This window comes from Leucopleurus acutus, assembly GCF_964270905.1.
Source record: "Leucopleurus acutus genome assembly, chromosome: 9".
Classification (NCBI taxonomy): domain Eukaryota; kingdom Metazoa; phylum Chordata; class Mammalia; order Artiodactyla; family Delphinidae; genus Leucopleurus; species Leucopleurus acutus.
This window is the reverse complement of record NC_139144.1, coordinates 85,374,122-85,444,909: the sequence shown is the minus strand read 5'-3', so window position 1 is coordinate 85,444,909 and position 70,788 is coordinate 85,374,122. Positions and strand designations below refer to the sequence as shown.

The 70,788-nt window shown below is 46.5% G+C and overlaps 2 protein-coding genes and 1 pseudogene across 3 annotated transcripts; 2 read left to right on the top strand and 1 right to left on the bottom strand.

Annotated features, from left to right (window-relative positions):
• Positions 1 to 10,971: 10,971 nt before the first annotated feature.
• Positions 10,972 to 19,076, top strand: PRRT4 (proline rich transmembrane protein 4; the record flags this gene model as incomplete). Its single annotated transcript, XM_082846183.1, has 4 exons — positions 10,972 to 11,623; positions 11,709 to 11,813; positions 12,141 to 12,260; positions 17,251 to 19,076. The coding sequence occupies 4 exons, from the start codon at positions 10,972 to 10,974 to the stop codon at positions 19,074 to 19,076; spliced, it is 2,703 nt and encodes a 900-aa protein (XP_082702309.1).
• A 6,365-nt stretch (positions 19,077 to 25,441) lies between these two features.
• Positions 25,442 to 25,990, bottom strand: LOC309966178 (chromobox protein homolog 1-like; annotated as a pseudogene). The gene has a single exon. The product of its transcript is annotated as a chromobox protein homolog 1-like (transcript).
• Positions 25,991 to 26,869: 879 nt separating this feature from the next.
• RBM28 (RNA binding motif protein 28) lies at positions 26,870 to 58,384 on the top strand. The gene is made up of 20 exons (XM_082847034.1): positions 26,870 to 27,063; positions 30,606 to 30,764; positions 31,069 to 31,163; positions 31,585 to 31,660; positions 32,091 to 32,183; positions 33,267 to 33,338; positions 33,972 to 34,155; positions 34,328 to 34,470; positions 38,089 to 38,158; positions 41,027 to 41,136; positions 43,766 to 43,839; positions 44,635 to 44,770; positions 45,802 to 45,866; positions 47,673 to 47,831; positions 49,710 to 49,859; positions 50,173 to 50,247; positions 53,429 to 53,688; positions 54,262 to 54,361; positions 57,115 to 57,266; positions 57,951 to 58,384. Exons 1-19 carry the CDS (start codon positions 26,946 to 26,948, stop codon positions 57,247 to 57,249), a joined length of 2,274 nt encoding a protein of 757 aa, XP_082703160.1. The 5' UTR covers positions 26,870 to 26,945; the 3' UTR covers positions 57,250 to 57,266; positions 57,951 to 58,384.
• Positions 58,385 to 70,788: the final 12,404 nt, after the last annotated feature.

The window sequence follows — 70,788 nt, the reverse complement described above, 5'->3', positions numbered from 1 at the left end:
GCAGCCCAGGCAGCGGAGCCCATCCCCTCCCTCCTTCCCCTCCCGGCCCAGGTGCTGTGGTAGGTGAGGTAGAAGCGTGTCCCCGGCATCAACTTTGCCATTTACATAACGAAGGCATCAGGTCTCAGGAAACTGGGAAGAGGGCTGAGATGAGGACCGGAGATTGCTGTGAGGTTCCTCCCCAGCCACAGGAGGAGGGAGGCCTGCACGGGTAGCTGGGGGAGCCAGCCCCTCGTTCAGCCTGCTGGCTTCTCCTCTGGCGATAGACGGAGAAGGGGGTGCCTACCCCCACCTACACCCTGACCAGGCCGCACATGGGTGCTGCCGCGGTGGCTCTTGTCATCCTCCCTCAGCCCCGCAGGTCCCTCAGCTGCTCCAATCTGTCCTCTCAGCACCTGAGGGCTGGGGGCATCACCAGGACGGGGAGGGTAGTGGGCAGAAGCACTCGGGGCCGCGGGTCTCCGCTCGGCTGCTGCGGGCAACAGCTGGGTTCTCTGGGCACTTGTGGGAAGACGTCAGGTTGTCAAAAGCCAAAGCCCAGCCGAGCTTTGTGTGGGAGAAGGGGCAGGGCCCCCAGTGCAGCCCTCAGCCTTTTACCCCATTCCCCTCTTATCCTGAGCCTGGGTGGTCCAAGGGTCTGGTCAGGATGGGAGGGGCAGGGCAGGGACCTCTGCTCTAAGCAGGGCATGTGCTTTTTCGCCGGGATGTGAGAACCAGGACACTTTTCCCTGGGGCCGACTCTGTCCTATAAAACTTAAACAGATCAGCCTTGCAGATGGTATCACAGCTCCTACCAGTCGCAAGCTCTTTACCTCTCTCTACCTGCTGGCTAGAGTGCACCTCGTAGCCCATCCCCGGGTAGGAATCTTCCTCTCCTAGCCACTTCCGTCTCTTACTTATCCCCACCCCCTCCTTGTACCGCATCCCCTACGAGCCTCTTCTGTACACTGCCCCCAAACTTCACCTCCTCCACTCACCCCAGAGGCTTTATTTGTCACTCCTGGAACCATAATACCGTAGTAATACGGTAGCAAACACTTCCATGAGTATTTCAATGTGCCATTGCTACATATTCAAAGCACTTTGTATATGTGGGCTCATCTAGTGGTCCCAGGGACTCTCTCGAGGAAGGATTGTTATTATCCCATTTTGCAAATGAGGAATCTGATACACTGGAAAACAGTAAGGTAGAGTTAAGTCTCAGGACTGCAGAAAACAAGGAGATAGAGGCCCACAAAGCAGACATTTGGGAACAGCTGCCCTTGTCAAAAGATTAAAGCACCGTTCTTCTTTTTTAAAAAAATTACACAGCAATGTGTGCAGCAGACCTCCCTGACCCTTGCCCTATTCACTCCTAATCTTTGAGCTAAAGCTTTGTGTCTTTGAGCTAAAGACACAAAGAGATGAAACACAGGGACTCCCTGGAGGGACCCTCTGCCAGCCTACCCCAGCTCCCCCACCCCAGGAACCATCAGCAGGAGTGTCCCCATCTCCGTTCCTCGAGACTCCTTCCTCTCACCACTCTGCTTCTCGTTCACCCCCATTTTTCTTCATCTCTCTTGGAGAGAGCAGGCAGTCACCGGTAGGCACTGGCCTTCTGGGTGCTGGGGAGGTGTTCTGACCTCCTGGGAGAGGGCAGCCCCACACAGCTGGACTGAGGAGCCCTCATCCCAGACCTGACGCCTGACTCTTCTCACTGATTCTTGCCATGGCCCTTCCACGCTGCCATTTCCCTCCCTCTGCCTCTCAGGACCAAACCAAACTCCACTCTCAGGTGGCTGGTTCTTGGCTGCTAGGAGTGTCACTGGAATGTGGCCTCATTCTCAGAGCTGGGAGAGGGGCAGGAAGCTTCAGAGCATGGTTGAGAGGAAGTGAGAGAGAACAGCTGAGCTCAGGAAAGCTAGACAGGGCAGTGGCTGAGGGAAGATGCTAGCCAGGCCACTGGGAGCAGGTGAGGGGGATCCTAGTGTGGGACTCAGGGAGATCATAGGATTCTTGGGTGATGGAGGTGTTTAAGGTGTCGAGGCACTCGCCTGGGTGATGTGTGTTGTGTTGAATCTGAAGAGCTCTTTTTTTTCTGATTAAACAGTAGTATTTGGACAAACCACAGACAGAGAGAAAATACTTGCAAAAGACATATCTGATAAAGGACTGTAATCCAGAATATACAAAGAACCTTTAAAACTCAACAAGAAGAAAATGAACAACTCAATTTTCAAATGGGCAAAAGATCTGAAAGACATCTCACCAAAGAAGATGGTAAATAAGCCTAGGAAAAGATGCTCAACATCATATGTTATCAGGGAATTCCAAATTAAAACAACAATGAGATACTATTATGCATTTATTAGAATGGCTAAAATCTGAAACACTGACACCACCAAATGCTGGTGATGATGTGGAGCAGTAGAACTCTCATTCATTGCTGGTGGGAACGCAAAACGGAAAGATAGTTCAGTGGTTTCTTATAAAACTAAACATACTCTTACCATATGACCTAGCAATTGTGTTCCTTGGTTTTTACCCAAAAGAGTTGAAAACGTATGTCCATACAATAACCTGCACATGAATTTTCTTTTTGTCCATTGGTTGGTTGGTTTGTTTTGGCCACACCAGGCAGCATGCAGGATCCTAGTTCCCCGACCAGGGATGGAACCCGCGCCTTCTGCATCAAAAGTGCAGAGTCCTAACCACTGGACTGCCAGGGAAGTCCCTGCATGTGAATGTTTATAGCAGCTCTATCATAATTGCCAAAACTTGGGAAGCAACCAAGATGTTCTTTAGTAAGTGAATGGATAAATGAACTGTGGTTCATCCAGACAATGGAATATGATTCAGCACTAAAAAGAAATGAGCTATCAAGCTGTGAAAAGACACGGAAGAAGCCTAGACACATATTACTAAATGAAAGAAGCCAATTTGAAAAGGCTACAAACTATACGCTGTCAACCAATTGACACTCTGGAAAAGGCAAAACTGTGGAGACAGTGAAAGGATCAGTTGCTGCCAGGGGTTGGGAACAGAAAGCAGTAATCTAGGTGAGACAGTGATGGTGGCAGAGAGCAGTGAAGAGCATGGATGTGAGAAGTCTTTTGGAGATAAAGCTGCCTAGATTTGCTGATGAATTCGATGCAAGGGTGAGAGCAAGAGAGGAATCAGAAACCACAGCTAGATATTTGGTTAGTCAACTGAGTACGGAAAAGTAGTAGTATTACATAAAATAGGAAAGAATGAGGGAGACTGGAGGAAAAGTTCCTTTGGTGGAGAGGTTGACTGGTTTTTCGTGGGAAATGATTGGGGGAAAGGGTTCTTTTTTGGACATGACAAGTTTGAAGCATCTCTTAGCTAAGCAGAGAAGTCAGGTAGGTGGTTAGATAATATGAGACTGAAGCTTAGAGGTCAGAGTTGGTATTTAAAACCGTATTACCAGGGCTTCCCTGGTGGTGCAGTGGTTGGGAGTCCGCCTGCCGATGCAGGGTACACGGGTTCGTGCCCTGGTCCGGGAGGATCCCACATGCCGTGGAGCGGCTGGGCCCGTGAGCCATGGCCGCTGAGCCTGCGCGTCCAGAGCCTGTGCTCCGCAACGGGAGAGGCCACAACAGTGAGAGGCCCGTGTACCGCAAAAAAAAAAAAAAAAAAAAACAAAAAAAAAAACCGTATTACCAGGTGAAATTGCCTAGACAAGACTATAAGTGGAGAAGGCCAAGTGGCAAAGGAGGGGAGCAAGGCAGGTGCAGTGTCTCCAGAGCCAAGAGGAGTGAGCGATAGAGGAGGGGTGAGTGATGGAGGGCATCTACTGCTTCAGGAAAGTCAAGGAAGAAGATTCACGTCTACTGCAGTTGGCAACCTAAAGTCATCGTGACTTGACACACGGCTTGACAGGAGCTGTTTCAGTAGAGCAAGGGGATGGAAAGCCGGGCTGGAGTAGGAGGTAAGGAAGTGGAGACGATGGTGCAGGCAACTGGAGTTCTGCCGTGAGGAGTAAAGAAATGGGCCAGTTGCTTAGCTAGTGCTTCTTCCCACTGCTTTCCCCTCCCCATTGATTCTTGTGCCAGAATCACAGTCTAAAAAAATCATTGTGTATCACTTATATGTGGAATCTAGAAAGTACAACACAATAGGGAATATAACATAAAAGAAGCAGACTCTCAGATATAGAGAACAAAATAGTGGTTACCAGTGGCGGGAAGTGGGAGATACAAACTGTTGGGTGTAACATAGGCTCAAGGAGGTATTGTACAACACGGGGAATACAGCCAATGTTTTGTAGAAACTGTAAATGGAAAGTAACCTTTAAAAATTGCATAACAATAGGGACCTTCCTTGTGGCACAGTGGTTAGGAATCCGCCTGCCAATACAGGGGGCACGGGTTCGATTCCTGCTCCAGGAAGATCTCACATGCTGCGGAGCAACTAAGCCTGTGCGCCACAACTACTGAAGCCCGCGCGCCTAGAGCCCGTGCAACTGCAACAAAGAGTAGCCCACGTGCAGCGACGAGGACCCAACGCAGCCAAAAATAAATAAATAAATTTATAAAAATAAAAAAGAAATCATTGTAGCTTTGTACTATATTTTAGTATTTATGTAAATCAATACACACTACCCAAGGAGCAAGTTTTTGCCATACATCCCGTTTGCCACTCTTTCTCTTCCTGTGCCTGTTATTTTTACAGACGGGCTATGGAATAATTATTTCAAATTTTAAAAAATCTCATTGATATTTTCATTGGAATAGTGCTCAACATACGAATCAAGTTGGAAAGAATTAATGATCTTATAAAATATTGAGAGGTTCTATCCAGAAACAAGGTTGGTTTCTCCATTGATCAAGGCTTCTTTTATTTTCTCAGCTTTATTAAGGTACAAATTGACAAAACTGCAAGATATGTAATGTGTGCAATGTGATGATTTGACACATGTATACATTGTGGAAGGATTTATCAAAGTCTCATATCTCTCAGTAAAGTTCTGTAGTTTGCTTCACATAGGTTCCTTTCATTTTTTAATAAGTTTATTTCATTCTTTAATGCCTTTTGCCTATATCGAATGGGATATTTCTCCCCATTCTTGTATAGAAAAACTATTGATGGGGATATTTAGCTTTAACCTAATCACATTTTTTTTTCTAATGGCTTTCCAAATGTTTCACAATATAATGATATTTTGGCTTCTCCTTTACTCTTTTTTTTTAATACATTTATTTATTTATTTATTTATTTAAGGCTGCGTTGGGTCTTCGTTGCTGCGCACAGGCTTTCTCTGGTTGCGGCGAGCAGGGGCTACTCTTCGTTGCAATGCGCGGGCTTCTCACTGCGGTGACTTCTCTTGTCGTGGAGCACGGGCTCGCGGGCTTCAGTAGTTGCAGCACACAGGCTCAGTAGTTGTGGCTCGCAGGCTCTAGAGCCCAGGCTCAGTAGTTGTGGTGCTCGGGCTTAGTTGCTCTGTGGCATGTGGGATCTTCGCGGGCATGTGGGATCTTCACGGACCAGGGCTTTGAACCCGTGTCGCCTGCATTGGCAGGTGGATTCTTAACCACTGCGCCACCAGGGAAGCCCCTCCCCGCCTATATTTTCTATCTCTTTGTATATTTGCTTTACTTTCCAGGGAGATTGTATCAACTTTATCTGCCTATCTCTGTGTTGAATGTTTTTGTTTCTGCTGTCATGATTTTAGACATAATTGTTGCTTTTGCTACAAACATCTTTGGATGTTCCTTTGTAGAGCATCTTGTTCCTGTTTCATGGATGCAGTATCTTTTATCTCTCTAAGGATATTAACTGTGGTCTTTTTGACACTTTCTTCTCCCTGTGTAACCTGTTTCCTCCAAGTTACTTTTTTTCTGATTGTTTTGTGGCTGTCTTCTGCATTGGAAAATTTCCTGGATGTCTGGTAACACTTGGCCGTGATTAAGGTCGTGTAGGTGGGAGGGAGGCTAGTCAGAAACTCTGAGCTCAGAGGTTGGGTTTGCCACCGTAGGGTGGGCTGGCTGGGCTGTTTCTTATGTCAGTATCTTTAGGTCTTTCCTCGTGCACTGGTGAAATACCCCAGAGTAGTGTCTTCCGGTTTCCTGCCTAGGTCCTGCTTCCAGCACTTGGGGACCCTGATGGTGTCAGAAAGCTCAGCATTCCGCATTCCATATGGCGCGGTCACTTAATCCCTTTGTTTTCAGTATTTTTCAGTATGGTATCTCCATGCACAACTGTGCTCCAACCCAGACACCTTGTATCTTACATTCTTCAGAGGAAAATCCCCCAGACTCTGGCTGGCATAGGGGAGGAACTGTTGCCCAGGGGCTTGGAGCTGGGGGAGAGATGGAGGGATCTAACTTCTCATCCTGGTCCTTATCTTAGCAACCTCTTCCACCTTTCACCTCTGGGAATCCAGAGGTACCTTGGACTCCCAATTTCTGTGCCTCTGAGAACCTTGCCATGTAGATCAAGTTGGCTCTCAATTTTCGCCACTGCCAGCTGAGATGTCTTTTTCCTTGGGGCTGGTAAGTCAGTAAATAACCAGATGGCTGGTCTGGCATCCTGCTTCAAAAATTTTGTGACTGTTGTCTTTTTCCCTGTTCTGTCTATCCTTGTAGGTTTATCTCTTGATTTAAAAATCTCTTTATGGAAGTTTTAGTGGGGTTTTAGGAGGGAGTGAAATTAGATGTACACATTCAATTACCATCTTAACCCAGAACCCTAACTTCCCTTTTAAAAAATATAATTAGGGCTTCCCTGGTGGCGCAGTGGTTGAGAGACTGCCTGCTGATGCAGGGGACACAGGTTCGTGCCCCAGTCCGGGAAGATCCCACATGCCGCGGAGCGGCTGGGCCCGTGAGCCATGGACACTGAGCCTGCGCATCCGGAGCCTGTGCTCCGCAATGGGAGAGGCCACAACAGTGAGAGGCCTGCATACCGCAAAAAAAAAAAAAAATATATATATATATATATTATATATATACATACATATATAATTACTGGGAGGATTGTTATTGGTCATGGAGGATTGTTATTTTAATGTACTGGGGCATGTTTATTTCTGTCTTTTCATTTAGAAGTCTTTAACTGAACATGATTAGCAGGAAATGAGCCTTTCTATGAGGAGGATTCAAGGAAAGCGTCTCTAGTGGGATAACTTTTATTTAGTGGGATATCTTTTATTAAGTATATGAGAGAAACCCAGAGGCTGGATCCCAGTATGCAGCCTCCAGGCAGCCCCTAAATGACTAGGGCGATTTCCTACTAGAGGAGGGGCCCTATAGTGATCCCTGAGGGTGCATCCAGGGAAAGCCCTTGGCAATATTTTGTTTAGAGACCCAGAATAAACCCCAGACTTCATCGTTGATGTTTCCTGGAGAGGGGCTCAGTTAGTGGCCTGAGTTTATCTTACATCAATTGGGGGAATTCTGTGATAAGAAAGTGAGTTCTGGATGCCTTTCTGAAATGCAACCCATCGCCCATTTGGGCCCTAGAATCATTCATTCATTCGTTCTTCACTTTGCTGATATTCATTGAGCATGTGCCTGGGCCAAGTGCTGTGCTAGCCATTCTTGAGACAGATCTGCCCTAGGTAACTCTTTTTTTTTTTTTTTTTTAACGCGGGCTCTGGAGCGTAGGCTCAGTAGTTGTGGCGCTCAGGCTGAGTTGCTCCGCGGCATGTGGAATCTTCCCCGACCAGGGCTCGAACTCGTGTCCCCTGCATTGGCAGGTGGATTCTTAACCACTGCGCCACCAGGTAAGCCCCTGGGTAACTCTTTAAGCACCCTCTCCCCAACCTTGCAGAACAGCAAGGTAGGGGGATCAGGGTAACATCCAAGGCTGTTACCTGGTGACACTCATTTTTCTCTCTGTGTGGCCTATGGTGAGGACTAAGTGAGGAGACACCTAAGCATCCAGCATGGTGCTTGGCACACAGTAGAATGTCTGGGATTTTGGGGACAGCTTTGTATGGTGCAAGGAACCGCCTGTGTTTTATGTTCGCCTGATACTTTCAAATACTAACATTTTGGGAGGGATTTATTTATTAGAAATTTAGTTATTTATTTTTGGCTGCATTGGGTCTTTGTTGCTGTGCACGGGCTTTCTCTAGTTGCCATGAGCAGGGACTACTCTTCCTTGCGGTGTGCAGGCTTCTCATTGTGGTGGCTTCCCTTGTTGCGGAGCACGGGCTCTAGGCGCGTGGGCTTCAGTAGTTGTGGCACGCGGGCTCAGTAGTTGTGGCTCGCAGGCTCCAGAGCACAGGCTCAGTGGTTGTGGCTCACGGGCTTAGTTGCTCCACAGCATGTGAGATCTTCCCGGGCTCGAACCCGTGTTCCCTGCATTGGCAGGCGGATTCTTAACAACTGTGCCACCAGGGAAGCCCTTGGGAGGGATTTAGAGATTCAAGTCAGCACAAACGAGCCAGTACTACTTAAATCAGTCACTGTGACAGCATGATAGGGTCCATGAAATATCCACAGTGACAGCCCTGCTCTTTAGTTATCTTCAACACTGGCCTGCGTGCTCTTATATTCCTGGACTGCACACTCTTTGACTTCATTGTTCTCCTCTTGCCCCTTATTGGAAACAAGTTGTAAGCCACCTCTCACAAGGTGAGAGACATTTCTGAAACTCTTCAGTATTTTTGAGAGATCAGTTTTAGCAAAAAGAAATGTTACACACAGATTGACACTTGGTGGTTCACCTGTGAAGTGTTGGAGGCACTTCCAAATGTTGAAAGCCACCAGGTGATGGAGAAAACTGCAGAAGGACTGGGTTCAGGTTGCCCAGCTTTGTAATCTTGGGCAAGTTCGTGAGTTTCCCCACCCACCCCGGGCCTTAATTTACCTGTCTGTGAAATGGGGACACCCACAGGGTTGTGCTGAGGACTAATGAAATAAGGGGTGCAGACGTGCTTATTACACCTTCCACTCACGGCTTAATAAACATAGTGGTTCTTCTTGTCGGGGGTGCCATCCTGGGCAGGCTGCGCGTGCGTGTGCACACGAGCGTGCGCGTGGTGCTCTGGCCCGCGGTGTTTCCTGCGGAGGGCGTACGAGTGGATGTGTGTGATGGGCCGCCCTGGGAGAGTGCGGCTGCGGCGCCGGGCTGAGAACGCGGTGCCCGCGCCTGCCGCGGCTGGGCGGCAGCGCCGGGTGAATGAGCGCGCGTGGGGACGCGGGCACAGAGGCGGCGGCGGCTCAGCCCTGCTGTGCGCGCCCGCCCGCCTGCCGCCCAGGTTGGGGGCGGACCGCGAGCCGCGGTCCGGGGGAGGAGGAGGGGAGAGGGCGGGCGCGAGGGGCGGGAGCGCAGGAGGCGGGGAAGGCGGGCGGTCAGAGCGCGGCTGCCGCGGAGCCCGGCGCGCGGCTCTGCCGGGGAGCGAGGCTCGCAGCCCGGAGGCGGCGCAGTGGGAGGGAGCGCGGAGCCTGAGCCGGGCCGGGCCGCCTGCCCGGGGCCAGCGCTGCGGGCCGGGGACGGGCCGCGCCAGACCCGGGGCAGCGCGTCGGCGAAGCCGCGGTGGCCGGGACGAGCCAAGGGGGCGTCGGGCGCAGAGAGAACCGACCAGAGTCGGTGGAGCATCGCCCAGCGGGGCGCCTGGGCCGCCGCGACCGCCCCTTCTCGGGGGACTTGTCGGAGGAGACCCGCCTGCGGGAGAGAGCAAGAGGAGCACGTCTGCCGTCAGGGCAGCGGGAGAGGGAGGTGTGTGCGCGTGCGCGCGCGCGCGCCTGCCTGTAGGGGCGGGTGGGTGGGTGTGTAGGAATGTGCATGTCGGGGGATGATGGTGTGTGCTGTGTGTCTGTAAGGAGAGTGCGAATGTGTGTGTAGGGGTGTGTATGCCTCTGTGTCGGTATATACTGTGTGTGTCTGTGAGGTAGGGGTGTGTGTGTGTGCCTGTGACACAGAGCAGGCTGCGAGCTCACTGAGCTTGGGTCTGAACCCGTGTAGGAGGGAGGGGGCTCGGCAGGACCAAGTGTGTGTGTGTGTGTGTGTGCGCGTGTGTGCGCACTTACGTGCAGGGGTGTGTGAAGGGTGAGTAGGTGAGTGTGTCATGGGTGCTAGGTGTGGCCGTGTGTGTGATGTAAGGGTGCTGGGCGCACCTCCGTCCCTGGCTCACCCTCCCCTTCCCCTACCAGATGTAGGCGCCTGGGGGCCGGGGAGTTAGGAGTCTACTGCAGCAGCCCCTTGTCCAGTTGGCCTGCCTAGCCATCTTCCCCCCCCCCCCCGGAAGCCAGAGATGGCCAAGCTGACCCTCCCCCCAGTACTTTTAGGGTTAAGGGATAGGGAGCCGGCCAAGCCGCAGGAAAGAGGGAAAAGGCTGAAGGGACAGAGCTTCTGCCAGACCAGGGCACCCTGCTTCCCTGGCCAGAGCTGCCTTCTCCATCTCTGCCAGCTCACCCTGTGCTGCATCCCTCCGGGGACCAGTGCTCCCAGGGTCTGAGTGAGCGGACACACATCGTAGAGGGGGCCGGAGCTGGGGTGGGAATGTGTTGAGGCTCACCTGTGAGGGCTAGCTTGTTCACAGTTGTATTACCAGAAGGGTGCTCAGCACATAGTAGGCCTCAACAGATATTTGAGGGAGGAAAGAGAGAAGAGAAGACTCAGAAGGGATCTGAGTCTGGGAGCCACGCCCACTCACTCGCTCTGCTGTCAGTCAAGGATGACGGCAGCTGGATGCAGTCAGACCCGTCCCCAGACTGAGCAGGTGGGGGAGGCAGGGGCTTAGGGAGAAGGAACCTTGGCTGGGAGAGAAGGGAAACTGCAGGGAAGAGATTTGTGCTGGGGCCTGAATGTTCAGGAAGAAGCTGGCAACTCTCCTTGGGCGGAAGCCTTTGTGTCCTATCCCCACCACCTGCTTCTCTGGGATCAGAAGTCTCTCTGGGGCATCAGATCCCAGGCAGCCAGAGCTCATAGCACCTCTCCTCTCTCCAGGACCTTCGTGCTCAGAGGTGCTGAAGACCTGAGTCCCCTGCCTACCCAGGCCGCCTGAGGCCAGGAGGGGCCATGGCAGGGTATGGCTGTCTGGGGCTAGGGCTGTTCTACTGGGTCCTGCTTGCTGTCCCTGTGGGCGCCCAGGCTGCCTCCTCTCTCCCAGGTGCCCATGTCACTACTTTGGCGCCGCCACCTCAGAGTGAGGCCTCCGTGCTGTCTCTCAACCTGGGGCTTAACTTCAAATTCCACCTTCGGAGACCTGCTGCTGCTTGGGGGAGCTCTGTCACGGAGATCCGGGCACTTTCTCCTGGGCCGAGCCGGGAGCCAGAGGAAGAGGTGGCCGGTGGGCTGAGGACTGGCCCCCTTTGGGAACTCCTGGTGGGCTCTCTCGGGAACTCCCCCCCAGAGCGGGGCTCTGCTGAAGGCAGCTCTACTCCCTGGGCCTCCTCCTGGCCTCTGGAGTCCACATCCCTCCTCACTGGGCCCACTGACCGGCCCACTGCTCCCTACCAGCCCAGGATGGGCACCATGACCTGGGATACTGCTCTGACAGCTACAGCACCTCCATCCAGTGCTCCCAGACTCCACCAGAGTGAGCTGGAGCTGAAGTTTGACATGGCGCTGAGAGCAGGCATAGCCCCAACGCTTGGACATCGAACACTGCCCCTGCTGCCCAGCCTGCGGGCCAGCCTGGCAGAGATTGCTGGGCGCCTGGGACCCTTTGGTGAGTACCCGCCCCAACCTGAGGAGCGCCCCTGCTGGGCAATCTGGCAGGTAGGAGGAAGCTTCAGCCTGGGCTCCTTTTGCAGGGTTCTTTGGCACTACTGTGTCCCCACTCCGGAACTTATCAGGCCTGAGCCCCCCGGACCCAGTTACATCCCCAAGCTCTGCCTCTGGAATTTCGGGTTCTCCAGGTGAGTGTCTACTTTACCGCAACAAGCATTTATGGAACACCTCTAAATGCCAGCACCTCCTTTTTCCCTTGACTCAAGGGCAGCTCGCATTCCTTCTCCCAGGGCCTGGGATATCAGCCACTGCTCTATGGGGAAATGCCCTCTTTGCCATACTAAGTCTGGTTTGGTCCTTGTAGCTTAGCTTCTGGTACACATGTGGCTACAATTCCTGGGACAGCGGCTCCCATAGGTCAGGCTCTGAGAAAGGACAGGATTTTCTCCAAAGCTCCAGAGGCCAACGCCGGCTGGTAGGATGGCAGAGTCTAGCCCTGTGTGCTCCCTTTGCAGGGCTCTTTGGCACTACTCTGTCCCCGCCCCCATCCCCCCAGGAGACAAAGCTCCCAAGTCCAAGGCCACTGGACCCAGCTGCTTCCCTAAGCTCTGCCTTGATTGCAACAGCATCACTAGGTAAGTAGCCAATTCATTGAAACTTGACAATTTTTTTTTTTTTTTTTTTTTTGCGGTACGCGGGCCTTTCACTGCTGTGGCCCCTCCCGTTGCGGAGCACAGGCTCCGGACGTTCAGGCCCAGCGGCCATGGCTCACGGGCGCAGTCGCTCCGTGGCATGTGGGATCCTCCTGGACCGGGGCACGAACCCGTGTCCCCTGCATCGGCAGGTGGACTCTCCACCACTGTGCCACCAGGGAAGCCTGACAATTATTTATTGAGCACTTACTACATGCTAGCCACTCATCGGCAGTCTGGGATCCTTGTATTTCACTGTCATCACCATTCTCTTCATCACCACTGTGGAGATATATATTAATGGTCTGAGAACAAGTGTTGCTGAGGATGGTCCCACACAGAGTTAAGTAATGGTCCTCTGGGAGTTTTACAATCACAGGCAGAGCAGGATGTAGACAAATGTATCAGGGGCAAACGGACACAGGAACTCCTTCATGATTTCCACAGCCTCAGCACTAACCCCACCCTCTACTCCAGTCTGCCTGGCCTGCCTCCCTACCCTCCCACTCCGACCTTGGGGCTCTCTCCTTTGCCGTCTGATCTGACGTGACATGCTGTCAGATATAGGCAGAGTTGGGCCCCTCATTGGGAAGACGTTAAAGAGAAGACCTTACACAGACAGATGCCATCCTTGTTCAAGGGAGCCTTTCAGAACACGCACATAGACAAGCTGGTGGTGCAGAGGAAAGACCAGGGGCTCTGGAATCCTGAGACTTGGCTTTGAGACTTGAATCCCAATCCCCTTCCTAACTGGCTGGTGACCTTGGACAGGCTATTTAACTTCTCTGAGCCTAAATTTTCTCCTATATCTGGAGTTTAATAATAGTGCCTATTTTGTTATTGTAAAGCTTCCACATAATGTAACGGGCACAAAGTATTAGCTCATTAAATAGTGTCTGTTAACCTTGCTTCTTTCCCCGGTGTGTCCCAAGTACATTCCAGATCTACCTCTCAGACACGGCAAACGTGGCCCCTAAATGTGGTGGGACAACACATACCACAAAAGGCAGAGGGCATGCTGCTTGGGGAGAGGTTCTGGTAGGTGAGGCCAAGGGGGACATGCAAAGGGTTAACTGTGGCTGGGAATCCTCTCAGCCACTCCACACTAGGAACTGGTGCAGCAGTGGAAATCGCTGGTCCCCGCCCGAGCTTCTTCCAGCTCCAGACTTAATGCAGCACCTGCTTGTCGTTTCCTCCTGAGCGGACTCAGCACTCCTGGGCGTGTGGGTGGGGAGCCTGCCGTCTCCTCCCCATCGAGCCCAGTGTGCAGCAGTGGCAGGATCTGCTGTGGAGTTGGGGGCAGGCTCTGTGGCCTCAGGGGAAGGATGCTGGGTGGCGGTCTGCCAGCCTTGGTGACAGCGCTGGCCAGGCAGGTTTAATGAGTCTGGACAATATCAGAGGCAGCCCAGCGGCTGGGGGCCCCGCCCTCCTTCCCCCTCCTCTCTACGGCTGCAGGAACCCAGCCTCTTCCTGGCTGTTTCTCTTGGATAAACCCCGGAGGGCTGCAGGCCTCCTGGAGAGAAGGCCAAAGAGCCTTGTTCCTGCCAGCACCTTCTGCGGGGAGTAGTGGCAAGCAGTTAGGGGATAAAGGGAGTCTCTCTGTGTCTTCTCTAGGAACTTTCTAACCTCGGTACAGTTAACCTTTGGGCCTAGGGCTTCTCTTCTCTTGCATTAGGTCTGCTTCACCTCGGACAGAGCTTGCATTCAGCCAGTAAGGGCTGAACAGTTGTGCAGGTCGTTAACATAGTAAAAGACTTCCATACCAGTTGATAACTACCCACTCTCCTTAGCCTCCTGAGCGCCACTCGCCTCCCTGACCACCTGGCTGGCAGCTGTTCTGATTCCCTGAAACAGTGGTTCAATATTTCGAATGTCATCCTTACAAGGAGTACCAATCCTCTGTGATCCTGGAGGTGGGGCTGGGGGGAGGGATGGGGCCAGGCCACTGATCGTGCTGCAGCTTCAGGCATCCAGAGTAGAGAGTGATTCCCCAGCCCTTTGATGTGGGCAGCCATAAATTGAGCCGGGCCCTCTTCGCAACTCCTCCCCAGTCTGCTCTGGCTTCACCAGTTACTCACATTGACATCCCATCTCCTCTCTTGCCCCTGAGGTCAAGAGGAGCCACAGGGCCAGAGTGGGACCACCTTGTAAGGGAGGCCTGCGCAGGAGAGGGATCCTAGGAAGTCGCTACCTTCTGGGGGAAACCGAGGGCCCCTTCTGTGGAAGCCTCAAATGGGGAGACAGAGGATGAGGTCAAGCGGAGCCGTCAAAGACAGAGGCTGGGCCTTCTTCACCTGTCCCATACCTGGCCTGCCCTGCCCCCTGGGAGCAGTGCTCCTAGGTCAGAGCTCTCTCCTCTGACACTTGAGCTGGGCCTGTACTCTATTTCCTGGTTTTCATTCTTTTTCTGGCTTCTTAGGAATGTTGCAAGTTGCTCTAGTTGCCATAATGCTTTGGGCCAGAGGGGAAAGATGGGGTCTTCTGTGGCCATCGAGTGAGAAGTGGAGCTGGAAGAGGGTGAGGTGGGGCAGCTCTCTGAGAGCTGCACTTGTCTGTACAGTGAGCGACGAGGAGGCATGAGGGGCAACAGGTTGGCGCAGGCTGTGGGCTCCTGGCTGGGGTCTCCTTGCCTCTCTGCAGAGCCCACCAAGACCGGAAAGACCAAGGAGACTCGTCCACTTTGCAGAAGTGGTTTGGGCAAGGGTATCTGAGGGGACCAATAAATGAGGGGTGAGGGAGAATGTTTGTTTATTTGATCCCACTGGTGTTAGACTGACCCTGTCCCCCCACCGAATCAGCAAGCCGTCAGTTCCCAGCTGAATGATTCCTCATTTAACTCATGGCTGTGTCTTCAGTAGGTGTTTGGGGATGGTCAGTCCATCCAAATGGTGTTCTTTAAACAGGGTTCACAGAGAGACAATGCGTTGATGTTCACTCATTTGACTAATTGTTGACTTTCTAAGGGAAGACAGCCTTTTGTTAGTTAAATGGAGACTTAGTTTGAGGCCAGAAATGGTCAGACTCACACAGACACACACCGATGACTGACGGGTGATAAACAGTAGCCCATAATGATCAGACCAACAACAGTTGTATATCAAATGCTTATGATGCACCAGTCTCTCCAAAGAGCTTTGCACACACTGGCCATGTATCCTCATAACAGCCCTGTGCAGTAGGTGCTCTTCCCCATTTTAGACTTGAGGCATATGATGGGACAGGAACCAGGGAACATGCTGCCATTGGCAGTAGGCAGCCAGCTGTATATATGTAATTTTTTGGCAGCTCCCTCTCTGCCCTCCCAGTTGCCCAATTCTACCTTCCCTTCCCCTCCCCTCTCTCCAGGGCTGCTTTCTGGCCCGCTCACTGGTTTTCCTTGTTCTTAGGATTGCTCTGTTTTCCATGTCCCCAGCACAAGCTGGCACTGCCTGGGGTAGGGATGGGGGTGCGCCTCGAGTCTTCCTGTTTTGTCCTGCTGAGGCATGGCTGGGTATGGCCAGGCAGTTGGGGCAGGAGTCTGCTTGTCAGGAGATCCTCCCCACCTCATTCTACATCTGTCTCCCGTGCATTTCCCCATCGCCAGATGGCTCCTCCCATCCTTCTCCACCATCTTTCTCCCTCCATCCTTCCCTGCAGCTGCAGTTCTGCTAAGCCTGCTAGGTGGGGGAGGGAGGTCCAGCGTGAAGCATCTTCCCTTGCTGCCTGGCCATGGAAAATCCTTGGGTCTAACTCTTTTTCACCCCTCTCTAGCTCCAGGAGAGTAGAATTAGGGATCCTAGTCCTCACACTCTCTTACTTGACTTCCCTTTCCTCAATGGATGTGGGGAAGCTGTTAGAGCACAGGATGGGGCTGGGAGCCTAAGTTAGCAAACCCCAGAGCACCTGAGGGGCTCACTCGCTAAGCTATGATCCCCCCAAATGTTCCTTCCTCAGAGTTCAAGGGTAGCCTTGAGACCCAGGGGAGTCCATCTCAATGTCACCTTCTGTAAAAGGGGGTGAGAACCAAAGGGGCATTGTAAGAGCCTCAGACCAATGGCTTTGTAGTTGAGTTAGGATGGGGACCATAGCCATGGGTAGGCCGAGGTTGGAGGTGTAGCAGGCAGGAAGGCCAGTGAATAGGGAAGGCTGTGTTTTCTCAGGGTGCTGGGGATGGGAGAGTCATCTCACTCCCCCTGCTATGTGTGTGTGGCGGGGGGCAGTGCGGGGTGGCTTTTCCTGACGAGACAGGGAGAAGGGGGAGCAGCTGAAAAAAGGCAGGGCAAGCTTCTTCTAGCACCAAGGTGGGAGTTGGGAGTCAGGGGTGCAGAACAAGAGAGAAGCAAACTAGTATTATGAAGCGCCTCTGAAATCAAGGAGAGGGGCTCAAACTGGTGCTCAGATCTGGATTCTAGTTGCAGCTCTGCCAATGTGTAACCTTGGACAAGTTACTTGGCCTCTCGGCAGAGCCTCAATATCTTCATCTGGCAAAGAAGAGGATTCATTTCTTCAGCGAATATCTGCTCAGTGCCCGCTCTGTGCCAGGCACTGTTTTAGGCATGGGTATTCAGATGTGAGCAAAGCGATCCTTGTTCTCACACAGCCTCCTTCCTGGCTGGAGGATTGAACTAGAGGGGGCTTCTACAGCTCCTTCCACTTGTAAAATTCTGTGACTTCTTAAGAAAAACCCTTTTCAGTGGAATCACAGGGTAATGAACAAAGCAGGGAGCTGGGGGTAGATGGGGTGGGGGGAGGGCATGAGGGCTGAAACTGCAGCCGGAGGAGTTTGATGTGGGAGGGGAGGGTGAGGGCCTGCGAGGTCACTGAGTCTCAAATTTAAGACAAGTCCTTCCTGGAAGCTATGAGGACTCTCCGATTGGCATACAGGCTACTGGCTGTAGGGTGGGCAAGGGGAGGGCTGCACGGAATGCCTCACACAAACGTTCTTTGCCCACAGACTCCACCACTTCCACCTCTGGCCTGGATGACCCCTCTCCCGCCAGCCTTGGGAACCTTTCGGTGCAGCCAGAATGTGGGCCAGGGTCCTGCAGTATCAGAGAACTGCCTGAACGCAAAGCGCAGCCTCCTGCGGCCCCACTGCCCCTCTTCTTCCTGACCCTGGAGGCCGACTGGACAGAGGCCAAGGCTCGCTGGGGTTTGGCCTGGGAGGCCCATGTGTACGGGGTAGGCGCGCTCTTCGGCCTCGTGGCCCTGCTGGCGCTGCTGGCTCTGGCCCTCTTGCCCTGGCGCTGTCCGCCCGGCGCCCCCTGCCTGGCGCTGCTGGACCTGCTCCTGCTCTCCGCCGGGACCACCCGGGCCTTCCCGCTCTTCTACGACGCCTACGGGCACCGCGACCGGTTGCCGGCGCTGGCCTGGCTGCTGCTGCAGGACCTCCCGCTGCCCTGCCTGGCCGCCGGCCTGGGCCTGGCCTGCCTGCTTCTGGCCCGGCCGCGCCCGCCGCGCTGTCCTGCCGCCCTGGCCGCGCTGCTGCTCCTGGGGCTGGGGCTGGCTGCCGCCGCCGCCCTCGGGAGCGCCGCCCATCGCCCGCTGCGGGCCCTGCGGCTCGCCTCCCGCGGGCTGCACGCCTTCCTCGCCGCCCTCCTTTCCGGGCTCCTGCTGGCGCTGTCCTGCTTGGGGGGTCGTCGTCGGCGGGCTGGAGCGCCCCTGGGAGTGTCCGGCTTCAAGGGCGCCACTCCTTTCCCGCAGGCGCGCAGCCCCTTCGGCCCGCTCGAGTCCTGGCGGCGCGCAGCGCGCACGGCCCCAGTGGCGGGCACCTTCGGGCTGCTGAGCGGAGCCCTGCAGGGCTACGAGGTGCTGCACGCGCTGGGCTACGGCGGCCAACCTGGCCTGGAGGGGCCCTGGCCCTGGTGGGCCTTCCAGCTCGGCCTGCGCCTGGGCGAGGTGGGCGTCGCGCTTCCGTTGGCGCTGCTGGGCCTCTACCCGGCGCTCTGCAGCCCCCGCGTGCCGCCGCGCTGCTGGGCCAAGCTCTTCCGCTTGTCCCCCGGCCACGCCGCCCCTCTGCTGCCCGGAGGCTGGGTCGCCGGGCCCCCCGACAAGAAGCCCCTGGGGAGCGCTATAGCGCGTGGCGACGCGGAGCTGCTGCAGCTATGCGCCCTGGCAGGGCCAGGTCCCGACCTCCTTCTCCAGGGAGGAGGCTGCCGTGGCTTCGAAGGCGCGGCCGCCAACCCGGCCCCTTCCCCGGCTTCCTCCCCCTGCAGCGATTACACCGTGGACTTCCGCCCGCCCTCCCCCATCAACCTGCGACGCAGCATCGAGGAGGCCCTCTGCAGCGAAGCCCTGCTGAAGCCCGGCCTCTTCCAGGGCCCGGCCTTCGGGGAAGCCCTGCAGGGGCTCGGCCTCTACCGCACCGCCTCGTTGGGGGCGCAGACCGGGGCCGGGCCCACTGGGAGGTCTGGGGAGGCCCCTGGTTCCCCCGCGCCCCCCGAGCTCCCCTCTTCCGGGGCCTGGCCCGCGGGCAGCAGCGCCTCATCCGGCTCACTGTGCGGACTGTCGCGGGACAGCTCGTCCATGCTGCTGTGCTCCAGCCCGGACAGGCCCCCTCGCTGTCCGCTGGTCTGCGTCCTCAGTCCCCCGCGGCCCTCAGGAAGCAGCCCTAACCTCCCGGCCTCAGGATCCTACCAGGCCCTGTCCCCACCCTCCCGCGAGTCCCCAGAGCCGCCTCCTGAGCTGCAGGCCGAAGAGGCCTTGCTGCAGGAGCAATTCCTGGACGCCTGCCGACAGATTGACGAGCTGAGCATGGGCAGCGACACCATAGACCTGTGAAGATGTGGGCGCCTCGCCGCCCCGACAATACGCCCCCTTCTGGCGCCTGTTTTGCCCGAGACCTGCACACTGTAACCCTTCCCCAATCCCGCCTGGCTCAGATACCTCTCCCCGCTTCCTTTCCCATCCAGGGACTCCTGGATGGGTGAGTCAGCAGCCAGGTTCTGTTGATTGGGAACTAGTGCCACCTTCTCTGGAGCCCTGGGCACTGATGCCCTCAGCTGCAATTCTAGGCTGGCAGGGGTCCCACTTTTCCTTGGCATTCACCAGCAATAAAGCTCCAAGGTGCTCCACTCCAGACCACCACTTCCCACTCTGGTGCTGAGTGAGAGGGGCTGTCCTCAGCCGACCTCAGGGCTGGCCTCAGTCCCCAAACCCACCTCTGCCACGCCCGGAAATCCCACCCCTGCGTGAGACTCCCTGTGCTCCACACGATCCTTCCCCATAGAAGGGTCCACGGCCCATCTAGGAGACTCTACAGCAGTAGGGTGGGGGGTAAGCGCTTTCAGAGTTAATTTATCAATAAAATATTTTCAGAGGAGAAAGGTCTCACCTCCTTGGAAAAGCTTAGATGAGGCAATAGCAGCAATGGTTCTGCCAGAGCTGGAAGAGAAGCAGTGTTTGGGTGGGGTGGGTCCATCCCAGACCCCAGTGACCTTCACTCCTGACTGCAAGGGGTCTTGTCCTCCGCATGACCTTTCCCCGTAGACGGGTCCATGGCCCATCTGGGCTGAGTGAGGGTCCTGGGAGTGGCCCCTTGAAGACCCTTCTGACTCCCTGGGAAGTGGCTTTTCAGAGTTGGATCACTGCCCTGAGAAATGAGGTTGGAAACTCTACAGTCGTTGGTGGAAATGTCTGCATTCCTAAGAAACTGGCTTCAGGTCCTAATGGACAAGTGGTTCGGGACTAGCTAGTGTCAAAGTCCTTCATGGAAATGTTGATACACATCTCAAGGGCTTGATCACTTTGAGCTGGGTTTCGCAGCAATCTCCCTGCCACGTACCCAGAGGAATTCACAGAGGAAACGACTTGCTCCACCTACCAGCAGGATCTCTTCAAGTTTGGACTAACAACCCCCTTCCCCTGGAGAACATTCATCTCCCACAGAAGCAGATCCTCCCTGGAGAAAGCCTGTCTTCCCCAAACCCCAGCCCCATCCTACCCACCAAAGCAGAACTCACAGTGCAGAGACCCATGAATACATCCGGCCACCAGGCACTCTGTAATCCCTCCCTTGTCCAGAGCATTTGGCTGTAGTGTGCATTTGTCATTTGGCTAAAATGCGGTAAGTTCATAGTGGAACTAAAACAGAGTCATAGATTTGAAAACTAAGTTTTGGCAGTGTTTTGGCAGATGTCCTGCACATCACGGGGAAGCCTACAGGGGCACACCTACTAGGCTTGAAGTGGAAAAACAGGAATAGGAATGGTTTTCCTTCCAACTCTGCCCATCAGCGTGTGCGGATTTGAGAAGGGAAGCAAGGGAGGCAAGAGGGAAGCAGGGAGGCCGGGAGGGGAGGGGCCTCACCAGACCAGGTCCAATGCACTAGTGGAAGAATTAAAGCACTGCTCTCCTCACCCATGAAGCTCTGTCTTGGCTGTAAGGAGCACCCAGAGCCTGGAATCTCAGAAGGAGGAGGGAAGCCAATGATGCTTGGGGCAAGTGAGGGTCATCGTAGGGGAGAAAATGAGAGGAGGGTGGGGCAGGCCCAGCTGAGGAGTGGGACTGGAGTGGTTCTGACTGTGTCTCCTCCATCACCTGGCTCAGCTTGGCTCAGAAATTCTTGCTGCATCGTCACTCTGGGCTGAGGCCCAGAGAACTGCCATCCTCCTAATTACAGGCATTTCTCACTGGTGTCGTAGTGGCTGTAGCGGCCCCAGCACCAGAGCTGCTCCGAGAAATTGTTTCCTTTCTTGCCCACTTACCCTTCCATCTGCCTCTGCTCACACTCAAGTCCTCTCTGCCATCTCTTCCTCGTCCTAAACCTTGCCAGCTCCTCTCACTCACTCACTGTCCCCATCAAGGGTCCTTGGGTTCAGGCACACAGCTCTTAGCAAAGCAGTCCAAGCCCCACATACCCCCAGTCAGTCTCTCTGTATGTTTGTCTGTCCGCCTCTCTCTCTCTCACAGAAGCGGGCACTGGCACGCATACACACACACACACACACACACACACACACACACACTCCTTTTCTGTTTGGAAGCTCTGAATGGGGCTGGTGAGATGGGGAGCGGGCAGGGGAATACAGCTTTTTACTCACCAGCTCCAGCACTTCTTTGATTTTCCTCAGCAAGAATCGCCTAAGCCCTTTGACTTGATCAAGAGGCTGAGACTTTCGGGAGACAACCCTTCCCTTTTGTCTCATGCCTCAGCCCTTCCTTACCCAAAGCAGTGTCCCAGAAGAGCCCGGGTAGACCAGGGTGTAATATATACGCCCTCAGTTCCAATTCTTAGTACTGTAGGAGACTGAGAAACAAACTCACCTTCATTCATTCAATCTCTTTAAAGCATTTTATTGGATGCTTACAATGTGCTAGGTGATGGGGGTAGACAGGTGAACTAGGTGGACAACAGCCCTGAGCTTATGAAGTGGAAGGTCTTTGGGGGAAGGCAGACATTAAAGAGTTAATCAGATAAATAATTACAGTTACACAAGTAATTAATTACATTTGCGAGAAGTGCTAAGAACAAGAAGTATGCGGTATTATAAGAAGGTTTGGCTTGAAAGCGGGAATGGAGCCAGAGGGATGGGGCTTGGGAGAGGCTGGCTGAGCACAGCCCACGCCTCTCTTACTTCCTTTCCAGGCTCCTGCAAGTGATGGATGAGAAGAGGCCAGCAGTTTATTTCCCCTGGAAGCCACGTTGCCGATGTGGTGCAGGGTACCACGACTCCTGCTGTTTAATAAAGAACGCTGCATGTGTCCTGGTTAGATGGATGAGCAAATGTTCCTGATTGAAGAACCACATGGCTTCCCTGTTACAAATGGATGGGAGGGGATGGGGCTGAGGCTGAGGCTGGGAGACTGAGATGGGGAGCCAGGTCTGAAAGTAGGGAAGAGTACAAAGGGTCAGCTGCATTGCTACACTCCCGTAGGGGCAAAGAACTCCTCCGTACTGTGGGTGGCTGCTGCCCTCTGATGGGCACAGGGACACAGTTTCCTTTTGTTCTATAGGGAAGGTTTTGGTCCAAAGTATTTCCAACTGAGCATTGTAGGGTGTGTCCCAAAGGGATGTCGGAGCAGCCTTCTCAGGATTCTTTCCCCAGTGCACACTGCAGCCAGGACTGGGAAAGCCTCCATATAGCTAGGGCCCTGAAGCTTCCAATTTAGACTTTGGGTATGAAATTTTGATTTCTAAGGTGATGAGGGGGCAAGAGAGGAGGAGAAGAAAGAGAGAGGAATGTGGAATTCCAAACCAACTGTATTCAAATGATCCATCCCATTTCCTTTGTCTATTTGTCTCTCTTTCTCCTGGATGGAATTAACCCATGGCCTTAAAAATCTGTTTTTTATTTCCATACTCCCTCTGCTGAGTTGTGTGTTTAAAACTAACTGTGCCACTTTCTTTTAAGTGTAGAATAAATGCTTAAAAGCTAGGGTTTCATAAATCTGATGTTAAACGTTCTCCCTTTCCCCCTGTCACTATCAACCAGACATCCATCCAACCAAAATGTGCTGAAAGTAGATGGGGTTTGAGGAGAAAGGGAAACACTTTTCATTGTACCTTTTGTACTTTTTGAATTGTCTACCTACCCTGTGTTCAGGTTATGCCATTTAAAAGTAATTATTAAAAAAAGGCATTGGGTACTTCTGTTCTGTACAAATGTTCTTCAGGGTGTTGCAGTCCTGCACACAGGTCAGTTCCTGGGCCCAATGGGATGGCAAACACTGTCTGTGTTCCAGGATCCAGGAGCGCCCAGATCTCCTGGCCAGTGAGATTCCTCAGCCTTGGCTCTGTCTGATAAGCTGACCTGAGGAAAGATCTCCCGTCTCTGGGAGGACCTGGGTACTAGGTCTGTGTGTGCAAGCTGGATGTCATGTTTGTTCTGGGTGTGTTCTCACGTGATCTTGCATGGTGCAGGCTATGATTTATTTGTAATTTTTAAAATAAATCTATATAGTTTTATTAAGACAAGAACTGGCAATGTTGGTATGAAGTTTAACATTTAAACAAAAGTTTTCACAGAAACCTAACCCGTGCCTAAAAAGATTTTACAAGGGAGTTCTAGATGCAGGTCTAGACGATGTCAAGAACTGATGGATCTCATGATTCAAGACAGCATTTTGGGTTTTAGTTAATTCTTAGGATTAAAAAAATTTGTTTTGTTTTAAAGTGAACCACTGCCCCAGTATGAAAATTTAATCTTCTCCTGAGACCAGGGCTTCTGAAATCATTCAATTCTTGAAGTGATTCAGTGAATTTGTGCTGTCAGTGACTGAACCCTGCCACCAATGGTTTCAAAGTTCAAAAAACAGAGACTCCAAGAGTTTTCCACCTAAGAGCACCGGCCCTTGTCTTTGCCTCCTCTCCCACCTCCTATACCACCCCCTGCCCTTCCCCAGATACTTCAGCCAGTGGCTTGGATGGAGAAGCTGATATTTATAACTTCATAACTGGAAAAAAAGGGTCTTCTTGTCAATTTCAAGAATTAGCACCTCAAAGACAGAATGATCTGTCTGTGTATACACTCCCATAAGACTTTTCCTCCTCAACCAGTTTCCATCCCTCAAATGGCAGCTTTGGTAACTTCTTAACAGGCTTAGTCCTTTGTTGGGAATAGCATTAAGCTCAGGCAGGGAACACCTTGGCTTCTAAGTTTCAGATATTCACAGCTTTCTTTTTCTATTTTTTTTAACATCCTTATTGGAGTATAATTGCTTTACAATGGTGTGTTAGTTTCTGCTTTATAACAAAGCGCATCAGCTATACATAAACATATATCCCCATACCTCCTCCCTCTTGCGTCTCCCTCCCACTCTCCCTATCCCACCCCTCTAGGTGGTCACAAAGCACCGAGCTGACCTCCTTGTGCTCTGCGGCTGCTTCCCACTAGCTATCTATTTTACATTTGGTAGTGTATATATGTCAATGCTACTCTCTCATTTCGTCTCAGCTCACCCTTCCCTTTCCCCATGTCCTCAAGTGCATTCTCTATGTCTGCGTCTTTATTCCTGTCCTGCCCCTAGGTTCTTCAGAACCTTTTTTTTTTTTAGATTCCATATATATGTGTTAGCATACGGTATTTGTTTTTCTCTTTCTGGCTTACTTGACTCTGTATGACAGACTCTAGGTCCATCCACCTCACTACAAATAACTCAATTTCATTTCTTTTTATGGCTGAATAATATTCCATTGTATATATGTGCCACATCTTCTTTATCCATTCATCTGTTGACGGACACTTAGGTTGCTTCCATGTCCTGGCTATTGTAAATAGAGCTGCAATGAACATTGTGGTACATGACTCTTTTTGAATTATGGTTTTCTCAGGGTATATGCCCAGTAGTGGGATTGCTGGGTCGTATGGTAGTCCCATTTTTAGTTTTTCAAGGAACCTCCATACTGTTCTCCATAGTAGCTGTATCAGTTTACATTCCCACCAACAGTGCAAGAGGGTTCCCTTTTCTCCACACCCTCTCCAGCATTTATTGTTTGTAGATTTTTTGATGATGGCCATTCTGACTGGTGTGAGGTGATATCTCATTGTAGTTTTGATTTGCATTTCTCTAATGATTAGCATTCAGAGCTTTTAAACAGTCTCTCGCAGTCCTCATTTAGGTTGCCAATGACATTTTTTGAAAGGATGAAATATTCTGGACACAGAACCAAATCATTATTAGTTGTTCTTTCCTTTGTTTCACCATTTCCCCCATCAGGCCCCAAATTTTAACATAAATTATCCTAACCCATCTCCCTCTTTCCCACCCCATCCCTCCCACCCCAAATAATACACCAGTAATAGCCAAAAACTACATATATGCTATGCTGTAAAAATGCAGAGTTAACACTATTGGGAAGAAGGCTGTGGGTTGTGGAGATGCTCTTTTGAAGAGCTACAGTATCTTTTGCTCTCCCACATCCCATTCTGCAAGTTTTGTCCTTCATAGAAGGCCCTTTGCTTTTCTCAGCAAAGTTCAGAATGGGTTGCCTTGAAACACTGACCCTTCTTCCCCTCCACTGGGATGGGTGTGCAAACCAGCATGGAGTGACTTTAAAGCACTTGGGCTGCTGTAGGGCACAGAAACTATACTGGCTCTTCAAAGGACATCTTCTCAAGCCACCTCTATGGTGTCAAGACAAGTAGAACTCCTTTCCCCACTTGAAACCCACAGTCAGATGTGACAGGGGCTGGTACTCAAGAGAGTTAATTCTTGTCATCTTTTTTGTCATCATCCTCCAAGGGGTAGGAATGCTACATCAGCCTTCCCTCATAGAAGGATATGACAACCTGTGGGCACTTGACATTGGCTTCCTTGGCAGGGACCAGGTCAACCTTCTCAGAATTTTTCCATTTCATCAGAAACATGAGTTCTCCACTGGAGTCTGTAGCTCCAATAATCCACTGCGGTTCCAAATCATGGGCAAAGCCTCAGGCCTTTTCTGACTCTTCTTTTCTTCTTTGGTTCGCTCTCCTCCCCCTTATCTTCCGAATCAGAATCAGCTTTGCGCTTGCCTCCCTCTGATTTATCTGTCTCGTGTGCTGTTTTCTGTGATGCAGGAACTCGGCAGTGAGGTCGGGGCCATCCAGGTTTTCTTCTGGCTCCCATGTGTCGTCCTCATCTGAGAACGCCTTCCACTTTAGGAGGTACTCCACTTTGCCCTTTCCCTCTCGATGGTCGAGAACTTTTCCCACCATATATTCTTCCTCTTCTAGCACCTCCTCCACTTTCTTCTTGTTTTGTTTTTTCCCCATAGTGCCCGCCAGCTTTCTGGTATAAAGGGTGACGCTGCTCAGAGCAGCGCCCACGAGCCCAAGGGAAATCTGTTCTGCGCTCCAGGCGCGTCTTGTCGGGCCGGCCGTGGGAGTGGCGACCAGTAAAGCAATAAGACGGTTGGCTGTGGTTGAGCCCCTCACTGAAGCGGCGTACTGCAGGCCCCGGCCAACGGCCCTCCTTTCTTTTTTTTTTTTTTTTTGATTAATGTCTGTCTACCCCCACGAGACTGTATACCCCATGAGGGTAGGGGTCCCATCTTTTTTTAGCTCACCAATTTTATCCTTAGTGCCTGGCACATAGTAGGAGCTCAGTAAATATTTTTTTGAAAGAATGTGTATGATATGTGCCTATTTGTACTTTAGTAGCTATAATTTGTCTGCGAAGTGTTAAAGGCAGAGTTGTAGTTATCTGTTATAGTGTGACAGATGTCTCATATTCTCTGAGAACATGAGAATTGTCCGAATGATGTACGTGACGTACTTGTGTTGATGTGTATTCTGGCTGTGTTTTATGCACGTAATCTGGGAGTCTGTGGTGGCACTTCAGAAAATATTTATTAAACATCCATTATATGTTAGATCCTGGGTTAGGGCCAGAGTAAAACCAACTTCTCCGGCCTGCCCTGCTGAGTTTGGTATCGATCTCCAGGAGGTTAGATTGTAAGCAGTGTAGGAAATAGCGAAGCCAAACTTCTTTACAGCGGCGGGGGCGGTACTTGGATTAGGGGTGGAACCCCGCTCAAGAAGCTCCGCCCCCTGGCGTCACGATTTTTTCCTTCCGGGGTGTTTTTGCCCCCTTCTACCACGTTTTCCTCCGGACTCTTTTGAGTGAAGAGCACTTCCGGAGTCTCCCGGCAACTTGGCGTGGTCCTCTGACTAAAACCTGTCACTTGACTCGCGTGCGCGAAGCCGCGCGCTTCTGTTTCTCGGCCTTATGGCCGGGCTGACCCTGTTTGTGGGCCGCCTCCCGCCCTCGGCCCGCAGCGAGCAGCTGGAGGAGCTGTTCAGTCAGGTGGGGCCGGTGAAGCAGTGCTTCGTGGTGACTGAGAAAGGTAGGGGGCGGGGCGGTCGAGGACAAAGTTGGGGTTCCTGGGAGCCGGATGGGGGCGAGGACACCCAAATTTAAGCGACCCGTATAATCCTTTACCTGCCCCATAGTGAAAGGACTTAGAAGTTGAATTTCTTTTCTAAACGGATTCTGCTTTAGATGAATCCATACGGGCCGTTTCTGAAAGTCAAATCAGTCCCTTAAGTTTATGTAGCGCTTTCCGTTTATTATGCGCGCTCACATATAAGATCTTATTTGGTAGTAAATAACTAACTTTTAATAGAACACCAGTAAGGCTTATTGAGAATCAGCTGATTGCCACGTGCGGTGCTTGAGTTCCACGTGTTATCTCATTTAATTTCCCCATCGGTCTTGTTGGGTGGAGACTTAACTCCATTTTACAGACGAGGAATCTAGGGCTTAGGGAAATTTAGTAATTTCAGCTTAAGTTCATACAGCTAGTAAGTAGTGGATTCAGAATTTGATCACCAGACCGGGAGCTCTTAACCAGTATGTTATTCATTCACCCAGTTATTTATTCCGTAAATATTAATTGAATGTGTATTTTGTGTCAGGCAACTATTGTAGGTCCTGGGGATACAGCAGTGCACAGAACCAAACCAAAAACCTTGCTCTTGTGTTCCAGATGGGGAAGACAGCCAATAAGCACATAAGCAAAATATGTAGTGATAATGGTGATAAATGTTGAGGAGAAAAATAAGGCAGAGAAAAAGGATAGGGAGTCTCTGTAGATGTGTGTGTGTGTGGTGGTGGGGAAGCTGTAGAGGGGTGAGAGGTAGCCAGGGAAAGCCTTTCTGATGTGAGAGAGTGAACATGTGTTTCTCAGTGGGAGGAGCAGCCTAGGCAGAGGAAGCTAAAGGATACTGAAGAGGAGTGTGTGTAGTATATTGGAGGAATAGTGACGAAACCAGGGTGACTGGAATGCTGTGAGTGAAGGGAAGAGAATTAGCAGATGCGATCTGGTGCTACCAGATCATGTAGGACCTTATAGGCGGTTGCAAGGACTTTGGCTTTTACTCTGAGATATGAAGCCACTGGTTTTGAGCAGGGAGCAGTAGATATGATATGGCTTGCATTTTGGAAGATTCTCTCAGGCTGCCGTGTTGAGAATAGGCTGCTAAGAATAGGACAGAAGCGGGGAGACCAGTTATTAGGCTCTTGTGGTAATCCAGGTGAGAGAGAGGTCATGGTGTTGGACCAGCTGTTGTAGCTGTGAAGGTGGTGAAAAGTGATTGCAATATGGATATTTTTGAGAGTAGAGCTGAAAGAATTTGCTGATGGATCAGATGTGGGGTATGAGAAAAAAAAGAGTGTCGAGGAGTCAAGTTTGACTCCAAGGGTTTTGGCTTGAGCCGCAGGAGATATTTACTGACTTGTGGAATACTGCCATATGCTTTGCATTCTGTTTGATGATTATGGCATCGCTATGAAGGAGGATTAGCATGTATTAGACTGAGGAAGAATTGTAAGGGTTTTAATTGTAGAAGCATTTCTTACTCTTACCTAGACTGTGTCAAGGGGCACCTGATGTTGCCCAGAACATAAATTTAGCTTCCTTCCAAGTCATCAGTGTGTCTCTGTAGGTGGCTACCTCCTTGTCTTTCAGGAGAGCAACAGGAGGGAAGTAACATCCTGTGTACCTCTCTTTCCCCCCGTGGTGTCCAAGTATGTGATGAGTAGGCAGGCTAATAGTGTGCTAATAATCACTCTGTCCTTATCTTCTATTTTGTTAGTAACAGAAATTAGAATTAGGATTGTCGACATGGCTCTGATTGCTATACAAACCATAGCAGCTGCCTGGTTCTTTGTCATTTTAAGTATAGATACGGGCGAATGAGAGAATGAGAATGAGTGCTGTATAGCAGTGTTTTTTAAACTGCAGATCATCGTCCATTAGTGGGTCTTGAGTGGGTCATGATTAGAGAGATTTTTTTAATGAAATAGGAGTATATCTATACATGGTAAAGGAAAAGTTTTCATAAAACTTTTTTTTTTCAGTTTTGTAAAAAACTGCATCCTGGATCCACTATAAGTTACGTTTGTTACTGTGGGTTATCAAAACAATTGAGAAACGCTGCTCAACAGTGGTTGGTTGTGTTCCGGGGAGGAACAGGCCTTTGAATGGGAATTCTCCTTTTGGGTCCTCAGAATATAGGCTACATGTAACCTTACCTGTAGCTTGTGTATGTAGTCTACATCTTTAACAGAAGCTGCTCTTCCCTTTTTAAGAAAAAACGTGCTTTTCTGTCCAGGTAGCCAGATGTACTGAATGCTGTACTTAGTGGGATAGGAGGGAGGGGGTGTGGGGTGAGGTCTTACCAGTAGTGATGACCTGGACATGCCACTTAACCTCTTTAAGATGGGAATAATTTCACAGGATTGTCGTAAAGATTCAAGTAAATGTGTGAGAGTGCTTTGTGCAGACATAAACAACGCATGGTGTGTTTGTGAGCAACACGCTTCTGTTTTGTCACTGAACTCGTTCACCTTTCAGCTGCTTCGTTTTTGGTTGTACTGATCAGGAAGGGCCCTGATTTTTCTTGTTCTTGTTTTCTGAAAGGTGAGTGGGCAGGCTTTTGTGAGAAGGAGTTTCAAGAGAAAAAGAGATCACCAGATCATAGTATGCTTTCCTAGTGCCAAGAGTCAGCTTTAACCAGTTTACGTGGATCAGCGTCCTGTGTTAGAGGGATTGTACCCAGAAGCAGATTGGGGTGTAGCTGTAAAAGGAGAGCGTGTGAGCTCTGTTTCTTCTTTGGGTAGTAAGCAGACTACTTGGTCTGTGCTTTTCTTTTTTGATGCAGTAAATTACTTAAAATTTTACTACAGAAAAATATTAAACTGAAAAAAAAAATACCAAAAAGGGCAAAGGTGGGTTACAGTTGATAATTGCAACTGTTTGTCTTAAATGATTCGTTTGGAAAAAAGCAATGATGATATTGGCTTTTCCCTTCTTGGTGTGTTCTGACAAAATGAGATAAGAGGTTTACAGCCGCTTTAGAAAGGTTTAATTTGATATTGATTTCTAGGGCTTGGTAATAATTGTAATAGTGTCTGCAGGCTTCTGAAGCAATGTTTACTGTTTGAGGTTCTTTTTTCAGGGCCCCTGACGTTCATTGCTGATCTGTTCTGTGGAGCGGTGGCTGAATTATTTCTTTGTAATTTTTGAAGCTACCATACTTACCTTTCCTACCTTCTCTGGTGATGTTTTGTTCTGTTTGACGTTGAGTTCTTCTTCGGGGGTGTAATGCATATCATGGGTCCTCCATATTCTTGAAATTATCAGGAAAGAAGGAAGAGAGGGAGCTAACAGCAAAGACACCACATTAGAAGAGGAAGCCTAACAATTTCTGAGCAAAGAGGGGACAGGGGCCACTCATGCTAACCTTGTCTCTTTCTCTTTTGAGAATTTTGGCAGACTGGCTGGCCTGGCTGTATATTTGCTAGTTTAGGGCTGTGAGAATTTACTGGTTTAGGGATCTTGGCTTACTGTTAATCCCCCCTCCCCCCATCCCCATACTGTTCCAGGGAGTAAGGCATGTCGAGGCTTCGGCTATGTCACTTTTTCTATGCTGGAAGATGTTCAGAGGGCCCTCAAGGAGGTTACCACCTTCGAAGGCTGCAAGATCACCGTGACTGTTGCCAAGAAAAAACTGAGAAATAAGTCCAAGGAAAAGGGGAAAACTGGTGAGTTTCTAGTAGCTGAAGGGAGTTTTCCCCCAGGATTGAGGGGGCAGTGGATTGGCTCTGGGAGTAGGTCTAGGCCTAAAAGCTTCCTGAATTTCCTCTTGATGTCCAAAATCATCCAGTGTATTTTGTTACTAGTTTTATTTTAGTCTTTTGTTTACTTCTGAGTCTGGAAAACCTGGTGTCCCTGGGCATTGCCATACTTAACCCTGTGTTAAATGCCATCTGTTGCTAGTAGCTTCTTTCCTGTGATGTTCTGGGCCGAGGAGATCACAGATTTACTTCATTGCCATTTATTTTTTAGAAAATTCAAAGTCCCCAAAGAAGGAGCTGCAGCCTAAAAAAGCCAAAGTGGCAGATAAGAAAGCCAGATTAATTATTCGGAACCTGAGCTTTAAGGTAAGAGACAGAGAAAACTAACAGTGAGTGTTCTGAAAGCTGTTGGAGCCAAGGCATGCTCATTGGTCAAGATGGTATAATTGGGCTTAATTCCTTCTGGGAACGAACTTTAGCCTTGTTGAATTCAGAAAATGGGCCTGTATAAACAAAAACTTACTAAGGACGGAGACTGTGAAGATGCCTTGGGGAAACTACTGCTGAGAAAGGGAGGGAAGGAAAAGCTCTCTGATATCTGTCCTTTTTGCCTGTATAGGTACAAAGCAAGATGTCGTCTATTTTGAAATGTTTGGTGTCCTAGTCTCAAAATTTAAAAAAGAGTGCAAATATTCAAGCTCTTCCTAGTGAACTAATTGAATAGTTGATGTTTTGTGTTCATTTGCTGTGATAATATCTCTTTTTCTTTCTTCACTTTTGGCTTCAGTGTTCAGAAGATGACTTGAAGACAGTATTTGCTCAGTTTGGAGCTGTCCTGGAAGTAAACATCCCTAGGAAACCAGGTACTGGCAAACCTTTATTTTGTGTGGATTAGATTAAGGTTATTTTACATAATGGTCTTTTTCTGTATCACCTTTGAACTAAGCAGAAACACAAGGTTCGGGTCATACTCTGTGAGCCCCAGATGATATGATATGTGCAAAGTATCAGGCACAGTGCTTGACAAATAACAGTGTTTAGTCCCCTTACGGTATTGCTAGTTAGATCAGAACTACTTTTAGAAGACAAGTTACAGTTTGAGAAAATGCATTGCTCTCCCCAAGCCTGTGTCAGGGTAACCTCAGCAGGATATAGGCTTGTGCTTTGGGCAAGGGGCTGACCGGTTGATAGGATTTGGGTCTTCTTGCCAGTCCAGGTTGCTGTAACATCCTTCTTAGTGTCTGTTGGTTCCCTACCTGCTACCTCTAACTTCTTTGTTGTGTTTGCACACAGATGGAAAGATGCGTGGTTTTGCTTTTGTTCAGTTCAAAAACCTCCTAGAAGCAGGAAAGGCTCTCAAAAGCATGAACATGAAAGAGATAAAAGGTGAGTTTTCTATGCCCATACCATTGACTCAGATATTTCTGGTGTTTAGGCAAATTAGCACAGTAACCCACTTTCTACAATTTTCAAAAGGTATTTGCCTTGTTGAGAGTCTCATTGCTAATATTGAAGCTTGTTTTGGTGAAATATTCCTAGTACTTGATCTTAGGGTTAAACTTGAAAGGACCCATGCTGTCCTTCTCTTTTCTTTTTTTGGTGATGAGTGTCCTTTTAAATCCCTAATGAAAAACTGTCCCTGACTGATAGAGGCAGGTTGCTGTCTAGAGGATGTGGGATTAGCAGGTTCCTCCCTCTTGGTTATGATCACTATTCAGCATCTGTGGGCTTTTTTTTTTTTAATTATAAATTTATTTATTTATTATTTATTTATTTGGCTGCATTGGGTTTTCCTTGCGGCGAGCGGGGGCTACTCTTTGTTGTGGTGCATGGGCTCTAGGTGCACAAGCTTCAGTAGTTGTGGCACACGGGCTCAGTAGTTGTGGCTCACGGGCTCTAGAGCACAGGCTCAGTGCTTGTGGCGCACGGGCTTAGTTGCTCCGTGGCATGTGGGATATTCCCGGACCAGGGATCGAACCTGTGTCCCCTGCATTAGCAGGTGGATTCTTAACCACTGCGCCACCAGGGAAGTCCACCTGTGGGCTTTTAAACTGATCTTGATGTTACTCTAGGTATTGATTTACCAGGTACAGTGCCTGAAGGAGGGATTGGCTTGGAGACTTCCTAACTTCTGAGTGACGCACAGTTATTCCAGAATGTCTATTTTCCCTCTTGTTAGTATAACTGGAAACTTGGTCTAACTGGAAACACTGTTCTGATTCTTACTCTATCTTGTTCTAGGTGTAGTGGCTGTGTAGAAAGGCAAAACTTCTGTTCATTGATAAAAAGGTTAAGGGTTAAAAGAATAGACACCTACCAGGAGTTTTATTTTAGGACCAACAGTCTCTGAATCTGCAGTTTCTTCGTCTCCTTTGGTTCCATTACTGGCTTTGACGAATAGGAAGTCATTTATAGGAAATAGGAATGTTAAAGAGAAGGCCTTTCTGATGCTACTTTTCTGTCTGACAGGGCGGACAGTGGCTGTGGATTGGGCTGTGGCAAAGGATAAATATAAAAATACACAGTCTGCCTCTGTCGCAGGTAAGATGCAGTGGTGTTGGGTAGGAGGGGTTTTATGTCCTGTTTGTCAGTCTGTATTGTACCATCTGGTGATCTGGTCCCAAAACAGGATCTTTTGAATATAAGCCCACTCGTTGATGTGGATGTGAAGAGTGGGGCCCAAGTTCATTGCCCCTACTACTTGCTGTACTTTCCCAGCTTTCGTAATAGGGAGTGATGGAACATTAAAAATAGGGAAACTTAAAACTTGATTTTTATTTAGAAAACAATTGGCTTTTAAGCCACCAGGAGCTCAGAGAACAGAACTCACAGAGATTAAATTTCATGGCTGGGCTCCAGAGCATGCATTGTGCTGGCCATGGTGCACAATGATAGGCTGTTTGCAGAGGCTCAGTTGCTGAGCCAGGTTAACCTTAAGGCTTCTGATGAATGGGACAGCCTCCGAGGGAATCTCAGTGATGAGGGGTTTTTGTTGTTTGTTTTTTTGCTTTTTTTTTCCCCATACTTTTTCCTATTATGTACAGTAAGAAAAATATATGAGCTTCTGTAAAACCAAAGGAACCGGGAACTTGGGGTATTAGTTACTCTTGTTTAAATAACCTTGTTTTGGATACTAAATGAATTCCTAACTTTCTTTACCAACTATGTATGTAGGTGAGAAGAAGAGGCCTGAACCTAAATGTCAGGAATTAGGTCAAGAGAATGGCAGGGAAGAAGAGGATATGGAGGAGGAGGAGAATGATGGTGGTTATGATGATGAGGAAGATGATGAAGAAGAGGAGGAGGACGAGGAGAATAGAGAGTCGAAGCTGACCAAGCCTGTGCAAATTCAGAAGAGGTAAGTGGCTCAGTGTGTTCTGAGACAACAGAGGAAGATTCAGGGTTGTCCGTGAGAGGAAAATGATATCTTTCCCTGCCCCCGTCATTGCAGAATTGACATGTGCAGTGAAGTTGGAGAGGCAGGCCCCTCTCTCATCCCAGAACCTTAGTTCTGATCTGTGCCATTGCAGAGCAGTCAAGAGGGCAGCACCTGCAGAAAGCAGTGAAGAGGAGCATTCTGATGACAACAGCGACCTGGAGGAAAGAGACAGGATCGATGGTGGAGAGGACCTGGGTCAGAGTGATACCAACACTGAAGAGCAAGAGGAGGAAGGTTTGCCTTAAATTTAAAATAAGTCACCGAGAAATGTGCATCAGTTCAGCTCAGTCCTCTTTTTAAATAGGACCCTAAGGTGTCCTGTCAAATTTATGTTTAAATGCTGAAAATGAAACCTTTATATTCCTTTTTTTTTTCTTTAATAAATTTATTTATTTATTTATTTATTTTTGGCTGCGTTGGGTCTTCGTTGCTGCAGGTGGGTTTTCTCTAGTTGCCGTGAGCGGGGGCTACTCTTCGTTGCGGTGCGCAAGCTTCTCATTGCGGTGGCTTCTCTTGTTGTGGAGCACGGGCTCTAGGCGCGCAGGCTTCAGTAGTTGTGGCACGTGGGCTCAGGAGTTGTGGGTTGTGGGCTCTAGAGCTCAGGCTCAGTAGTTGTGGCGCACGGGCTTAGTTGCTTCGCGGCAGGTGGGATCTTCCCGGGTCAGGGCTCGAACCCGGGACCCCTGCATTGGCAGGCGAATTCGTAACCACTACTCCACCAGGGAAGCCCCTATATTCCTTTCTTTTAAAGGTTTTTTGTTTTTTTTTTAATGAGTTTAGAATAGTGTTTGAGGATTAAGATTCTTAGGGAATTTAAAACCTAGCTTAATGCTGAGGTACTGCCTCTGTCTCTCTCAATTACCCAAATTGAATGAATAACTGGATAAACAGGATATTGCATCCTACCACTATTTAATTAATTTAATTAATTAATTAATTAATTAATTAATTAATTGCATCCTACCACTATTTAATTAATTTAATTAATTAATTTAATTTATTTACTTCTGTACTAAAATTACATTTTATTAAATGTAACAAACTCAGGAAGGGAAACACTTGTATTTTTCCATCCATGCTGTTGTCTGTAAACAACAGATAATATGGAGTAGATTTGAAGGCCCAAAGATGGTGTTTTTTTCCCCTCATTGATTAGAGGTATTATTTTAAGCGTGTCTGCAGTGTTAGCAAACCCTAGAACATCAGCTTAGTATATTCTACTCAGAATCAGAGGTACTTGAATCACTGACACCTTCCAGGATGAAGACGGACAATAACAATAAAATAATCCATTATGATAGTAACAAACTACTGAACTCAGAATTTCTTATCTGGAAAAGCTCAGTTCTTTTAAGCAGTCTTTTCTGCCTTTTATCATGGGCTTAGGAGTCAAATCATGTGGGTTCAAGTCCTGGCTTTTTCATTTTTAATTGTCTGGTTCTGGTGAAGTCCTTGCCTCTAGTTTCCATATTACTTCATCTGTGATTGGATGTTAGAGGTCCCCATCTCCTGACATTGCGGAGAGTACCTTCCCAACAGTATTAGTTGCCTTTGTTGCTACTAATCTTATTTTTATGTGCCCCCCTCCCCCCACCCCCTCCACCAACAATCTTCTAAAAAATGTGTGAGTCTCATTAAGTTAGATGTAACTTGGCTGCTGATAAAATCTTCTGCCTTTAGTGGTCACTGGGAGGGAGGCGGAGGCAGTCTGAGCATTCCACTACTCCATTCAGTTGAGCAAATCAAGTCTCCTTTCCTCATCATTCACTTAAAAAGAAACATTTCTTGAACACCTACTAATGTTAAACTTTGGGCTGAACAGAAAAAAGAAATCCTTGTTCTCTAGGAGCTTTTGATCTGGCTCCACTACTTTCAGTCACAAAGGATTGGCAAGAAAACAAGCAAAGACCAACAAAAACACTTCTGCACTTCCATCAGAGTTTTTTAAAAATGTAGATGAACCAATTTGGACCTGATGAATGAACACTTCTGTGCACACCCTTCCCATGTTGTATGTAAATGCCCACGTGTTTGCTCTTTGGAAAGGTTGGAATAGATGCTTCGTGTGACAGTGATATTTAAACCTGTCATGAGAGAAAAATGTACTTCTTTTTTTTTTCTTTTTTTTTTTTTTACTATTACTACACCTTCGTTTATTCAGACAACAAATATTCAGAGTGCCTGCAGTGCTAGACATTGGGTGAACAGGAGTTAAAAGAAAATAAAACGCCACATTTCCTAGAGATCACAATAATAGCTTGTTTGGCAGAGGGTTTCAAATCCTGTCTCTGCTCCTTTCTTAAGGTATGACTTTGGGGCAAGTTACTTAACCTCTTTATACCTCAGTTTCTTCATCTATAAAATGGAGATAATAACCACATAGGGTTGTTGTGAAGATTAAATTATTTTTGTGACTAATGCCTTCTACTACTAGTATTATCATTGTTACTGTTCTGTGGCAGTGGTGGAGTATAAACAACAATTTTGAACTGAAATGGGGATAAAGGACTTCCTGGGGCATTTTGTAAAACTGTAACCAAACCATATTGCTACTTTTATCAAGAAGGTTGGGTTTAAACTCAACTAGTTTATTGAGGGAGGCAGGTCATTACAGAATGAGGAGCAGTCAGTAAGTGGTCCTTTAGTTTGTCTGGGTGGAGGTTTTTATTCACTTATCAGGTCTCCCTTCTCCCTTTTCTGTAAGTCTGGCATGTTGATTTGACCATATGAGAAATCTGAGGAAATAAGCCTTTTCTGTGAGGAGAGAATAGTAGACACCTTAGAAGCAAAGAAGCTTTTATTCTGAAGGAACTGAGAGACCTTGCATTCTACAACCAGATTCAGCTATCTCTTACCATTCTTTCACTTGAAAAAATTATAAGACTGATGGATAATAATGAGAGAAAATTAATTAAGAATACAGTACAAAAAATATAAATAGTGCAGAAGGGTATAATATAGAAATTTATGTAAGATCTTAATTTATGTAAGATCTTCAAAAGTTCCTCACCAGTCCTCCCAATAGTCCCCCAAAGTAATCTCTGTTATTTCTTTTGTATCCTTCCAGAAATTTTCCGTGTATATATAAGCATATATGTCTATTCTTTTTTTTTTTTTGCGGTACGCGGGCCTCTCGCTGTTGTGGCCTCTCTTGTTGCGGAGCACAGGCTCCGGACACACAGGCTCAGCGGCCATGGCTCACGGGCCCAGCTGCTCCGCAGCATGTGGGATCTTCCCGGACCAGGGCACGAACCCACGTCCCCTGCATCGGCAGGTGGACTCTCAACCACTGCGCCACCAGGGAAGCCCCTATGTCTATTCTTAAAATCAATGGGTCTCCCTTAAACCCAAATCCGCAGCCACTTAGGGCCCCTCCCCAGAGACAACCAGTGTTTCTTGTGTATCTAAGGATAGTTAATGCTTTTATAAGCAAAAACATGAATGTATATGCACTTACGTAGAATATAATGTATATTTGTGTATGCGAATGTAGATATATATTTTTTCTCCTCAAATGTTTACATTTTGTATTTCCAGAAAGCTTACACTGTCACAACAGTATATGGGAATCTCTCTTTTTCCCCACACCCTTACCACAATGGATTTCATCTGTCTTTTTTGTTGTTTGCCAATCTGTTGGTGATAAATAGTATCTCATTTCTTGTGCTGTGTTTTTCTTTAATTATGAGTGCATTTGAGCATCTTCGTATATTTTAGTTGCATATCCTTTGTTCATTTTTAATTGGAGTTCTTAATTTATGTAAGATCTTTATATATTTAAAAGCCTTTGTTGTAAGGCTTGTACTAGTCTTTTTCAGTTTGTTGTTTTTCTTTTTACTTTGGATATACAAGTCTCGAAAAAGAAGAAGAAGAAGAGGAAATTACCCTCTGATGTGAATGAAGGGAAAACTGTCTTTATCAGGTATGACTTTCTATCTTGAGAACTGCTGTTTGTGTTGCCTTCATAGGTTTCTTTTCTTCCCTTCTTCCTCCCTCCCTTCTTTCCTTTCTTCATTCGTCTTCTTTTTGCACTAATTCTGTTAGCTAGGCCAAAAAGTTAGATGTATCAAAGACCATTAGCACATCTGCCTAGGAACATAGCACACAATGAGAAATGTGTAGGAGAATCAGAACTATACACAGAAGATAAATAGCAGGGGTCTTTATATCTTGTCCTCATTTAGATTTCATTCTTTGTAATTGGGGTGGGATCATTTGGAACAAATCAGTTTTTCAACTATTAGAACCATCTTGCTTCTGGCCTTTGTTTTAGGGTGAGTGCTGGGGAGGGGTGATACCACTTATCCCAAACGAATTCTCTCTTCATGCTTAACTTATCTTCTACAGTCATGTCCAGAGTATAGTGAGGCATCCCATCTGTTTCCTGGAAAACTGAGGGAGGGAGATAGGTGTTGTATCATGTTGCCATTGCTGTTTTAGTCCTACTGACTGCAGTAGGTTGGTGTTTTCAGGAGGTTGGGATATCTTCGGCATACCTCAAGCATGCCTTCTCATCCTTTCTTAAGTACCATTGTGCTAGGGCCATTTGGGTCTTATTTTAAAGATGTCTATTTTATTCTCTTGTATAGTCTTTTAAGATTGTTTTCATTATACAAGTAATTTATGTTTATTGTGGGAAATATAGGAAATGAATAAGCAAAAAGTTAACCTTAATCACTGCTTGGGGAACACCCACACACATGTTCATAACATCATAAATATTTACAAAGATGATTTTAGCCTATACATGCTGTGCTGTAGCCCATTTTCTTTCTTTCTTTTTTTTAATTTTTGAATTTAATTTTTTTATATAGCAGGTTCTTATTAGTTATCCATTTTATACATATTAGTGTATATATGTCCCATTTTCTTTCTTTATAGCATGTCTTTCCATGTTTTTTTTAATGTGTTATTTGTAATTTCCATATAATTTTGTATTTGTAGAGGATTCTGTGTAACAGGAAAGAAGGAATGTCACACTTAGAAGCCTGTGACCTCAATACCAAGGATACCATTCCTTATACATCTTTTTTTTTGTTTGTTTGTTTTTTGTTTTTTGGTATGCGGGCCTCTCACTGTTGTGGCCTCTCCCGTTGCGGAGCACAGGTTCCGGACGCTCAGGCTCAGGGGCCATGGCTCATGGGCCCAGCCGCTCCGCAGCATGTGGGATCTTTCCGGACTGGGGCACGAGCCCGTGTCCCCTGCATCGGCAGGCGGACTCTCAACCACTGCGCCACCAGGGAAGCCCTAGGAACAAAATTCTTGATAATAGGAGACTTCAATAAATGGAGATTGGAAGATAACACTGCTTCTGGGGTTCAGGAGTTCCTGCCTTCTTTTTTTTTTTTTTTCGGTACGCAAGCCTCTCACTGTTGTGGCCTCTCCCGTTGCGGAGCACAGGCTCCGGACGCGCAGGCTCAGTGGCCATGGCTTACAGGCCCAGTCGCTCCGCGGCATGTGGGATCTTCCCGGACCGGGGCACGAACCCGTGTCCCCTGCATCGGCAGGCGGACTCTCAACCACTGCGCCACCAGGGAAGCCCCCTTATACATCTTTTAATTAAAAAAGAACTTAGGAAAGTAAAGGATGGAAGAGAGAAAACTATGTCCACGATGAGGCAAATTAGAAGAAATAATGTAGCTAGGATATGTCTTATTCCAGAACATCTCTTTTATCTTGGTTATTCCATAAGATAGAGCTGTTTATGGGGTTGTTAACTAGCATAAGAGAAGTAAAATTGTAGATATTTATTTGGGACTGTTTTTCTTACCCCTGAAAGGCTGTGCATAGCTGGGAAAAGAGGAATCTTTACACTGTGTTGAAATTTAGCAGAACAAAATCTCCTTCCAACATTTTCTAATCCCATCGAGAGAAATAGTAGGTTTTTTTTTTTTGCACTTAGCTAGTAAACTTTACCATGTTTGGTTTTGAGTTATTATTTTGAAGGATTTTCTGACTTCTGTAAAATTTTAACTGAAACCTGGATTTCATAGGAGTACAGAGGAGACATTGAGAGACATTTGACTTTTCATTAGCTGTCTGTGAGTCTTTTGGTTGTAGTAAGGGAAACTAAGTTTGGCCAGTTTAAGTGAAAAGGCTGGTATGTTGGATGAACATTAGTGTGGCTCACGGAATAAAAGTTGTCAAAGAGCAGACCTCAAGAAGGGGATGAAAATCTGGGTGGTTCTGGGACCCTGGCTGCAGAAGGCTATGTGGTCTTTTCTCTGAAGACGCCCATCCTTTTTTCTATCCCTCGTTAAGGTATAACATGTATTCTGTAAAGTGTGTTTAATGTAAGTGTACAATCAGTGACATTTTTCATGTATATAACCATCTATATACATATACCTTTATACATGGATATATGTATATCCGTGTAACCATCACTCTGATCAAGATACAGAACATTTTCAGCTCCCCATAAGCTTCCCTCAAGTGGGACACTGCTGTTTTGAAGTGAATCTGTATCCAAAACTTCTGGTCTTTGTATATGTCTGTTCAAGTTTTATATTCCTGGGAAGGAGAATTTGATTAACAGGAAGGTCAGTCGGTTACAGCCTATAGGCAGAGTCATACACTGGTATACATACACTTGTATATCCAAAGTAAAAAGTCTATAGGCAGAGTCATAGCCTGGCTAGTGGGAGCCACCCCCTGGTGCTGTCCCTGGGAAGGGTGGTTATGAGCAAGAGAACCACTCCAGTTGATGTCTAACTCACTCACCTTGTACTGGAACGTAGGATCTCACTTTTGTAATTGACCTTTCTTGTGACCTGATTGTCCTCCATAGAAACCTGTCCTTCGACTCAGAGGAAGAAGACCTTGGAGAGCTCCTCCAGCAGTTTGGAGATCTTAAATATGTCCGCATTGTCTTGCATCCAGACACAGAGCATTCTAAAGGTATTTGCTGTCAGCTGGTCAGGCCCAAAAGGGTTGAGACCACTGCCATGGGCACTGACTAGGTTACATGAGAGCATAGTGTGTGCCCCCCTGAGGGGTCCACCATTATCCAGGTTTCTGTGATCCATAGAAGCACCAAGGACATTCTGAGGTTGTCTCCATGTTGTCAAGCTCAGCATCTGTAATGGTGCTGCCGGCCATAATTTTGTCTCAGCTTTTTAAGCTCTTGCTTATTTACTTTAGGGTAATGAATTTCATTTGTTGTTCTTTGAATTTCAGATGTGATAGCATCTCATGGGTATTAATCATTCCACATTGCTTGAAATTGCTGGGATATTTTTCAGTTGCTTTTGTTAGAGATGGAAGCTGACAGAAACTTTGTTGCAGTGGCAATAGTCAGAAGGAAAACTATGTAGCAGGAGTGCTGCCTTAGTTTTTTTTTTTTTCCCCCCCTAAAGCTATTTCTTTTGAGCTTAAAGGTTGACCGCTCCTCATTCTAATATACTGTTGTTAGGTAAGCACCTTTTCAACCCGTTCATAATCTTTGATTTTATCAACTGCAGTCGTTCTACTAAAGCAGTGAATTCTTAATTCATTCTGGTTCTTGATTCCTTTGAGATCTAGCAAAAACTCTGAACCCTGTCCTCAGAAAAATGCCATTTCTGAGTGTTTTGGGGCTCTCTGGAGCCTATCTATGGATTAATTGCCTCCATTCTGAACCTTCTTATTTTCCCGTTTGATGAAACTTGATCATTTTTGGTTTTTACTCAGCTATGAAAGATGTAAATGAGGTAGTATAATGGAAAGAAAACTGAACTGCTTCCTGGAGATGAGGGATCTAATCCCAGCTAAACCATAGACCGGCTGGGTGATTTTTGGCAATCATTTAACCACTGTGGGCTTCAGTTTCTTATCTGTAAAACGAGTGGGTTCAACTAATCAGTTAACGTGCGTTCAGCTCTGATATTCAATTGTGCTTCTTGGACCTTCTCCATTTCTAGTATATTTTTCTGAAAATGGGCAACTAGGATTGCATAAAATGTTACAAGTACTGTAGGATATTGCTTGACTTTGATGATCTCTTTTGTCTCTTTCTGGGTGCAGTAGTGTATTGGGTTGACATTTTCAGAACGGAGTCTGTAGTTGACTTGCTCAGTCTCTTTCTTGGTCTGTTAATGTTAGCTGAGAGTTAATGGTCTTAATAGGCATAGTTTCCATTATTTTTTTTTCATAATGCATTGTCTTTCCTGAGCTCATATTAAAATTTTCTGGCACTTTTTCTGCCTCCTCACACAACCTCCTCCTATACCTCATCCCTGTCAGCATGCTATTTCACTGCCTGGAAGGGCTAAGTATTGTCTGAAGACTTTTAGGAAGGTGGTAGGATTTAACCCAGTAGTTACCCTGGAAATTCCAATGGTAAAATTCTTACCCATTCAGAGAGAAGAACTCATCCTATTTTCTTCATATTGGACAAACAGGCTAATCTGCCTGTTAGAAACATTTTTCCCCCCATATTTCTTTCTATATTACTTGTTTCTTCCTATTGAGTATCTACTAATGCTGAACATTATGGTAGGTGCTACAAATGTAGAAATAGCCAAGAAACATGGCCCCTCTTCCAGAGACCTTCAGGTCTTTTGGGGAAGATGCCACCTGACCAGTGCTGTAATAGAGATGAGAGTGGAGGACCGGCGGGGGTTGGTGGGGGGCATTTGGCTCTGCCTGGAGGAAGCAGGGAAGACCTCACTAGATGGCGACCCTTAGATTGGCCTGCCACAGGTGTCCTTTCAGTTAGTCTGCTGCCATTCATTCTTAGAGGGGCAAAAGATCAGTGCTCCAGTAGCTCCAGGAAATATGGCATTATTTTCATATATGAGGGAATAATTAAAGTTTAAAGGAATACTAACAAAATATTATGGAACTTAATTTTTTTGTGTGTTTACTGTAAGGTGAACTTTTTTTTCTTACATAAGCTGTTTTTTATCAAGAGCAGAAAATTAGGATGGGTTGATTGGCCCTGCCTCTAACCAGTGAAAGGTGTGGAAATTCTATAGCATGAGTCGAGTTGAATTCATGAAAACAAAACAAAACAAAACAGAGTTGAGCTCACGGCTTTCTGGTTCACAACTGTATTCATAGGATAGAGGCCAGGGACTTTTACTCTAAGAGCTAGATCTGTCCTTATATAATGCCTCCCAGTGACTGTGATGACAGTGAGATCTGTAATTTAATTTCAGGGTTAAGTGGTTGCTGCCTCATTTTTTTAGTCCTCTGATAGGCACAGAGAGAGTGATACTGAATTAAATGTTAGGCTGGAATTTCTCTAGATTTCTTGTGGATATTTCTTATTAAGGAGTGGAATGGTGAGACTAAAGTTTCTAAGAAGCCTTAGAAAAGATGAAGGAAGTAATAATAAAAGTTCATTGTGAGCAAGTGTGCTATCTTACCTGTCTTTGAACCTCCAGTGCCTGACACAGTGCTTCTTAGTTAAGTCTCATAGTACTAAACAAAAGGATGCTCCTACTCCTCTACTTTGTGTCAGGCTGCCACCATTTGTATTGTTGTCTTTGGGTTCCTGGTGGGCCATGGGTGTTTGGGATCTACTTCGTTTTTTCTCTCTGTGCAGGTTGTGCATTTGCCCAGTTCATGACTCAAGAAGCGGCTCAGAAATGCCTTGAAGCTGCTTCTCCAGAGACCGAGGTAAGGAAGACATTTCCTTTACTCTGTAACTTAGGCAGTAGTGGCTCCCAGGGGCAACGTCTGTTGTTAGCACAAAGCCTTATTATTATTATTGTCAGTGGTATAATAATAATAAAGCGAACACTTGTTGAGCACGTAGTGTGTGTTAGGCACGGAGCTTTACATGCATCACTTTACTTAATCCTCACATCAGCCCTGTAGGTGTGTATAAGGTAAGTACAATCATTCTTACTTTACAGGTGAGGAAACAGGTATAATAATCTATTTACGGTTCACTCTCTGTATGTCAGTCTCTATCCTAGGCTGATGACATGAAACACTGGGACAAGAAGGGATTAAGGCCATCTGTGAAGTGGAGTAAATGTTTGAGAGAGAAAGTGTGGGTGATTGAGAATTTTTCTGTGATTTCTATAACCAAGTATAAATTGTTTTGAGATAAGTTACTCTGTATTGCCATTGCCTCTTAAATTCTCCTGAGTAGAGTTAATACTACCATTTCATTAGCTTTCTTTAGAATACTAAAAATTTGCCAGTTTACAGATCATTTTCCTCAATTTGGGCCTACTTTGGGACTAATCAGCTCCCTTAAAACAAACGAACATGTGGCCTTTGCACAGCTGTGCTAAATACTGTTAGGCTCAGTGATCTACTTGCAACCAGCTGGGCTAAAACATCCTGGGGGTTGGGTTCCACAGTATAATTGGGGTTTGCTGTTTTCCCTTTCCTTGGTGTTCCTTGTCAGGTGCTTAGTTTCTACTTCTCATGAATTTTAAGAGAGGTTGCAATCTGTTACAGAGTGGTGGGCTTAAACTGGATGGCCGGCAGCTTAAGGTTGACTTGGCAGTGACCCGTGATGAGGCTGCAAAGCTCCGGACAAAGAAGGTGAAGAAGCCGACTGGGACCCGGAACCTCTATCTGGCCCGAGAAGGCTGTGAGTGGTGGCAGGGAGATGGGAACCAGGCTTCTGAGTAGCTGGCCCCTTGCTGTGACAGTGACCTGGCAATAGTATGTTTGGGGCATGTTTCAAATTAAAAACCCTATGTCCTCTTTTTTTTATTTTATTTTATTTTATTTTATTTATTTTTCCTATGTCCTCTTTAACAGTGATATATTGTTAATCCACTTTAGTAGATGTGGCTTTCTGTTAGGAAGGCTTCACCCAGTTCATGGATTAACGAGTCCCGTTCTCCTTTCTGCCTGCTTGCCTTTAGACCTTTTCGTCAGAGGATTAGCAGGGCAAAGATGGAGGAAAAACTCAAATTACCTTTGCCTTTTGTCATCATTCCTGATAGGTTTTCTGAAGAAGTTGAAAATTATGACGAAAATTACTCTTTTGGATTACTCTTGGGTTTTAAATAAGCACTGAGTACCTTTCCCTTAATGTGAGAAAGATAATCAGGAATTAGCTTTAATTAAGACAAAAGAGAATCCTTTCCTCTAGGTCACACAATATTGCCACCTGCTGCACAGCTGCACAGCCTGGACTAGCAAATGGGAGACCATTAGCCTTTGAGACTAGGCCCTGTGTTACGATGTAGCTGTTTTCTAGGTTGGCTTATCTCACTGCTTAGTAATGGCTCCCAAATACATGCGCATTGAAATTCCAAGGACAGGTTATAGGTAGAGCATTTTTGCATTCTAGATGCCTAAAATGTACTTATTTCCAGAATTTCCTCTAGGCCTTTCCATCTGACTTTGGGCATGTACATGAAACTCTTTGAGGGAAAGGAAGGAGAGGAACAAAATCACAAAATGTTCAGAGTTTTAGTCCTTGAGAGCAGCTCATAGACAAGAACTTAGCCCTGTAGCCTATTTCTGGACCTACCCAGATGCCACTATGTCCTGGCCAGCATAGTCCTCTGGGCCCTGTACAGAGAGCTTGCATCATTCAAATCACATTCCTCTTATTGCTCAGTGAAAATTCCCTTGCTGATGTCTTGGCCTTTTTCCCTCTTTCTGCAGTGATTCGTGCTGGGACGAAGGCTGCAGAGGGTGTGAGTGCTGCTGATATGGCCAAAAGAGAACGAGTGAGTAGATTAGGCACCAGTCTTCATGTTCTGCATGACTTAATAAAATCCATAAATAATAATAATTGAATGCTAGAGATGCTCATCAAAGAGCCAAGCAAGTATCGGTCACAGGTGCTGCTTACACTGTTGTTAGAGAACAAGCACACAGGTGAAACAGCAACTAAGCCAGCATTATACATAATATCATGTCAGCATTATATGCCATTATAGGAACTGGGTCTTATTCTTTATTTTCCTAATGCTCAGCAGTAAACGTTTGCCACATAGTTTGCTTCTGGATCATGGAGTAGATCCCTAGAGGCTCGGGCTGTATATAATTAGGTGTCAGTATAAATGCAGAATAACATAAGAAAGGAAGGTCAGGGTGGCTAGAGTTAGTAGGGAAGGGGGCGTAGATATGGGTCTTGGAAGGGAGAGTTAAGATGTCTGTTTTGATGGGGGGAGGGTGGTGTCTCCAGTAGGAAAACTCTATGTTATGGGATTTCCACTGATAACTGATGCTATTGAGTTCCTTTGCTGCTCGGTAATATTTGTTCCGGTAATTTTTACTTTTGCCCGTATAGCTTACTTTCAAAAAGCTAAGCCAGCCTAGAATGGTAAAGATGCATGATCATTAACAGAATTAACTATGGAACCTGAAAGTGCAGAAGATGACGGACAGCGATGAGAATATAGTGACAGCAAGAGGCAGCATGTCTTTTCTCTGTACAGTTTCTAGACTAGTGTTCTCAACTGTTTTTGGTAGTGAACATCTGGAAATCATGGTTATTTGGGGGACATTGTATGCCCTTTTCTGATCACAATGTGATAGTGACACATTTAATTCTCCCTTAGAGTGAATTTTTCTAGCAAAAAGCTTACTAGATTATACACATTGTAAGTCACAACAGGCACAGTTTTTCCTAGGAGAAAAATTAGACTGTTCAATTTAAGCATGATAACCTCTTCAAATAGCCCTTTTAATATTCATTTCCAGGGTATTTGTTTATTTTGTGATTTGTTAGTACCTTTACCAAACAAGAAGCAGCAGGAATGAGACTTGATAAAAGAAAAAATTTAATTTCAGACTTTCTTCTACTGAGCTAATTTTAACAAACAAATCAGGGGAAGAATGTCATCCTTTCACTTTAGAGACAGGTTGCCCTGGGACCAGTGCTTTGTGTAGCATAGTGGAGGCTCTAGACGCAGTTTGTTTCTATGGCCATTGACGTTTCTTTGCCTCAAGGTGGCAGAGTTGAGACGTTTCTTTGCCTCAAGGTGGCAGAGTTGAGACGAGACAATATTCTATCAAGAATTCTTAAATAAATTCCATTTCCTTTTGGAAGGACTAAGTAATTAGTTTGAGTTGATGGGTAGATAAGGGCTTGGCATAGATGTTAACTACAGTATTATTTTTTATTTGCTCTGGGCCGGGTTTGAGCTTGGGATTTTATGTGTATTACCTCATTGCAGCCTCACATCAGTACTGAAAGATTGGTCTTATATTTTGATCTACAGTTCTACTCTGTAGGTGAAATTATTGAGACTTAAACAATTTTATGTAGCTTCTCCAGTTAGAGATGGATTTCTAATTCAGTCTGACTCCAGAGCCCATGATCTTATAACCTCTCCACCATCATCTTGCTTCCCTGACCCTTTCTTTCCCTGTGCTGAGTATCATAAGGCTGCAGGGTGGGTGGTTTCCCTCCTTTTTTCTAGATGTGTGGTTATTGGATAGGCATCATGATTCTTTCCTGTTGGAGAATTATGAGCCTGTATTTTTAAAGGGTGGATTGTATTGTTAACAATTTATTGTTCTTTCAGTTTGAGCTGCTGAAGCATCAGAAACTCAAGGACCAGAATATCTTTGTCTCCCGGACCAGGCTGTGCCTGCACAATCTCCCAAAGGCCGTGGATGACAAACAGCTCAGAAAGCTGCTGCTGAACGCCACTCGAGGGGAGAAGGGGGTGCGCATCAAGGAGGTGAGAGTTGGCCCTGCCCACTCAGAACTCAGGTACTCATCCTGGGTCAGATCGAGTATTTCGTTCAGGCTGTGGTGCTGGCAGACTGACAGATTTTCTTTTGGACACAGTCAGCAGACAAGGCTGAGTTTGGTGATTTCTGTGGTTTTATGGGGTTGAGATTTTTTTTTTTACCTCTTCTAAGAACTACCTTTCACATCTGACCAAATTGCAGCAGAATGTGAGGAAGTCTCTGCCCTCATGAATTAATTTAGCAAGCATTTATTGAATACCTGCTGTGTTCTCAGCATTATACCAGGTGCTGTAAGGTTAATTTTCTTGCTGAGAAAATAATCTGTGTGCTTTGCTCTTTAGAAGGGCATTTCACTACCATGTAGGCTCTTACCCTGTAGTAAGAGTCCTCAGTGCCCTGTGGTGAGCATAGAGAGCCACCCGGGTCTTCAGCAGTTGTGTTAGACAGACTCTGGATTCACACCAAGACTTGGTTAGGCTCTGTGTGCATACAGAGACCTCTCGTCTGCTCCCACAACACCCCTGTGTACCTGTGTCATCGTACTGACTACTGCATGTCCTGTGATGGTCTGTCAGTCATTCCTCCCCACCAGGCTGAGCCCTTAGAGAGTGGGCGTTATCTCATTGTTCCCAGTTCTTGGCATAATACCTGGCACATAGCCATCTCTTGATTAGTGTTTATTGAATAAGTAACCTAGCCAATATTATGAATCTGCTTTGCTCCGATTCATCACCGTAAACTATTTTCCTACTCCTGGAAATCCTCTTCAAAATGTAAGGTATTGGTATTCAGGCGAATTCCAGGAGAGAATGTGAACATGTCAGCACGTAGCCGACACCACTCTTGGTAAAACTTGGTAACTGTTCAACTGTTACTGGCATAAGGGTGAGTTGTGTAATTTCTCATTAACATCCACAATGCTTAGTAAGAGTCTGCACATTTAACACCTGCCATCATTTAGAGAAATGTATGTGTGTTTTACAATATTTGCATTATATTGAATTTTTAATTCTTTCGTATGTGTAAATATCGTGTCTCAGTAAGATAGTAAGCCTCTTGAGGATAGGAGCCTCATTTTATGCTTTTCTTGATTATCCTACAGTACATGGCACAGTTCTAGGCACAGAGTAGATACTGGACACACACCAAATGCAGCATCCATGTGTACCCAATGCCTAGACTTCTCTGTTACATGATAACTACAGCTTCCAGCAGTAAAAGCACGTAAACTATCAGTTTTCCCCAAATATCCTACTGTTCCTTGGTGCCCCAGGATGCCTATTACAGCTTAAGGATTTAGGGAAAAATCATGCCAGAGAGGATCTGAGCTCTGAGCCAAGACAGCTGAAGCTCCTTCCTGTATTTCTGAGGCTATATGTTGGGCAGGATCTTCCCCATACCTGAATTGTCTTTCTTATCTAAAGCCATCAGGCCCTTATCCTTCCCTTCTTCAGTAATTTCATTTCTGAGTGGTTTCTTCAGTGAGGAGATCCACAGATGGCTTTTAAGCCTCAGTGCTAACTTATACAACCTCAAGTACCACATACCTCTCAGCTTGTGTGTATTGTCGTGTCAACAGTTAGCTATTATAATTTTTCCTTGGGAAGTTTATTTTATTTACATGCTTATTTGTAGGTCTGTGTTGATGTCTGTAAGCTCTTAGAAAGCAAGAGAATATCTGTTTAACTCATTTTGTGCTCTCTGTAGGTGTATTCTAATAAAACAGACATTTGTAAGTGCTATTCCAGTAAAACTCTTGTGATGGTGATATATGTGAAAACTGTTCCAATAACCTGATTTCTTGTTGAAGCTGTTAAGGATCTTTATCCTCTAATTACTGATTCTTTTTCTTGTTCTACTCGTAGTGTCGGGTAATGCGAGGCCTTAAAGGAGCTCATGGGAAAATTAACGGTCAGTCCTTGGGCTATGCCTTTGCAGAGTTCCAGGAGCACGAGCATGCCCTGGCAGCCCTACGCCACATCAACAACAATCCAGAAATCTTTGGGCCTCAGAAGGTGAGCCTCATCCTGTGGGCGGGGAACATGTTCCTCTGAGGGCCATTTGTGGAAAACCCTCTGACGTTTGTATGGTGGGTAAGAGTGGCAAGGCGTTGGAGGAGTGATCAGTGATTCAGGTGATAAGATGATTAGAAGGAACACTAAACTGGATAGACTGCTTGCAGAACTGGCTCCTTGCATTTAAGTAGAGTGAAGTGAGTAGCATCCTCTGACTTGCAAGAAAGAGGGTAGTGGTGGGACGATATCTCAGCTCATTGCATGCAGAGATTAAGAAATCTAATGAATGACTTTCTGTCCCCTTCTGCCACAGAGACCAATAGTGGAGTTCTCTTTGGAAGATCGAAGGAAACTTAAAATAAAGGAACTGAGGATCCAGCGCAGCCTGGTACAGAACTGAAATGTTTTTTCTGTCTTTGTTTTTTTTTGTTGTTGTTGTTTGTTTTTAATTTTTATTTATTTATTTTTGGCTGTGTTGGGTCTTCGTTTCTGTGCTGGGGCTTTCTATAGTTGTGGCGAGTGGGGGGTCACTCTTCATCGCGGTGCGCGGGCCTCTCACTGTTGCGGTCTCTCTTGTTGCGGAGCACAGGCTCCAGACGCGCAGGCTCAGTAGTTGTGGCTCACAGGCCTAGTTTCTCTGCGGAATGTGGGATCTTCCCAGACCAGGGCTCGAACCCGTGTCCCCTTCATTGGCAGGCAGATTCTCAACCAACTGTGCCACCAGGGAAGCCCCGTCTTTGTTTTTTAAATTGTAGTAGTATACACATAAACTTTACTATTTTTAAGTATACAGTTCAGTTAAAACAATATTTTTTTAGGGCCATATTTAAACTGTTTTGTGCAGTTTGTGGTTCTGCTCCCTTAAAGTAGGTCTCTTCCTCATTAGGTTCTTTGTTACCCTTTACTCTTAGTTTCCTAGAACTCTGCAGGCCATCTCTCCTCTGCTGGCCTGGCTTGTGATAGCTCCACAGAACGGGGAGGAAGGAGAGAGGAGAATCAGACTGATGTTATTACCAATCAGCAGTGCTTGTACTGCAGTGTTTGGTGATGGTACGTGTCAAAATTAATAGCCAAGGTTAAGTTTTACATTACCTGTAGATTTCAGCTCTCTCTTCCATAATTCTGTTTTCTTCTTAGATGGCTCCAGAAGTGTGATGCCTGATAGTTTTAGTACTGTTTTTAATCTAGTGTAGTATAGAGGAAAGAACAGGGACTTTGGGAACAAGAATATTCATGTTCAAACTCAGGCTCTGCCCCTTTCTGAGTTCCTTGGCAAGTTATTACCTCTCTCAGCTTCAGTTTCTAGTTTGTAAAAATAGGATTAACATCATCTATGTTACATGGTTGATGAGGATTAAATGAGGTAGTGCGTGTAAGTTGTCTCGCATACTACACAGTCAGCACACAGTCATTGCTCACTCTCTTACCCATCCTGCCGCAGGACATAGAAGGCCAGGTTATTCTTGACACCATAACTCTTACAGATCTCATTGATATTATACCTTAACTTGCGTATATACCAAACATTTGCAAGCTTTGGTGTCTTTATGATGTATATCATGAGCATGACTTTTACTTATTTATTTATTTTTGCTGTGTTGGGTCTTCGTTGCTGCACACGGGCTTTCTCTAGTTGCGCCGGGAAGGGGCTACTCTTTGTTGCGGTGCGCGGTCTTCTCATTGTGGTGGCTTCTTATGTTGCGGAGCACAGGCTCTAGGTGCGCGGGCTTCAGTAGTTGTGGCATGTGGTCTCAGTGGTTGTGGCTCGCGGGCTCTAGAGTGCAGGCTCAGTAATTGTGGCGCATGGGCTTAGTTCGTCCGCAGCATGTGGGATCTTCCCAGACCAGGGCTCGAACCCGTGTCCCCTGCATTGGCAGGTGGATTCTTAACCACTGCTCCGCCAGGGAAGCCCTGAGCATGACCTTTAGAGGAGCAGTATCAGTGGTTAATTCAATGGCCCTGGGTTGGAAAAACCTGAGTTCTGGTTATTATTCAAGGCAGCTTTATTATTGTAGTTATACAATTATTTACTGCCTAAGTCAGAGGTGATTCTGTAGCTACTGGCTTAAAAAAAAATTCAGGTGGCCTTATTTGTTGCCTACACTTAATGTACATACTGATCTTTCTGTGTAAAAGTGTTCCTCTCCCCTGACTCAAGGATACTTCTACTCAGTTTCCATACTCATATTCCACAAGTAGCATTTCCCCACCTCTCTCAAAAGAGATAAGACTTTATTACTTGTACTTCATGAAGTTCCTTAAACTTTTTTTTAGTTTTTTACTTTGTGAATGTCGCTTTTCTCCACCGGACTGTGAGTGCTAAAAGGTAGACACTTCATTCTGTCCATCTGTACCCTTACCACTTAGAGACTGGCACATAAGAGGCATATAATAGATCTTTGTTGTGTCAGTGTGCCTGTCTAGATTTCTGAGGTGAAAAGGACAAAATAACATTGTTATTACTACATTAATTTCACATGAATCTTCTTTTTCTTCCCCCACTTCAGTGCAAAATAAATCTGTAACATACTTTGTCTTCCTTCTCATGTCATCTTTTCCTTATCTTCATTTCAGTTATCTTTTCTCTAATGTTTTTCCTTTCTCTATATGGATTCAAGTTTCTGACGTGTCATTTCTTCTCCCTTAATACATTCATGTAGTATTTCTTGTAAGGCATGTCTACCAGTGATAAATTTCTTTAAAGTTTTTTTTTTTTTGGCCTCACTGTGCGTATCGTGGGATCCTAGTTCCCCATTGAGGGCTCGAACCCGGGCCCCCGGCAGTGAGAGCACTGAGTCCTAACCATGGACTGCCAGGGAATTCCCAGATTTCTTTAATTTTTGTTTGTCTGAGAAAGTTTTTGTTTTTCCTTCACTTTTGAAGGATAATTACACGGGTAAAGCATTCTAAGTTGGTGATTTTTTTCCCCCAAACTTTAAATATTTCCTTCTATTCTCTTCTTGCTTATATGGTTTCTGAAGGGAAATCCAATGTAATCTTTTTTTTTTTTTAATCCAATGTAATCTTAACTTTGTTCCTCTGTAGGTAATGTATTTTCCCTACCTCTGGCTTCTTTCAAGGTTTTCTCTTTGATTTTCTGCTGTTTGATATGATATGCCTAGGTGTACTTTTTTCTTTTTTTTTTAATATCCTGTTTGGTTTTTGGCCTGGATCTGTGGTTTAGTGTCTGTCCTTAAGTTTGGAAATCCTTAGCTCTTATTACTTCAAATATTTCTCTTCTTTCATCTCACTCCCATTATACATTTGTTACACCTTTGGTAATTGTCCCATGCTACTGGCCTATTTTCTACTGGCTTTTGCGTTTTGGACATACTTGTACTTTTCCCGTATTTCTGCATGTGGAAAGGGAAATGGTTGTTTTGTGTCCCCCACCCAGTAACCATCTGTTACTATTTCAGGGCCTGTGAACTACTTGCATTCACTTTCCTATAGTCTCTAACTATTTGGGGGAAGAATTCCCCTTCTCTCACCAGCTCATTCCTCTTCTGAATATTTCCAGCAAATAAACCTCACCCAGTAACTAAATGCCATTCCCTTGTCTTACACAGCAAAAAGTGAAATCCGTGTCGGCAACTGGTGAGCAGTCCCAGCAAGAACAACCAGAGCTTGGGAAAAAACAGCAACAGAAAACAGCTCAGAACCACATGCCTCAACAAAGCAAGGCACCCGTGGAGCAGAAGGAGAAGGCAGGATCTGTCTCGTGGACAGGGTTCCAGACCAAGGCCGAAGTGGAGCACGTGGAGCTGTCTGATGGGAAGAAGCGAAGAAAGGTCCTGGTGCTCCCCTCACACCGAGGCCCCAAAATTAGGTGAGAGGCAGGATGGCGGCTCAGGGGGTTTGTCTTGCTTCGCCCTTTTTCCTCTTTGTTTGGATGAAAGGGATGCTTAGTGTGCTCCAGTCCCGCATGAAGTATCTCTACACCAGCAGAGTCACTCCTGGACCAAATGGAGGCTGGAACAGGACTGGCAGAGGGGGCCTCGGAGGAGCCTTCCAGTGCGGGCTTTCATTATTTTTCTCTTCTGAAGAGCTTCCTCCTGTCCTGATGGCGGTCTCTTCTCTGTCAGCTGAGGCCCATCTACCTGAGGTTTCTGTTTGGGACAACAGATTAGTGCTGTCAACAGAAGTCGATCTTGACACAATTTTTTTTAAGTATATGAAGGTTTTTGAGATTTCCTTGAGGTTTCAAGCTAAAACAAAAAGAGAAGTATACAGATGTTGAGCCATAGGACATTCTGTTGCAGTATCCCTTTTTAGCATGATTTCTCATGGGCTTAGAAAGAGCCAGAGTAAGAAAAGGCATTTTATCTTTTGGGCTGAGAAAAATCTCAGGGGTCCCAATTAGAGGAGGAACTCAGGGTGACACTTGACCATATTGTTTCAGGTTACGGGACAAAGGCAAAATGAAGCCTCTCCCTCCCAAGAAGCCAACCCCCCAGATAAACCACTGGAAGCAAGAGAAGCAGAAATTATCTTCCAAGCAGGTAAGTTCTGGAGGCCACGAGGCTTTGGCATGGCACAGCTCTGCTGGGGTCGGCAGCCGCTTGTGCCGTGATTAGTTGTGCAAAGGGAAAGGGCTTCGGGGCTTCCCTGGTGGCGCAGTGGTTGAGAGTCCACCTGCCAATGCAGGGGACACGGGTTCGTGCCCCGGTCCGGGAAGATCCCACGTGCCGTGGAGTGGCTGGGCCCGTGAGCCATGGCTGCTGAGCCTACATGTCCGAGGCCGCAGCAGTGAGAGGCCCGCGTACCGCCAAAAAAAAAAAAAAAAAAAAAAAAAAAGGAAAGGGCTTCTAGATTGCACTTAGGTACAGGATTGCAGCTTTTTAGAGGATGTGGAGGTACACGGTCCTAAAAATGGGGAGAATAAGAAAACGAACCCCATGTATTGGTTACTCTGCTTCAACAATTATCTTGTTTTACCTACCCCCCCACCCCACCCCACCCTGTGAATATATTAAAGTGAATTCTACTTCACTTGTAAATGTGCCTCATGTGGAAATGAGGTATATTGCTCAGAAAAATATCTCAGAATTCATCTCGAGCTGATCAGGCCTTAAACACACATATACCCAAACACATATTATGCCATCATCACATCTAATGATATTAATAAGAAGCTCTTAATAGCTAATATGTAATCCATATTAAAACGTTCCCAGTTGCCTCAAAAATACATTTTTTAAGTTGGTTAGTATGAATCAGGTTCCAAACAAAGTCCACATGTTATACTCGGAATTTTTTTTTGGCCATGCCCTGCAGCTTGTGGGATCTTAGTTCCCTGACCAGGTATTGAACCTGGGCCACGGCAGTGAAAGCGCAGAGTCCTAACCACTGGACCGCCAGGGAATTCCTTATACTTCATTTTTAAATCTCTTAAATCTTTTATTTCCCCCTATAATATCCAGTCTTCCTTACATCCACCCCTGCTTTTTTCCATGCAGTTAATTTGTTGGATAAGCCAGGTCCTTAGCCTTAGAATGTATTACATTTTGAATTTAGTTGCTTTCTTCCTTGTGCTGTCATTTAACTTGTTCCTCTAACACCCCATGTTGCCTACAAACTGGTTGTTAGATCTAGAGGCTAGATTGGATTCAAGTTCAGTTTTCTTGGCGAGAGTATTTCATAGGTGGTGCTGTGTGCTTTCTGTTGCATTGCACTGTAAGGTGCATAGTGTCTGGTTGCCCCATTTTTTAGTGATGCTGTGATTCATCAGTAAGTTTAGGAATTGTCTACCTTATCCCTCCATTTGTAAAGTCCCCCATCAGCCTCCCACCTAAGGGTCTTAGCACCCACTGATGATTGCTATCTAGATCCGTATTTCAATACGAGTTGCAGAATGGTAATTTTCTAATTTTATCAATGCTTTTGTGTTTTTTAAGAAGAATTCTAGAAAAAAAGAATCTTCCCTCGTCAACTGTTTGGTTCCCATGAAATATCATTTGTGTAGGAAAGGCAGGGTAAATGCTTGATTTTGTCCTTTTCCTTTTATCAGATTCCAGAGTAATGAGTTGTTGCCCTACCAACCTCCTCAGATGACAAGTACAATTTTTTTTAGTATTGTGAATTCCTGAGTTTTTATGTACTTGATGTGTTTCAGTCAGATGCAGTCATTATTCTTGTCCCATCTGAGGCCAGCAGAAGCCCCTTCAGGTTGACTCCTGCCTGAGTCCTTCTGACATGATCCTGTCTTTGATAGTGTCCTTACTTCCTAGTACAACTGGATGTCCCAACTTATCTATTTCTTCGTCAACCCTGGCATTAGCTTCCAAGGAGCCCTAGTTCTTTTTTTTTTTTTGCGCTACGCGGGCCTCTCACTGTTGTGGCCTCTCCCGCTGTGGAGCACAGGCTCCGGACGCGCAGGCTCAGTGGCCATGGCCCACGGGCCCAGCCGCTCCGCGGCATGTGGGATCCTCCCGGACCGAGGCACGAACCCGTGTCCCCTGCATCGGCAGGCGGCCTCTCAACCACTGCGCCACCAGGGAAGCCCGGAGCCCTAGTTCTTAATAGAAAGTGGTGGTCCTGCATTCTTGATCATTTGAAGTCAAATTTTCTTTTTTTCCTTGCCTAGTTCCTTTCTTTTTTTTTTTTTTTTTTTTTTTTTTGCTGTACTTGGGCCTCTCACTGTTGTGGCTTCTCCCGTTGCGGAGCACAAGCTCCGGACGCGCAGGCTCAGCGGCCATGGCTCACGGGCCCAGCCGCTCCGCGGCATGTGGGATCTTCCCGGACCGGGGCACGAACCCATGTCCCCTGCATTGGCAGGCGGACTCTCAACCACTGCACCACCAGGGAAGCCCCCCTAGTTCCTTTCTTTAAAGGGTACAAGAGCATTAGCTTCTCATCCTACTCAAGAAATCTGTGTCTCTGGAAAGCCTCTGACCCATCAGACTATCTTATAGAGCTCTCTTTGAAACCCTGTAATTCTTGGTGAGGGAAAGGGCAACAAGCAAGACCATCCAGACTTGGGGCTGTGACTCATCTTGGAGGAGATTCGTGTGAACATTTGGGAATTGAAGGGGGAGAGGCCTTTGAAACACGGTACTTTAGTGGGGCCCTTCTCTTAGGCACTCCTGATCTGATTTCTTACCAATGGATGATTCTTGTGGGGTCATTGCCTGGAAGTCCCTCTTGTGGTGGACAAGATCTCTGAACCTACTTTCTCCCTTGGCTGGCCTAAGGGCAAGGTAATACTTAATGCTTGAAACCGATTATCTTACGTTTCCTTGCCTTTCATTTGTAGGTACCTAGGAAGAAAGCTAAGGGAAATAAGACAGAAATTCGCTTCAACCAGCTGGTCGAACAATATAAGCAGAAGTTATTGGGACCTTCTAAAGGAGCTCCTCTTGCAAAGAGGAGCAAATGGTTTGACAGTTGATGATGGTAGCAGACTGGGTAAGAAGCTGGATTGTGTGCTTCTTGGTAAAGCTCCCCCCCCCCCCCGCCGCCTCCCCCATGTCATTTACTGAGGGAAGGAAACTCCTTGAGTGCACTGCCACTTTGGGGCACTGCGACTGGGGCACATCTGAACTTTGGTCCCTCCCTCGTGTGTGGTTAGATAACCACAAAGAGGAGTCTCAGAAAAACGTGATGCTTCTTGCATAGTTTGTGTGAAGTTGTGTTTATAATTCTTATCCATTTTAATTCTCTGTTGCTTAAATGGAAACAATTATAAAAAGCATTCTTGACTGCTGAATTTTTAAGATGTATATTTTGTTAAGTGTCTTCTCTAAATGAGATATTTTGTGGCTTTTTGAATAACAGACTCTCCTTTCTAATATATGGGAATCCTTTATTATTTATAAACATTTTTGATATTCCTAACTCTAATTCAGGTATGTAGTCCTACATACTGCAGGAATCGATTAAGAAAGAGCAGAGAAACATGATTTCCAACCTAGTCTTTGAGGGTGGGAGAAACTTGGAAAGTAATTGAGGGCGTGGGGCCTGGCCAGGAGCAACACCTGATAATTGTTTGCCAAATGAGTGGGTAACTGTTGGTAGTTAACTAGAAATCAGTTGGCAGTGGCCCACAGACACTAGCCTGGGTGGTGCTAACCTGCATTTCCTCTCTTCCAGCACCTCCTCCTGAGGACTCAAGAGAGGTGGTCGGTGGTGGAGAGAGCAGTGAGCATGGCCAGAGAAAGAGTTGGAAATAGAGCACAAAGCTCTTAATTCCCCAGTCCAGTCTGGTGCCATAATAAGTGATGCTTTCTTCAGAACCATTGCTGACCTAGGGATATGGCTGTTTCATTGCAGTATCTTGGGAAACCAGTGACTGCTCAGAAATGCCCTTAATTGGTTTAAAGATGGGTAAAAGAGAGACCATGAAAATCCTGAAACCTTTTGGAGAGAACTAAAGGACAGAGGCTGTATCTCCAGAGTTACCTTGAGACAGTGCGACTTGGGGAGTTCGAAATGTTCTGGCAGCAGCTCGGCAACCCATCAACCCTAGGATGGCCTGTATTCTGTGGGGGAGTGAGACACTTTATTAAAGGTGTAAATAGAAGATCCACAGCCTGCCTGGCCTCTGATCTGTTTTCCCTTGGCCAGCTGTCTGCTCACCAGACACTTTTTCCCATAGTGTACAAATATCTATAAATTAACATTTAAAAATAATCTGAACATTTAAGATAGATAAAAATTGGGTTCATTTCAGATAGCTTTGCCAGATTTTCTTAGCTCCAGCTTTTTCTTCTGGCAGGTACAGCAGCCCAGTGTGTTTAAAACATCAGTCAGCTGCTTGAAACGTTACTGCACAGTTCTTTTCTTTTTTTTACCTTTATTTTATTAAATGATGTTTGAATCACTAAATTAAAAAAATATATTGCTGAACGTTTACAATGACAATTTTGCATTTCTCCATATACTTTATCATATAATGATGTCATGTTTTCTAAATTTCTTAAATCTGTATTTAAGATACAACTATATGATAAGAATCCCAAGGAAAATAAAACTTAAACCTCAAAATTATTGTTCATCCCATTACTATTTAAGCTGCTAATTTTTGCCCATTAAAACTCCGTTTTTTATGCATATTTAAAAATCCACATACTAGTATCATTTTCATTTAAAAAGTCACTCCTTAATATATAACTTTCAGCATATGGTTATTTGTGAATATAATTTTGCAAAAAATTATCTTATGTCTGATAGTTTACTTTTGAAACTATTTAGGAAGCTTAAAGATGCAAAAGAAAAATAGCAAATTGGATTATATAATCTGCATACATAAAGGATTTGCATTGAACTAAATCACAGAGGCAGTTTTGGTGAATTCGTATTCAATATTGTCTTCACTTTATTACTCAGGAATATTTCTGAGCTGGATAGTGTGCCAGAACCCCTATCAGTTTTGTCAGTGAAAAGAGACAAGAGAAAATGTAATTCTGCAGGCAATGTAATAAATAAATATATACTTTTAAAGAAAAAGGACAAAGAAAATGTAAATTTGGTCTGTCTTCTTACCTATAAAGAAGGTAGGCACAGGAGTAAATTATTTTTTATGTAACATTTATTTCTAAAGGTTTACAAGATACGATTTTAAAATGGGTATATTTTATGGTTTTTATATTAATTGATACAAACGTAGCCAAATACCTATGTGTATAAATTATTTGGCCAGTATCCACTCACTTCATACCTTTAAGAAAGAGAATATAAGGTCATTTGCAATAATAATAATTAACTAGTTAATAACATAAAACAAGCTAAAATAATGTTTAAAGAATGTTGACCTGAAAAAGTGTAATGATTCTCAGTGTAGGCGTTCCTATGTGGAACAAATTAATGTGTGATTTACAATACAGTTTAAAAGTACACACACTGCACAGTTCTTTAAAAAAGTAATAAGATGAATCATCCACTTACTCAACAACCAGATTGCTTGTACGGTGTCCTCCTCTGGGACACCTCACCATGGGTTATCTGGGCAGCTTCTTACGCTTGCCTCGCGAGTATTCATGCAAGGAGAATCATGCTCATTTCTTCACTTCAGAGCCTGATGTTTCATGAAATGGAGTTTTCTGAATTAGACGTGAAAGTGGAGTTACAGACTGCTTGGTTAAAAAGCAACAACAATAACAAACATTTCATTAACATCCAAGACTGAAGGCCATTGATCAAAACTGTCAAGTTTCAGTAGATTTTCCTGCTTGGTTATACAGCAGCCTGACTCAGAGATACTTTTTTTTTTTTTTTTTTTTTGCGTTACGCGGACCTCTCACTGTTGTGGCCTCTCCCGTTGTGGAGCACAGGCTCCGGACGTGCAGGCTCAGCAGCCATGGCTCATGGGCCCAGCCACTCACGCGGCATGAGGGATCTTCCCAGACCGGGGCACGAGCCCGTGTCCCCTGCATCGGCAGGCGGACTCTCAACCACTGTGCCACCAGGGAAGCCCAGAGATACTTATTTTAAATAAAGAGTCTTAAGATTGTGTGCTGGCTGTTTCTTTGCTTTTTTGGTGGAGGGGGAGTGTGTGGAGGGGGGTAGATGGGAGACTTGGTAGTTTTGAAGACTGCTTTGATCCAGGGTGTACAGTCCCTTGCTCTAGACTTCGCCTGCAGCGAGGATTCTGCTTCAGCTGTCTTGAAGTGAGATCTGCAGCTTCCTGTTACAAAGTTAGTGCATGTGAATTCGTTCTTCGAAATACTTTCAAATGTCCTTTGCTATGTTTTTGCCTTGAAAAGAGGTTTTCCAGCTAAAAATTCAGAGTGCAGAACCTCAAGGTTCCAGAGATCCCCTTCTCACCATGTATTTAATCTTCAGTCATCTGAGGAAGCAGGAGGTCAAATATGCCTCTGTGAGTGCTGGCCACCCAGAATCATCAGTCATAGGCCCTCTGGCTGATCCACGTAGCTAGTTCTTTGCTTAATATTCCTCCCACTCACTTTTTGAGAAGTGACTGACAGGCATCTGCCAATTCTGTCATATAAGTGGCAACTCTGCCCACTCAACTTGGAAAGTTCCTGAAACTTCTCCATGGACTGCTCCATCATGGTAGTAGCCACATCATCACACTGAGGATGCCCAAGATAAGTTTGTAGTTCAGTTTGTCTCAGATGTTGCTCAACTGTGCTTTCTCTCACTCAGTCCTAACTGGCGCTTAAAGGCCCAGGATGAGGTTGCTTTGTTTCTCTCAGGCAGAGTGAAAATTTCCAGACCTCCCTTTGCCCAAGGTTGACTGATTTAGAAGTTGCATGCATGCATTGTCCTATTTTGGTTCTTTCTTTCTTGTCCCGATGTCTCGTCTTTTCCAGGATTAATTGCAGAGTCTGAGACTGCTCATTGATTGGGGTGTTATTCAGTGGTCTAGACATGGATGAGTTATAGGTACATCTGCAGTTACTTTAGCTTTTGATTCTGGGCTGGTGTTTGGCTGCAGACGGGCTTCTGTGCTTATGAAATAATATAGTGGGAAGAATGTGAAGGGCACAGACTGATTGAGCCTGGTAACCAATTCTGAGAAGGAAACTGCAGAGTCACCAGAATACCTTTTGGACAACCCCCAAATGGAGCATCTTGATAGATGGCAAATCCAGTTTTCCTTAGGCTCGTCCATGCTGTCCAGAGCCTGCTGCCTTTTGTCAGACGAATACTTCACTGCTGCAGAGTCACGCCGGAATCTCCTTCCCTGGCCGTTTGATGGAAGGAAAATCCTTTCTGTCCTTGAGGGCAGGGACTATATTTTACACTTTTCTATGTACCCTGCAATACTGAACAATGATTTACACATAGTAGGAGTTCGTTTAATTCCACTGAACTCACTGGAACAGAAGGCCATCTGGTCCAGGGAATTGCGTTTGTGAAGGACAACAGAGTCATTTCCTGAGGTGATGTATGTGAAAGGGTCCCAAAATACAAAGTGATAGAAAAAGAATAATAAACTGCTGGTCACAATCCCTTGAGCACACCACCTGTGTTCTTTTTGCTGTGCCTTGTCCACACCAATTTGTCCTTCTCCACTCACGTGCTATCCAGCATTTCTCCCTGGGAACCTCATCCAACCCAGGGCACTGTGGTCCCTCCCTTGGTCCCTGACCCTTTCTGGTTGACATCTACTCACTTGACAGCATATGCGACTGTGGCTTACTTGTCATTTCTTTAGATCTTACTTCCGCAAGTAGATGGAGCCCCGTGATGGCAATCCCAGCCCCAGGGTGTGGCCGATGGTGTCCTTAGTGATTGGCTGTTGAGGATGATGAAGATGAGGGGTGTAGCAGACAGTCACCTGCTGCAGTGAATTCTCCCCAGCCTGTAAGGCCAACTGGCCAGAGGCAGGGGAACACAATCAGATTCACAGGTTGCATCAGACCGAAACTCTCCGGACCACCCAGTTCCAGAAACTGCCCTGGAGACATTCCGGACCACCCAGTTCCAGGAACTGACCTGGGGACTTTGCACCCGGCCCAGCCTTCCTGCCTTTCGACGGGCGGGACTATCGGTGTCCCAGGATACCCGAAAAGACCACCAAATAAGGAATGCCCTGCGCCCTCCCAGATTCACCACACCCCTTTCCCTTCTTCCCCTATAAAATCTTGCCCAACCCTCGCCCGGGTGCGACTTCTCTGGCCCCTTTCTCTCCGACCAGTGAACCTCGCCCGGGAGCGCTCCCTAATAAAGCTCACTTGAAGCTTTTCTCTGTTTCGCGGTGCCGTTTGTTAAGATCCGACCTTACACAGCCTATCATTTAATGTATTTTCTTTTTTCTGTCTAGTTCAGCCTCGTTCCTCATAGTAGGTGCTCAGTTAATGTCAGTTCCTGTCACTCCTTTTCTTTTCATCTTCCCTGCACAACTGTCTGGGCCTCAGGCTACCAGCAGCTCCCCTCATGTATTGCTTAATCTGCCTTGTGGCCAGAACCCATCGCATTCCTGTTCCCCTCTGCCCGAGGGACTCCCAGCCCTTATGCACAGGGCTGGACGTTAAAGGCTGTATGTGCAAAAACCCTAGTAAAAGCAGCTCATTCTCAAGTGTTGCCTCTCACTCTCAACTTCTCTCCATTTTTCCCTCTCCTCTCTCCTGGGTCTGACACTCCATTGTCTGCATGCACTTTTCAACAAAAAGATACTCAAATACTGGGCTTTTTTGGGGTTTTCCCTTTGGAAGCTACTGCAGGAAAGATGCTTTGTATTCTAGCCCGCACTGGGAAAGACCCTATCATGGCAGTTGGCACCTCAGATGGAGGAAGAAGTCCAGAACATTGTTCCTATACTACTTGCAATGAAAGAACGGGATTTAGATGCACCGTTCTTATAAGATAACGTAATATCGCGATTTACAATAAGAAATATATATATGGCCTTTGTCCCTGTTCCTGGAACAGAGTTCCTAAAGCGCTTGGAATTTCCTGTGCAGAGTAATAGAGGTCTCTTTTGTTATGTTAAATAAGGTGACTTTTGGAAAGCCCCTAAGGATGCCATTTGAGCCAACCCAGTGATTAGACGGTTGGAACTTATGGCCCTCCCAGCCCCCCACCCCATCTCCCATGCAGGGAAAGGGGCTAGAGATTGAGTTCAGTCATCAGTGGCCAATGATTTAATCAATCTCCTATTTGAGGAAACCTCCACAAAACCCAGAAAGAACAGGGTTCCAAGAGCTTCTGGGTTGGTGAGCATGTGGAAGGAGATCCGGGGGCGTAGCTCACTTGGAGAGAACATGGAAGCTTCCTGCCCTTTCTCCATACTTTTCCCTGTGCACCTCTTCCATCTGGCTGGTCCTGAGTTATAGTTAACGGGTAATCTAGTAAGTAAAATGTTCCACTGGGTTCTGTGAGCTGCTCTAGCAAATTAGAAGGGGGTCACTGGAACCTCTGATTGGTCAGGAGCACAGGTAACAACCTGAACTTGTGGTTGGCTTCTGAATTTGGGGGGTGGGGGTCAGTCATGGGGGACCCAGCCCTTAACCTGTGGAATCTGACACTATATCCAGGTAGATAGTGTCAGCATTGAGTTGGAACATAGGACACCCAGTTGGAGAGTTGCGTAGTGTGGGGAAAAACACACACATTGGGGTTGGATGCAAAATTGTAATTGGTGTCAGAATTATAGATAATATTCTTTTAAAAGCACCCCAACAAACATCCTTCCTCCAGTAGTGTGGTGGCCATCAGTTGCCAGACTATGTGAGTTTGTCCAGCCCTCATGGAGCTGCCACCAGCTCCGCCTCAGGGCCCTAGGGAGCAAAGTAGGCCTGTGTTACTTCAGAGGTGGGTAACGCCACGAATGAAAGGAACAGCAACTTAGAGGCAGAGTGTTCCGGCTCCTTCCAAGCCAGCGGAGTCCGCTGGCAGTCCGAAAGCAACCTCCCTCGTCAGATCAGACCCCAGACCCACCTTATTGTAAGGCCAACTGGCCCGAGGCAGGGAAACACAATCAGATTCACAGGTTGCATCAGACTGAAACTCTCCGGACCACCCAGTTCCAGAAACTGCCCTGGAGACATTCCGGACCACCCAGTTCCAGGAACTGACCTGGGGACTTTGCACCCGGCCCAGCCTTCCTGCCTTTCGAGGGGCGGGACCCACGGTCCCCCAGGATACCTGAAAAGACCACCAAATAAGGAATACCCTGCGCCCTCCCAGATTCACCACACCCCTTTCCCTTCTTCATCTATAAAATCTTGCCCAACCCTCTCCCGGGTGCGACTTCTCTGGCCCCTTTCTCTCGGACCAGTGAACCTCGCCCCGGAGCGCTCCCTAATAAAGCTCACTTGAAGCTTTCCTGTGTTTCGCGGTGCCATTTACCATTTCTTAAGATCCGACCTTACATTTGGTGCCGAAACTCGGGAGGGGTACCAAGCCCCGCGGGTTACGGCGCGGGCCGCTCCTCCCCTCCCCCAGGAGACAACCAGGGAACCTCTACTCATCCACCCGATCCGGCAGAAAACGGGGTAAGTCCCCCTCCCTTGTTCCCTCCAACCCCCAGAGTCCCTGCCCACCGGACTCCCTGTCCCTAATCGTGGCCGCGTCAGGGACTCCTCCGTCCTCTCTCCGGGCCTCGGGCAACTGTGGAGACGTCCCAATTGCCTGACCGCCCTCCGACCTGTCGTGAATTGGAGACTGAGACCAGGGACGCCTCTCTCCCTCTCCACTCACTCAGGGACAGACTGGGGGTCATGGGAACCTCACAATCGAAACCAGATCCTAAGACGCCCCTGGGGTGCCTCCTAGCCAAATTTACAGCCCTCGGTTTTTCCCAAGATCTCCATTGCCGACGGCTTATTTTCTATTCCACTGTGGCCTGGCCACAATATCCTCTAGAGAATCAATCCTGAAGGGACTTTCGATTTTAACATCCTCCGTGATCTAGATAATTACTGCCGCAGGACGGGCAAATGGTCCGAGGTCCCCAATGTTCAGGCCTTCTGGTATTTGCGCTCCCGCCCCTCCCTTTACGTCAATTGTTCTACCTCTCAAATCCTCCATCCAAAACCTCAGTCCCCTTGGATTCCTCCCCACTAACCGACCCTCCCGAATCTCTCGCCTCTCCCCCCTACCCTGAAGCGGTCCCTCCTCCTCCCGAACCCGCTCCGGCCCCTCCAACCGTTCCCCCGCCTCCCTCGACCGTTTCTCCTCCCACGCCCCTTGCTTCGCCAATTAGTGCACATACACGCTCTCACGACTCCCAAGATTCAAATCTCCTCTGCCCTCTGAGGGAGGTAGCAGGAGCGGAAGGACTGGTCAGAGTCCATGTCCCTTTCTCTCTCTCCAGGACCTCTCTCAAATTGAAAAACGATTAGGCTCCTTCTCTGCCGACTCCACCCACTACATCAAAGAATTTCGCTACCTATCTCAAGCGATGTCTTTGTGGTTCTGTCCTCTACCTTAACCCCTGACGAAAGGGAAAGAATTCAAACTGCTGCCCGAAACCATGCAGATCAGGTTCACCTTACCGACAACTCCATGCCTGTCGGAGCGACTGCCGTGCCTGGCACCGATCCAGGCTGGACTTACCAGGATGGCCAAGATGGCCGTCGTAAACGCGACCTCGTGATCCAACGCCTCCTGGCTGGCATGCAGGCTGCCGCTCATAAGGTGGTCAATTTTGAAAAACTAAAAGAGATAACCCAAGAGCCTAACGAAAATCCAGCTATCTTTCTCAATCGCCTTACAGAGGCCTTAACTCTCTACACCCGGCTGGATCCCGACACCCCGGCAGGGGCAGCGGTCCTAGCCACCCATTTTATCACCCAATCAGCCCCGGACATCCGAAAGAAATTAAAACGGGCAGAAGACGGCCCTCAAACCCCTATTCGAGATCTGGTAAAAATGGCCTTTAAAGTCTATAATGGTCGTGAGGATTTGGCAGAATCCAGCCGACAGGCTCGGATGCACCAGAAGGTGGCCCTCCAAACCCAAGCTCTTGTAGCCGCCCTAAGGCCGGCCACCTCCCATGGATCACAGCATCCACGGGGTCCGCAAAAGGCAACCCCGCCGGGGGCCGGCTTCAAATGCGGAAAAGAAGGCCTCTGGGCTAGCCAATGTCCCAATCCCCGACCTCCTTCTAAGCCCTGGCCCAGCTGTGGGCTAACAGGCCACTGGAATAGTGACACGCCTATTAATCGGAAGCATCTTCGCCGCATTCATCCTCTCCAACAGCATACCCCCAATAACTACCCCTCTAATAACTATACCTTTATACCTAAAACTAACAGCCCTTATAGTAACAACTCTAGGCTTTATTCTCGCATTCGAAATTAACACCTACTCAAAAAACCTAAAATATCCCTATCCATCAGACTCTACTAAATTCTCTACCCTGCTAGGTTACTTCCCTACAATTATACACCGCTTACCCCCTCACCTAGTCCTAACAATAAGCCAGAAATTCGCAACCTCCTTGCTAGACCTGGCCTGAACAGAAACCATTCTACCAAAAACTATAGCTCTCATTCAACTAAAGGCCTCCACACTAACTTCAAACCAAAAAGGGCTTATCAAACTCTACTTCCTATCTTTCCTCATCACTATAACGCTTTGTATGCTACTATTTAATTTCCCCGAGTAATCTCCATAATAACCACTACACCAATAAACAAAGACCATCCAGTAACAACAACCAACCAAGTGCCGTAACTATACAACGCAGCAATCCCTATAGCTTCCTCACTAAAAAATCCAGAATCCCCTGTATCATAAATGACTCAATCCGCTAGCCCATTAAACTCCAACACAACATTCACTTTTCCACCCTCTAAAACATACACCACCACTAAAAATTCTACCACCAAACCTAAAAGAAATCCCCCTAGTACGACTTTATTAGAAACCCAAACCTCAGGATACTGCTCAGTAGCTATAGCCGTTGTATAACCAAACACAACTAACATTCCTCCCAAATAAATCAAAAATACTATTAGACCTAAAAACGAACCCCCAAAACTAAAAACAATTCCACATCCCATAGCGCCACCCACAATCAACCCTAAACCACCATAAACAGGTGAAGGCTTTGAAGAAAGCCCACAAGACTAATTACAAAAATAGCGCTCATAATAAAAACAACATACATTGCCATTATTCTCACGTGGACTCCAACCACGACCAATGACATGAAAAAGCATCGTTGTAATTCAACTACAAGAACCCTAATGACCAACATCCGAAAAACACACCCACTAATAAAAATTCTCAATGACGCATTCATTGATCTTCCCACTCCATCTAACATCTCCTCATGATGAAACTTTGGCTCCCTACTAGGCCTCTGCCTAATCATACAAATCCTAACAGGTTTATTCCTAGCAATACACTACACGCCAGACGCCTCAACTGCCTTTTCATCAGTCGCACACATCTGTCGAGACGTTAACTACGGTTGACTCATTCGCTATTTACACGCAAATGGAGCCTCTATATTCTTCATCTGCCTTTACGCCCACATCGGACGCGGCCTATACTATGGCTCTCATATATTCCAAGAAACATGAAACATTGGCGTACTCCTACTATTAATAGTTATAGCCACTGCATTCGTAGGCTATGTCCTACCCTGAGGACAAATATCATTCAGAGGCGCAACCGTTATCACTAATCTCCTATCAGCAATCCCTTACATTGGCACTACCTTAGTAGAATGAATCTGAGGTGGGTTTTCCGTAGATAAAGCAACACTAACACGTTTCTTCGCTTTCCACTTTATCCTCCCATTCATCATCACAGCATTAGTAGCTGTTCACCTGCTATTCCTACACGAAACAGGATCCAAAACCCCACAGGAATCCCATCCAACATAGATATAATCCCATTCCACCCCTACTACACAATCAAAGACATCCTAGGCGCTTTACTATTAATCCTAACCCTGCTAGCACTAACTCTATTCACACCTGACCTACTAGGAGACCCCGATAACTATACTCCAGCAAATCCACTAAGCACCCCTGCATACATCAAACCAGAATGATATTTCCTATTTGCATACGCAATCTTACGATCAATCCCCAATAAACTAGGAGTACTAGCACTACTACTTTCCATCCTCATCCTAATCTTTATTCCAATACTTCAAACATCCAAACAACGAAGTATAATATTCCGACCCTTTAGCCAACTCTTATTTTGAACTCTAATCGCAGGCCTCCTAACCTTAACATGAATCGGAGGCCAACCTGTAGAACACCCATACATCATCGTAGGCCAATTAGCATCTATCCTATACTTTCTCCTAATCTTAGTGCTAATACCAACAATCAGCCTTATTGAAAATAAACTCTTAAAATGAAGAGTCTTTGTAGTATAACAAAATACCCCGGTCTTGTAAACCGGAAAAGGAGAACCCCATTCCTCCCTAAGACTCAAGGAAGAGATATTAAACCTCACCACCAACACCCAAAGCTGGAATTCTACATAAACTATTCCTTGAAAAAGCTTATTGTAGAGTTACCATAACATTATAGTACTGTGTCAGTATTAAAAGTAATTTGTTTTAAAAACATTTTATTGTACATATCACATACACATATACACATGCATATTAATATTTTAGTCTCTCCTTGTAAATATTCATATGTACATGCTATGTATTATTGTGCATTCATTTATTTTCCATACGGTAAGTTAAAGCTCGTATTAAATTTCATTAATTTTACATATTACATAATATGCATACTCATACATATTATATGTCCCATAACAATTTTATTTCCATTATATCCTATGGCCGCTCCATTAGATCACGAGCTTAATCACCATGCCGCGTGAAACCAGCAACCCGCTCGGCAGGGATCCCTCTTCTCGCACCGGGCCCATACTTCGTGGGGGTAGCTAACGGTGATCTTTATAAGACATCTGGTTCTTACTTCAGGACCATCTTAACTTAAAATCGCCCACTCGTTCCCCTTAAATAAGACATCTTGATGGACTAATGACTAATCAGCCCATGCTCACACATAACTGAGGTTTCATACATTTGGTATCTTTTATTTTTTTGGGGGGGGGCCTGCATCGACTCAGCTATGGCCTTAGAAAGGCCCTGTCACAGTCAGATAAATTGTAGCTGGACCTGTGTGTATTTTTGATTGGACTAGCACAACCAACAGGTGTTATTTAATTAATGGTTACAGGACATAGTACTCTATTATTCCCCCCAGTCTCAAAAAACTATCTCATAGGGGTTTAAACCCCCCTTACCCCTTACAAAACTGATCGTCTGCTTTAATATTCACCACCCCCCTACACTGTTTCGTCCCTAGATCTACACGCACTTTTTTAAATAAATCAATACTAAATCTGACACAAGCCCCATAATGAAATTATACAAATAATTTTCTACTCCACGGGTTAATGTAGCTTAAATTTTTATAAAGCAAGACACTGAAAATGTCTAGATGGGCATTACTGCCCCATCAACACAAAGGTTTGGTCCTAGCCTTTCTATTAGTTCTTAGCAGACTTACACATGCAAGCATCCGCATCCCAGTGAGAATGCCCTCCAAATCATTAAAGACTAAAAGGAGCAGGTATCAAGCACACTACGCTAGTAGCTCATAACGCCTTGCTTAGCCACACCCCCCACGGGATACAGCAGTGACAAGAATTAGGCTATGAACAAAAGTTTGACCTAGCCATGCTAACTAGGGTTGGTAAATTTCGTGCCAGCCACCGCGGTCATACGATTGACCCAAATTAATAGACACCCGGCGTAAAGAGGGTCAAGGAACAACACAAAAATAAAGTCAAGCCTTAATTAAGCTGTAAAAAGCCATAATTAAAATTAAGTTAAACTAGGAAAGTAACTTTACCATAAACTGAGTACACGACAACTAAGACCCAAACTGGGATTAGATACCCCACTATGCTTAGTCGTAAACTTAAATAGTCCTAAAACAAGACTATTCGCCAGAGTGCTATCGGCAACAGCCCACAACTCAAAGGACTTGGCAGTGCTTCATATCCCTCTAGAGGAGCCTGTTCTGTAAACGATAAACCACGATCAACCTCACCAACCCTTGCTACTTCAGTCTATATACCGCCATCTTCAGCAAACCCTTAAAAAGGAACGAAAGTAAGCACAACTATTGCACATAAAAACGTTAGGTCAAGGTGTAACCTATGGATTGGGAAGAAATGGGCTACATTTTCTATAATAAGAACACCCCTTAAACCCACACGAAAGTTTTTATGAAACCTAAAAACTAAAGGAGGATTTAGCAGTAAATTAAGAATAGAATGCTTAATTGAATAAGGCCATGAAGCATGCACACACCGCCCGTCACCCTCCTCAAGTACCATAGAAAAGCCCCAGATCACTAACCCATGCTAAGCAAGCGTACAAGAGGAGACAAGTCGTAACAAGGTAAGCATACCGGAAGGTGTGCTTGGATAAACAAGATGTAGCTTAAATAAAGCATCTAGTTTACACCTAGAAGATTTCACAACTTGTGCACATCTTGAACTATATCTAGCCCATACCCCT

Excerpts from the sequence above, each read along its gene's own strand:
- RBM28 (XM_082847034.1), top strand. The coding sequence starts at position 26,946 with ATGGCCGGGCTGACCCTGTTTGTGGGCCGCCTCCCGCCCTCGGCCCGC. Across the intron at positions 32,184-33,266 it reads GAACATGAAAGAGATAAAAG|GGCGGACAGTGGCTGTGGAT; the intron begins GTGAGTTTTCTA and ends TCTGTCTGACAG. Across the intron at positions 49,860-50,172 it reads AAATCTTTGGGCCTCAGAAG|AGACCAATAGTGGAGTTCTC; the intron begins GTGAGCCTCATC and ends CTTCTGCCACAG.